General features: G+C 40.9%; 5 protein-coding genes across 5 annotated transcripts in view; 1 reads left to right on the top strand and 4 right to left on the bottom strand.

The window, feature by feature from the left end:
- LOC118689348 (antigen WC1.1-like) overlaps nt 1-11083 on the bottom strand; it is a 13682-nt gene extending 2599 nt beyond the window's left edge. Inside the window, exons 1-11 of the mRNA XM_054518597.1 lie at nt 11014-11083; nt 8763-9077; nt 6968-7276; nt 5410-5724; nt 4284-4595; nt 3671-3988; nt 2650-2964; nt 1664-1978; nt 774-836; nt 373-687; nt 153-188 (exon numbers count right to left, since the gene is read on the bottom strand). Coding sequence (XP_054374572.1) covers nt 153-188; nt 373-687; nt 774-836; nt 1664-1978; nt 2650-2964; nt 3671-3988; nt 4284-4595; nt 5410-5724; nt 6968-7276; nt 8763-9077; nt 11014-11083 — 2683 coding nt within the window. The remainder of the gene's footprint in view (nt 1-152; nt 189-372; nt 688-773; nt 837-1663; nt 1979-2649; nt 2965-3670; nt 3989-4283; nt 4596-5409; nt 5725-6967; nt 7277-8762; nt 9078-11013) is intronic.
- Nucleotides 11084-23106: 12023 nt separating this feature from the next.
- Nucleotides 23107-24042, bottom strand: LOC118692359 (taste receptor type 2 member 40-like). The gene has a single exon (XM_036392120.1). The coding sequence runs from the start codon at nt 24040-24042 to the stop codon at nt 23107-23109; it is 936 nt and encodes a 311-aa protein (XP_036248013.1).
- A 9826-nt stretch (nt 24043-33868) lies between these two features.
- LOC118685394 (taste receptor type 2 member 40-like) lies at nt 33869-34804 on the bottom strand. Its single transcript, XM_036380902.1, has one exon. The coding sequence runs from the start codon at nt 34802-34804 to the stop codon at nt 33869-33871; it is 936 nt and encodes a 311-aa protein (XP_036236795.1).
- A 2094-nt stretch (nt 34805-36898) lies between these two features.
- Nucleotides 36899-37834, bottom strand: LOC118690613 (taste receptor type 2 member 40-like). Its single transcript, XM_036389447.1, has one exon. The coding sequence runs from the start codon at nt 37832-37834 to the stop codon at nt 36899-36901; it is 936 nt and encodes a 311-aa protein (XP_036245340.1).
- Nucleotides 37835-48549: 10715 nt separating this feature from the next.
- Nucleotides 48550-70791, top strand: KEL (Kell metallo-endopeptidase (Kell blood group)). Its single transcript, XM_036379441.2, has 19 exons — nt 48550-48589; nt 48751-48904; nt 53996-54134; nt 55464-55667; nt 56234-56358; nt 57301-57447; nt 57669-57731; nt 58753-58941; nt 59327-59472; nt 60693-60816; nt 61309-61419; nt 62348-62446; nt 62975-63052; nt 63508-63611; nt 64459-64569; nt 66601-66668; nt 66904-67061; nt 67839-67931; nt 69150-70791. Exons 2-19 carry the CDS (start codon nt 48887-48889, stop codon nt 69324-69326), a joined length of 2154 nt encoding a protein of 717 aa, XP_036235334.1. The 5' UTR covers nt 48550-48589; nt 48751-48886; the 3' UTR covers nt 69327-70791.
- Nucleotides 70792-71147: the final 356 nt, after the last annotated feature.

Raw genomic sequence — 71147 nt, 5'->3', positions numbered from 1 at the left:
AGCTGGCGGTGGTGCCTCTCAGTGTTCCTTTATGAAAGGCTGGAGGGAGGGCTTTCTGATGAGCTGAAATAAACTGCTGTTTTATCTGTCAAGTATCAGGGACATTAAATTGTCATTTGATGGGAGAAAGAAAAGAGAGAGAAATAATTTACCTGCTCTCGTGGGTGATGCTGTTGTTTCTGTCACACCTGCAAAAGAAAGGTTAGTCCAGATTGAGGCAAGTGTGGAAAATAGGGAGAACATCTTCATATAATTTGTGATACTTTAGCAGTCAAAATTATGAAAGGGCTAGTCACTGGGAAGTACAACTGGCATAATGCTCCCCTACCCACCTCCTTCACAGACCTGTGTAATAAAGGACTGGTCACTAACCAGAGCAATTCACAGCAGCATCTTCCTTATGATCACAGTTTTTGCCAAACAAAGGTTTGGCAGGACAGTCCCAAAGAGACAGCTCTGTTCCTTTACAGTGCACCTTCTCCAACCAGATGGGACCAGTCCCTTCCCCAAAGGCAGCCTCACTCAGAGCAGACACAGCAGATCCACAGCCCAGCTGCCTGCAGACAACATTGGCATCTGCCACGTCCCAGGTGTCATCGCAGATTGTTCCCCAGGAACCTTGGTGCCACATCTCCACTCTGCCTGAACATTCATCTGCTCCTCCCATGACTCGTAACTTCTCCCTGTCTGCAAAACACAGAAACCTTCTGTTTTACTAAAACAGCAGAAAGGTCCACAGGGACCAATAAAGAAAAACAAAGAAGTGGAGGTACCTGAGCAACTTGTGGAGTTTGGACACTCAGCAAATGCAGCTGGAGATGTTGCCTCTTTTCTTCCTGCAGAATTTAAATATTGAAGTAAATAACTTAATTATTCTCTGAAAAAAATGAGGGAGTGTAAAATAGCTGAAAATTAACCATCAGGTTAATTATTTCCTGAAATATGTGTATGGCCTGTTTAGTTCTTGGCAGATGGCTGTTTGGCTGTTGCTGTGAGTAATAATCTTCCTGATGGGTATGCTTTCCTTCTTCTCACGAGGCAGCTGAAATCCCTTTCAGGATATCTGAATAATCATGTAGATTTCATTTTTATATATTTTATATTATATTTCATTTTTATTTTATATTTTTATTTAATTTTATATATTTTCTTATATTTTATTATGTATGAATGCAGATATTGATACCCATAGGTGTGAAATACTGTCATAAGAGCAGGTATTAGAAATGGACCTTTAGAACCAAATGGATTTGTACACTTGTCCATGGCTATGTGTACACACAGATACATGTAGAAAACATGGAGAAACATGTAGAAACATAGACTTGGCTCTAGACCTCTTGGGAAGTCTCATCCTAGCTCAGATCTCACAGACTGACTGTGTATCATAGATTTTTGCATTAAAAAATATGCAATGGCACCATCCTATTAGGGAATTCCTTAGGATTTCACTGAGCCAAAGCATTCTGATAATCTTGTAACTTTAATTCACTCATTTAAGTCAATGATTTTGAAAAAAAAAAAATGTTGCTGCCATTTTCATGAAACTAGAAACAGTAGACACCAGCTAACAAGCGTACACAAAATAATTACTGTGACGTCCATACATGCACCCCTATGTTAATGTACATGTCTGGCCACGTACAAATACATTTCTGATTACCAGTGCAAGTAATGTGGGTCTCTTCAGCTCGGTTGCTGCACGACTGAGGGTCCCAGGGGTCTGACTGACATTGCCAGAGCGAGCTGTGCTCCTCAGTGCACTCAATGTGGTCCAGCCACGTGGGCCCAGACCCTCTGCCGTATTTGAAGTCCGTGGCTATTCCTCCTCCATCTCCGCAGCCCAGGTGTTTGCACATGGTTGCTGCAGTGAGCAGGGACATGTGGTTGGAACAAACGCTCCCCCACGTCCCGTTGTAGAAAACCTCTACACGCCCAGCACAGTCGTTGCCGTTCACCAGCCTCAGAGCCAGGAAATCTGGAAGTGAAGGCATAAAAATGGAATTAGTGCCACAGACTTCTTGTGATGTTTCTTTCCTGCTTGTGTGATAACATGTTTTTTACAGTGCTAACTAGCTGTATTGGTTCTACCTGTATTGTGAAGCATGGATACTCCAGAGGCTGCAGTCCTTTCAGGCTTTGTTCAGGCTCCAGCATGGGCTCTAACAGGCCCTAACCTCCTTCAGGGGTCATCTGTGTTTTTTTCTACTTCTCTTTCATTTCTCCTCTCTATTGCTGCTGCCATTCTGTCTTAAATATGTGTGAGAGAGCCACCATAAGCTACTTGGATTGTCTGATGCTGTAGTGCACAGTGGATTGTTCCTATTGGTTTCAGAGCCAGCTGTAACTGCCTGGAAGGAGCACACAGCCCCTTGCTGTGGAAATCTTTACAAACTCCTAATATTTATCCCCCAAACATCCTACTACACCACAGATGTTTTTTTCTGTGTGTGTGTGTGTATGTGTTGGTGCATAATATGGGCTTGTGTAGATCCTTTGCATCTTGGTAGGACCAAGAAAATGAGCTGACCAACCATGCTTGTCATCAAGACAGGAGGAGGCTGTCCAAGCAAGTCCCCACTATTCTTCCCTTTTATACAACCCTCCTATTTGAACCCACAGGCTCAGAAAAGGCTTTTCCAAACACACCTGAGCACAGGACTCCAGCATCCTCTTTGTGTTGGCAGTTGTGTTGGCCCCACGCCCTAGAGGGACATGCCCAGAGATCGGATTCAGCCCCAGTGCAATTCACATCATCCAGCCAGATCTGCCCTGACCCTTCACCATAATGAGCAGAGACAAATGCCTCGATGGCATGCCCACATCCAAGCTGTCTGCAAACAACATTGGCATCTGATAGATCCCAGTTATCATCACAGATGGTGCCCCAGATGCCATGATGATAAAGCTCTACTCTCCCGGCACAGCGGTTTGTTCCGTTCACCAGCCTCATCTGTCTGCTGCCTGTAGGAGGAAAATCCAGATGTCAACGTGCAACACAACTGTAATGCACAGGTCAGCATAAGGGCAATGTTTTTAAAGCACTTCTAAGACATCATGTTCTTGTTATATCCTGGTCCTTCTGCCATGGTTGCTTGGGCAGAAGTCCTGTGAGGCTAAAACTGCATAAAAGGAAAGGCCTACTCCTACATCAGGTGAATTTTTGAATAATTAAGCTGAGTTATTGCCAGCAATAAGAGTATAATCATACCAAGTATATGCAGAGGTCACCTTATCTTAGAAAGCCAGACAACTTGTTTTCTGTCTGTACTCATTTAGTTAGAGACAGACACTGTTCCTGTTACAGATGGGTTGCAAAATCAGAGAAGAGTAGAAACAGTTGTAATATTCTGTAGAATAGCTGCAAGTATCTATAAATATAGAAATGTCACAAAATAAAAGCTATTTAATTCTCAAGTGGCAGTAAGAATGCTTGGAAATCATGGCCAAATTAGTGTTCTTATGGCTTCTGTGTTCTAATAGTTCTTTTTGACTCTGGAAGATAATTCTGTAAGAAATTCAGATGAAGAAAGCATTATGTAAATTACACTTGCTTCCTTAACTATCATCAAGCTCAGACTCATGCCAACTTTAGATCTGTGACACCACAGTGCCACATGGGTTGGAGAAATCCTAGGAAACCTTCTGTACCTTTCACACAGTGACTCACCTGAACAAATCACACCAACATCTTCAGAAACTCCCTCTGGCACTGTGTGAGAATGGGAGGTGTTGCAGAGCATCAGCTGAGTCTCGTTTCCAGTACACTGGACACTCCTTAGGACAACAAGACCTGTGCCTCGCTCAGACTTTGGGAGGTAATAGGCTTTCTCAGCAGTTCCACACTGGAGCTGTCTGCACACCACATGGGCATCCCTAATGTCCCAGTTGTCATCCAGGACTCTGCTCCACACACCATGGAGGGAGATCTCAACTCGCCCAGCACAGCGGCTCTCACCCCCTGAGAGTCTGAGTGATTCGGCAAGACCTGGGCTCAAGAGAGTTGGGAAATATATTGAGTGGCATCTGCTTATCTCACTGCAATAGAAATAACTTGCAGGAAAGCTATGAAAGACAAATTTCTGTGCTGGCAAAATATTAATTCTCACCACTGACTAAGGAGACTGCCCCCATTAAGGCTTTGTTTGCTTTCATGCACACAAGGGCTTGCAAAGGAAGCAAGAAAGGCTTCCCCACCTCAAAGACTAGATCCTGTCAGTGAGATCACCAGCACTGCTTTGGTCTGACGTTGCACCACCCATAAAAGGCCACTCCTGACTTACCTGAGCAAGTTACAGTGGCTGCTTCTTTGGCTGAACAGGTTGGATTGCCCAAAGTCACTTGAACACAATCCCATAGGCAGGACTCTGTCCCTTTACAGTGAAAAGCATCTCTCCATATAGGCCCATTTCCATCCACAAAACCTTCTTCCATCTGGATTGATTTTGCATAGCCACAGTTCAGCTGATGGCAGAGAACACTGGCAGCTTGCAAATTCCAGTGGGAGTGGCAGAGTCTTCCCCACGTGTCTCCATGGCGGATCTCCACTATGCCAGAGCACGTGGTGCCATTCACCAGCCTGCCCCCTGGACACCCTGAATCTCGAGAAAGGGAATATTGGAGTGTTACATTTGCTCATGGGCCGGACCTGGAAGTGACTGAGAAATGGGAATGAGTTTTCCTTATCATTCAGTAGTGAGAATGACTTAACTGGGCCATACTCATAACTAGAAACTTCCATACTCATAACTAGACTTCAGTCCAGCCTATTTTACTGAGAAGAATGACTAGAACTCAGGATTACATCCCATTTGCAATTTTTAAAATCAGGGCACTATGGGTTGGGGCTCTGGGTCAACCAATAGACCTTAATTTTTCAGACCAATATCACTGAGGGCCTACAGCTCTGCATCCTTCAACTGCAGGTCCAAGTCCTCACTTAAACCTGGACCAGGAATTCAATCCCTGCCTCAAGTACATGACAGGTATAACTGTCTCCAGTCTTGTCTCATGCTGTGCTGGGCTGCTCTCTCCAGCCAGACCCTACACCCTTTGCTTGTTTCGACTTCTCTGGGACTGCTCATCGACCTTATTACCAAAACCTTCCTCTGTCCTCTCTGTAGATGCTCTGGATTGTGTCTTGATGGCAAGGACTCTGCCTGTGCTGTGCTCAGCCTCTGAGCCCAGCTCATCCTGGCTTGTGCAGCAGCCCTGCTCTTGCTGTTACCCTACACTAGGAGCATTTCAGAGAGAGCAGCCCTGTGGTACAGTTGAAGTGTAGCCTTGACTCCTGTTGCAGCAGTCAAACGACAGAGCCTGACTCCACATATGCCCTCTGAATTTTGAGTCCATATTTTTCCTCAAGGAAGGAGTTTTTCAGTTCTCTTCTTAGACCTTTCCACTGCTCACCTGAACATACCACATGAGCTTCTTTTCCAGCAGGGCATTCATTCTGACCTAGAGCACGCACGGGACAGTCTCTCAGGAGTGAGCCATTCTTCTGGCAGCTGAATGTGGCATTCCAGACAGATCCATTTCCTTCCCCAAAGGACTGTCCACTTGGGATCAGTAGTGCAACTCCACAGTCTAGCTGCTGGCAGAGGATATTGGCAGCTTGTAAATCCCACAGGTAGTCACACAAGGTTCCCCATGTGCCTCCGTGAAGAAGCTCTACTCTCCCTGAACACGTGGTGTTGCTGTTTGCCAGCCTGTACCCACCGTAGCCTGCAGAAAGAATAAAGGAGCTTAGCAGTTACTTTTGGGCATTTTTGCTACTGCACTGAAAACTGTAAGAGAGGTCTCTCTATCTGCAAGAAACTAGCACTCATTTTTGTGTCAGGTTACTGGAAACCATCTTAGAACAGGATGCTGATAGGCCAGCTCTTAAAGTCTCTATTGTCCATGTTGTAGCCTGCACTATATGACTAAAAGACTTTTGACTCTTTAAGTTCAGTGTCACCTCTCTGCTCTGCTCTCTCCTCCCCTCACAATACTGCTGCTACCTTACATTTTCTCTTGCAGAGGCAGTTTCAGCACTGCCTTGCATGTGAGGAACTCAGGGTAGAAGCAACTGGTACCACTCTCTCTCCCAGTAGTTGGTCATGTCACATTTCCTGGTAAGCAGAAACTGCAGTGGGGAATTCTCAGCTTTCATCCATGCCCCAGAGCAAAGCTCTGAACACCCCAGGCCATAACCATCAGCATACTGACAATAAATTAAGGGCGGCATGGATGGCGCTGTGGTGTCCTACTGCCAGCCCCATGCAGTCCCTCTCTCTTCTCACACTGTTACTTTCTGCCCTTACCTTGTCCTTGCATAGTACCCCTAACAAGCGCAGGATTTCAGCTCTGAGCCAAGACTATTGCAAGATAGAGGCAGGAGCCAAGGCCTGTTAGATGCCTTAGCTGAGGTGTTTGGCTGCCACTGGTCACAGTATACAAGGCTGTCTTAAAACAGACTGTAGCCGTTTGGGCAGGAAATGGCCATGAGTTCCAACCCTTTTCCAGGCTTGTTTTGTGTCAAACTGTTGCCAGGAGCTCTGCCCCAGGTTTAGTTTACCCCTTTAGAACTGTGGCCTCAGGAAAAAGGTGTTTGTTAGGCCTAATCTTCACTTTTTCAGTGGATGGCAATACACAGCTGTATTCAGAGCTCCCAGCAGCCATGACTTTGTGGAGTTCTTAAGAAGGGTTAGCATAAAAGAAATAACAGCCCTTTTGAGATCTCTTTGTGGTAGTGGAGTGATTAGAACAGCCCATGTTAGATGCAGACTCTCAGTAGAGTGAGTGAGACATTGTGGGACTGCTCTCTGTTATTTTCTGGTCTCCCTTGAATAGCTCAAGGCATGGTAGGGGAAACATCCAAGGATCCTGAGGACCACAGAAGTGTACAGATGCTCTGAACTGTGGGTTAATAGGAAAAATGCATATAGAACATGAGTGAATTATGTCCATCAGTCCAAAGTCTCACCTGAACACACAACAGTGGCATCATGAGAGCACGTGTTAGTATGGTGCATGCTCCTGGGACAGTCTGCAAGGTGAGCCTCATTCCCTACACAGTGAAACTCTTCTTGCCAGATCAGCTCATGTCTGTCTCCAAAGTGAGTTCCTCTCAAGGTATCCACAGCCTGGCCACACTTTAACTCATTACATATAACAGAGGCAGTTTTGAAATCAATGTGTGAGAAACAGACAGTGGCCCAAGTTTCTTCTTTCTTTACTTTCAGTTGTCCTGAGCAGGCAGTGTCCCCTCCAGTCAGATGCATATCAGAGAAGCCTGGAAAAAAACCCAAAAAACAAGAAATCCAGCATCAAGGGTTGGTTGTACTGACCTATTTTTAAAACTCCTTAATGGGAAAGACACATTTCACTGCTCTGAGGATCACTAATACTTTTGAATTGTGACTGGGGCAATTCCTGTATAGCACTGATAAAGAAGAAAATGGTGTATGAGATTGCTTATTTCTCAGTATGTGTAAATACAAAATCCTTGGGAAAGAAGGAAGGAAACTTTCAGCATCTGCCAATGACTGAGAAGTAGCAATCCCGAAATAAATAGATAAATAGACAAATAGCCATTTACTAGTGTGTGTCCTTGAGACCTCTATTTCAATGAATAGGAAGCTGAAGGACCCCAGGAAGAGGAATCAGGAAATGTTGCACCCAGTTTCAGAATTGCTAAAAAGCCAGTCTAGAGATCTGCAGGCTGACCAGCCTCACTTTGGTACTTGAAAAAAAGATGGAATGAGACTTGCAGAAATTTATTTGTGGGCACAAGGAGATGAACAGGAAGAGTCAGCATGGTTTTATCAAGCATGTATCATGCCTGTGGGACTGTAATGCTTTCTCTCATTAAAATGGATTTATAGATGAGGGGACAGCATATGCCATTTACCTCACATTTAGCACTGCCATTCACACAATATTCTTATGTCCAAGTACTAGGATGCTGCTCTCTGGTTGGAAGGACAACATGGTTAAGCAGCTGATTGAATGCTCAGGCTTGGTCATTAGTGAGTTGCACTCTACCTGAAGACTGTCAGCAAGTGGAATTTCACTTGTTGGGTCTTCCCAGGGGCCTGTTCTGCTCAGTGTCTTATCTTCATGGAGGTGGTGATGGAGTACACTCTTATGATTTTGCAGGGGTGGGGACATAACCACAAGGGCAGAGCTGCCATTCAGAGAGATCTGGACAGGCTAGACTAATGGGCTGACAGGAACCTCACAAAAATCATAAAAGGACAAATGTAAAGTCCTGAAGCTGGGAAGGAAAAACTTCTTGCAGTGGTTCTTTTTCCAAAGAGTAAAATCATGCACATCTTGCACAGGAAGCAGCCAAACAGGTATTGGTCTTTTTTTGCCAGTGCAGACTGTCCTGTCTTAGCCTACCCGAAGATCTGGAGAAGAAGGGCAGTTATATGACATAACATTGCATTTTCTTGCTTCTCTACCTACACCTACTGTTTTAGCCCCAATTCCTTGTCAAAGACAAGTTCAGTTCTGCTCTTCTGTTACCTGGGAGAACTGTGGTAGAAAAAAATAATGGGTTGGTTTCTTTCTGTTCTATGTAATTTAATATGCTCATTCGATGTCATTGCTGTGCCCAGGCAAAGTCACTTGCACTCACAGTCAGCAGAAAACTTAATGCTGGAGCAACTTGCTTTGGATGAGTAGAGGGAGTACTTGGCTTTATCAAACTAGGACAAAGTTTGATCCTAGGCTCGTATCTTTTTTCTATTATAGAAGGCTGGATCACTTCTTACCTGAGCAGATCACTCCAATATCAAAGAAATGAGGGCAGGTAAAAGCACCCCATCCTGTATGTGAGCAGTTCCAGAGAGCAGATTCATTACCACGGCAATCAACTCGGTACAGCCACGTTGGTCCAGTTCCTTGTCCAAAAGGAGCTCGATTTAGGGCCTTAACAGCAGATCCACATTGCAGTTGCTTACAGACAACCTCAGCATCCCTTATGGTCCAGTCACCATCACACACTGTTCCCCACTGCTCCTCGTGTTTTACTTCCACTCTCCCAGAGCAGGGGCCAGTTCCGTTTGACAGCCGCAATTCATCAGTGCCTTCAGACAGCAAGGTTATAGAAAGGACAGAGCTTAATCATGACTATCTACTGCAGATGTTAATGAGATCATTACTGCTCCTTATTCACTCTTACATCAGACTTATTTTGTTCACCTTTCTAAAGAGTCCAACTTAAAGAGTGTTTTTTTGCAAGGAGTTATGTCTGTATTTACAAGTTTGAGCTAACTGCACTGCTAAAATGTAAATTATTTCCAATGACAGGCAAACTTTCTCTTTTACTGATTACCAGGGCTGGAAAATGCTGAGTAAAGCCCCTTTGTGCCTGCAACATGTTGTATCAGAGGGGGCATAATCTTTCTGTAATAAGTCTTGTAAGTCTCTAGAAAGATATTCTGGAGAACAACCCCCCGAGTATTAGTCCAAAAAAGAGTTTTCTCAGCTACAATATTTATACATTTAAAAGGGTAATGAATTCCAAGAAAAGTTGAATTCCTAATACACTTTTAAACAAACCAGATAACCAATTTCTATTGGCCATATCCAGGGACAAAACAAACATCTCTTCACCCAACTGTATGACCTCTGTGCACTTGAATTTTTAAATAATTGTACATCTGATTTTTTCAACGTGTAACAGCATGCAAGACTGGATGCAGAGGTAGGCTGAACCAACTGACAGATTTCAATATTTCCTAATAAAAGCTATCATTTGCTGTAATCACTCTTCTGTGAATTTTTTATTATATGTACAGGTACAATTTTGTATTTCCTCACATTCCACAGCATGTCCCGCAAGCACCTTCACTGAATTCAGTGGTTTAGTGTTCTGCTTGGCTGAGAAGGCATGAGATTTTTCTTGCTCCAGCTGAAAACCCAGTTCTTCTCATAGGAAAAGATGAGGGTGCACCATGCATTCCTGTCTAAGAGGAGGTTTCAAGCCCAGGCTGGCTGCCTCAGGGGCAGATTTCCAGCTCACTCCTGGACAGCTGTGACTCCTGCACTGCTCTGCACAGTGCTCTGTGCCTGAGGAACATCAGAACACCTGTAGCAGACTGGAGAATGCAAGTGCTACTAGATCACAGATGAGGGTGATAGGGTGCTGATGATGGTAAAGATGGTAAAGTCATTGTAAAGCTACTGTTGTCTGCATCTTCCAGTCAGTTACTGTTCCCTGATATTAACAAGGAGTTGGCAGAAAAGTCACTCTCATTTCTGCAGTACAGCTCAGTTGACACTAAAACATCACTACAAAGGTGTCTAAATAAAAAAAGTTTCATATTATGAAAATGTACGTCAAGAGTGCCTCCTGTTCCCTGCCCTGAACTTTGACTGCATCCACAGAACTGGTGAGAACTTTCAAGACTAGGGCCATGCTATAGCAAAACATCAACTCCGAAGTCTTGTTCTCATCATATGGGGATGAGACCACCACCACAATGCCTTAATGTCACCTCCATGTGTGGAGAGAAAAAAATGAGTTTTCCAAAATCTGTCTCTCATCACCAGCATGAAACATGTACACATAGCTCCAGAAGTGCAGAGAGACAAATAGTGATAGGCCTCATATACAGAGGAACAACTGAGGAGATGTTGTGTTACCCAAACTCCACCAGGCACACGGGTAGAGCTACATCATTTTAACTGGTGTCGAGCAAACATCTGCAATTATTAATTTAATCTACAAAGAGTTCAGCAGAAGAGATAAGACAGTAGTAAGAATACCCAGCTGGTTTTTAGTACAGCTAAACCATTTACAAAATTTGGGCTTGAATTCTTATGAGAATGGCCAGTCACTGATACTTGAGTAAAATACCAAACTTTTAGAAAAGGCTTACCCTTCCTTATCTCAGAAACATACTTGAACACCATTTTGTCACTTTGCTTTAGAGGTTGTTAGAAGAACAACCTATTTATATTAAATTTGCATACTTTTTTTTATCTCACTGCCTTTTGCAAAATAAAGTATGTACTTACCCAGGGAGACGTGAATGGACAGGAGAATCAACCACAGCACTGGAGCAGAAAGAAGTCCTTCTGTTGCCATCCTGACCGCAGATAGATGAAACTTTACTCGCCAGGCACTGCCTAGCTAAAACTCTGGCTGGGCATTCCGGTATCTCACAAATGACTACGAAGGAGGAAATATATAGATTCACATGCCAGCATGAGCTACCTGAAGGAACCAATAGAAATATTGTTCACCTTTTTAGACGTTATCAGCAGATTCATCTCCAATCTGAAGGAGCCAAAACCTCCAATAAAATTCAAAAACTATACTTGTGACCTTATATGAAGCATGATTGCGTATCTGGTGTCATCATCGTAATTGTTTTACTGTGGGACCAACACTGGCGGCACAGGCAGATCACAGTGCAAAGTGGTTATTTCTCACCTGAAAAAGGAGTATGAAAATGTAGAACACTGGTCATTTATGAATCACTTCAGAAGAAAAAAGGGAAAGAAAATTCCTTTAATTTGTAGCTTACCTGTCATATTGGAAGAAATTGCACTCCAATCAACAGAAATGATGTTTATCACTAGAGGTGAGTAAAAAGCGATATCCTCTCTGTATCTGGGGTAGGCTTACGGCTTCCTTATTTGGGCATAACTTTTTGGGCAGAAGTTCTTAAAAAAAGATCTTCCTTAGGATTCAAATTACAGGCTTTCCTGTTTCCTCTGCTGAGTTTCTTTTTGTTTCAGGTGACCACTGCTAGTAATTCTACCCGCACTCTCATTCACTCAAGAATGGCAACTTTAGGGAAATAAAGGCTGTTGTTAATTAAATAGTGGCTATTTCACTCATTCTGACAACTGGAACAATTTGCAGAATGCTGTTTGCGTCAGTCTAAACACACATTCCCCTTTATGACACTGACAGCATCCTCCTTTTGTCTGATGGTATCTATCTGCTCTTTATCCAGAATTCTGAGTTCAGTAACATCCATGCTGTTGGGTCCTTAGAACACCAATCTTTGCAACCTCTTCCCCTTCTCACTGGGCTTTGCTTGTTCAAGTTCTGTGTAACTTTGCAGTAGGATAGCCCAGCAGGGTCAGACTGCTGCAGAGAGAGATGAGAGGAAGAGCAGAGAGTCTGGCCAGAGGCTACTTGTTCTTTGCTCAGGACCTCAGACACTTGCCTGTGGTCTCTGCTAGAGCTACAGGGCAGCCAGGCTGGGGTCTGGCCATGAACTTTGCTGATACCTGACCCTGATCTGCTGACTTGACTTTATGGCTCGATCTCGGCTTTTTCTGGATTGCCTGCACTACTGGCTTAACCTTGCTGCTGTTGCTGATCTGTTCTGGAGGGTTTTTTTTTTGTTCAGGTACTATGGGATTGCAACTCTTTTGAGGCCTTGCTTCATGACTGGTTTGCTGTCAGCTTCAGTTCCTGGCTGACCTTTCTTTGCAGAGCATCCTGCTTCTGCTATCAGATAGAGACCTCTGAAAACCAGAAAGTCACTGCCACTCCTTTGGAAATGTGGTCAGGGTGGGGGAAATCCCACTACAGATGTGCTAATGAGAGATAGGTAAGGTATCCATTGTCATGTCAGTTCCTATACTGAGGTTCAGTGGTTTCACTTAGCACTATTCTTTGTTGATAGGTGTCCACCAACTGAATTCTCTCTGACATTTTAAACTCATTCCAGGAAGCCTTAGCGTAAGATCTGTTCCTCAGCATACAGGCCCTTGATGACCGGAGCCTCTTTTATGGGCACTGTGTCCATGTAGCCAGGTATATGCCAGTGCCCATGGATGTTAGAACAGACATCATGAAAGAAAATTACCTCATGTTGTGCTAGAGGAGGCTCAGGTGAGATATTGGGAAAAAAATGCTTCACTGGCAGGGTTGTCAAACACTGGAACAGACTCCCCCAGGAAGTGGCTGAGTTGTTATCCAGAGATTTATTTCAAAGATATGTAGATGAGGCACTTAGGGCCACAGGCCCTTAGATTTAGTGCTAGGTTAATGGTTGGACTTGATATTAACATATTTGCTAACTAAAATGGTGCTATGATTCTGGGAAAATCATGCAGGAAACAGCAGAACAACTCTAAGGTATTTTGCTTAAGAAACTGAACACAATACTTCACTTACCAAAATGATGTGCTAGAGTTGGAAGAATACAAAGAATGTCCTCATGGATGATCAGATGACTACAAAGTCCATTTTACAGTCAGAGGGTAGAGACTTCAAAAAGTTGCCAGCCTAGCAAAACAAACTTTTGCTTCTAAGTATTTTGAGACACTAACTGGAATATGGACTATATAATGTAAAGAAAAGAATGAAGTATATCACAAGGGGGTTTATAACAATGAGAAAAATAAGGCCCTGGAATTAGGTCTGAGTAAAATGGTGACAGAAAACTTCTGCAGTAATGACCAAGGTCATAATTACTGAAAGGAGCTATTGGGCATGTATCATTCTGTTAACACAAATGTAGATTTGGTGACTCCAATGGTCCCCTTAAATCCCTTCTCCGTTGTTCAGGAATTACCACAACAGACCCTCTGAATAAATCATCCTTTTGCTGCAGATACAAGAGAAGATTGCTGTAGAGCAGACAGAAAGGCCTTACTCCATAGTGACCATATAGCATTTTAATCTGGTACTTGACAAGGAACTCTGCCCTGAGGATATGCAACATCTCAGACTTCCCTACACTATGATCAACACAGTGCAAAGTATGCAGGTCAGTGAAGGGATAATGAGCAGGATTAGTGAAATATTTATTGGTCAGTGAGTGGCTCAGGCAGGCAACCATTAATGAGCCTGTACTAGTTCTAGAGAGTCGAGCAAGGATGTGATAGTTTCATGAGTAAATTTGCAAATTTTCCTGGTTGGTATTCAAGTCAGGAGAGAAAAAGATCACAATTCATGTCTATTAGATCACTTCTTACTAGTTAGGCTATTAGTAGACTCCAGCTGTTATTATTAATGGCAGATACCAACTCACACATTATGCCCAGTTATTGACTCACACTCAGACACTCACTGACTGTTACCTGGTATCACGAAGTGCTTGTGGCCTTGAGAGACTGGAGAACCTTGATGTTCTGAGTTTTTCTGTTCTTGTGAATCCGCAGGACTGAGAGTCTCCTGACCTTATGTACTCTTAGGAGAGTTTCACTTGTCTCTCAGCACCTACCAATTCTTTCTTTGATCTGGTTTCTGGTATCACATGCACAGGCCCTGCTCTTTCATGCAAATTCACCCCATGTGGGCTTCTATGACAGAAATGCAGAGCCAGAGTTGATCCAAAAGCCATCATGTATCCCACAGGACACTGTCCTGTCCCATAATTTGGGACAGGACAGCAGTAATCTTTACCTCCAATCCCTCTGAACACAGTTCTTTTGTATCTATGGGAAATTCATACCTTTACTGCTGCACATTATAAATAGAATTTCAAAGTACATCACTCACTGCAAGACAACTAAGAAAAACCACTCTTGCCTAATTGTTTCAATTCAGAGTATGAGCCCCTTTGTACAGAGGCTGTACACATTTCTGAAGGCTTCCTCCAGGTCCTATGACTGTCAGTCCCATACGCCTGTGAAAATGAGAAAGATAAGCACAGCCAAATGCATGTCTTGTGGTCTGAAGTTAATACAGGCTGCTCCAAAACTCGGTTTGGGGCTGTGTAAGTACATGTGCCTTTGAACTGCTGTTATCTTTAAACAAAACATAGGTGGAGTTAAGAGATGAAGGTAATACACTGAGTGCTAAGGTAAGGAAGGGGCTGCCTGAAGGAGAGTGAGCAGTTAGGAAGGAAACCACTTTCTTCCTTACTCGGGCTGGGCTGGAGGGATTTTGAGTTTCAGAGAAATGAGATGTATCCTGTGGTTAAGATAAACCTGAGCTTTGAGATGGATTAATCTCTGCATCTCAAACTGACAATGGTTTAAACAGACATCTGAAATGAAGTTACCTGGAGCGGTATTTACCTTTGTGTTATCTTTATGAATGTATTTGTCAAAGCCTTCCAAAAGCTAGTTATATATTTACCATCTTGTGAGCCCAAATGCTTTTGGAGAAGTGTCAGGCAGAAATTTTTCAGCAAAAGTATCACTTGAAGAATGTGGACTCAAAAGAAGTATTAATATTTGACAAAATTTGGTTTCAGGGAGACTTCAAGAGTAAGCCAATATTATTTTTATTGTAAGAAAAGATAAGATGTATTTCATTTCAGAATAAACTATATTTTGATCTTATGACCCATTGAATGAAGAGTTAAACAAATTGAAAGTTTTAATGATTTCTTTAAATTGTGGTCTAAGGCATATGTTTTCAGTGCACTTCCACTGAGACATTTTAATTTATACATACATTTATACAGGAGGAGGTGTTTGTGATTATTGCTGCTTTCTGTACCATTTTTCCTCGATAATTTTGTTACTTTTTCCCCCTCAGGTTTTGCTAATTCCATGTAATTATTAAGTCACCATTTATTCAAACCATGTGTATTAAAATTAACTTGGGGTCACTGTCTAGGATGTCTTGTCAAGTGTGCAGTCAGCTAACAATGGAACAACCGATACAATGGCCACTGAAAATTTGCATAAATTATGGCAGATTATGCTCTGACCTTTGCTTGAGAGATTCATGAGGAGTAGTTTTTAATTAAATGCCAACATCTCAGTTCTCAAGATCAAAATGATTCAAGTTTCAGTAGGAACCAGGTGATGTGTATGTCTGTGTTTATTCTTTTTTGTAAGATAAGGTTTCTAAACTTTTCTTCTGAATATTTAAATTTTTCATCTCTGAATTTGAAGGTACAAGTTAAAAACAGTGGACCAGGTCTCTCTGGTAGCTGGTTTCCAAACCCACAATTTCTTCAGACCAAACCAGCATAACACCACTGTTCTAGCTTAAGATGCATCTTAGGGATGCAAATCACTCATTAATCAACATTGCTGCTTGCAATGTTTGTATGTTTTCTTCCTTCAGCACCCATGATTGTTTATTGCTAATAATTTAAATCTGTTTTCCTTTTGTAATTCAATTACAGGTTACTATGAGTGTGTGGGCATGTGAGACAGAAAGAGAAAGTGGGAACTATGCAAGTGTATTTGCTTTGTGAATAGCTATTAATCTAAAATGTGTGGTAAAAAATAGCCTCTTAATTAATAAAAGATATAGACGTAAATATTTTTTGTGCTCTTTCTGCATGGCAGAATCTTCTGTCAAGGAGAATGGAATTTGCAGTAAACATTATGTCTCATGTCTTGATACATAAAGGAGAAAATCTGTTCAAGAGTTGCCAGGTCTGCTATTATGTACAGCTGATTGAATCCTTAAATTTTCATATTTGGATAACAGAAGAATGACTATATCTTTACAGGGAAATAATTTCAAAACTGAAAATTTAGGCATCAGATGTGATTAGTCACTTTTTACTAATGTTTGGAGGGTTTTATAATTTTTCATTATAATAAATGTATTAGGCATATTTTCAATATGCTATGTGAAAGTTATTTGTTACATTTCACGAGTATCATCTGCGTATAGGTTAATCAAACTAAAATCAGGATGATAGTATTGCTCTTAAAGTATATATCCAGAAAAAGACAAAGTTGTGGATGTCCAGGAAAGCCTTAAAAATGCAATAGGATTTTCCATTTCTCTTAGCTGAGGATAGAATGCTTTGATTGTAAAAGCCCACCAGTAGTCACAGGGATGCAAACCACAGTGAATAGCTGTTTGCATGTTCTCTTAGTTGCTGCATTTAACTCTTTCTATGTTAAATGAATAGAACCTGTGGATCATCCTTCTTTACATTTCCATATTGTGCCCAGAAAGAACAGGCAAAAAAAAAAAGTTAATTCAGTGCAAGCTGTGTCAATTAAACTGCATCAGCTTTGTGACTGCTGTCTGAAGAGATTTCAAAAGAAAAACTGAGCATCATACACATAGAGTAGAGTCAGCCTAAGTATTATCAATAACCAAGGCTATGGAGATTGGATGAAATTGATTTGGTAAAGCAAAGGGATTGGATCCCCATAGGGATACATAATGTGTCCTTATGCTCCTGATTGGAAGGAATGTATCAAACACTGAAGACTCTGATGATCTTGCCTGTCCAGGAGTTGAAAATTGTGACTGTGTCCAACATAAGTGATGAAGAAACACGTAGTTGAATGCTGAGATACAGCAATAGATAATTAAGGAAAGCTACACCAATTAATTAGTTTATTAATTCCCTTTATACTGCTAGTTTCTTGCACTTGTACCCAGTTATACAATAGTCTATGTTGTTCCCTTCATTTTTCTGACCCTTTTGTTCTCTTGCTTCTGTACCAAGTGTGTGTGTCACGTTCATCTGCCCTTTCAACTCTCTTCCCACATTTGAAAGTGCAAGTTATTTGATGCCTTATTCTTATGCAGTGGGATCTTCTCAGCATTTGTTAAGACAAGGCTGGGAAAGAATTTGGTAGCTCTTTCCTCCTAGACCATTTAGGCTGCTGCCTGTCACTTCAGCTTTCTACTGGCTGTGCTGGTTTATCCACCAGCCCCTGCCCTTTCAGCTGCACTGTCTGTGATCTGAGGAATGCTCGTTAGGCCTCGGCCTTGATGAGCAGCCCCTGGGCCCAGCTCCTTGAGCTCATCAGAAACACTGTTTGCTCCCGGAAACTTGTGCTGCCTAACGAGCTCCTGGAATTTTTATGAACAACCGTGGAAGCTGTTTTTCTTGCCTGAACGGCGTAACATCCGTATTCTCACACTTTTGTTATAAATGAGAAGCTTGACTAGGCCAATATTCAAGCAGCAATCAATTTATTAATTAATATGGTAAAGTCTGAGCAATACAGTGCTGGGTACAGTGGGGGAAGCTTTCCCTCCAACTGCACATCGATAGTTGAGGCTTACAGGTGTTTATAGGGGTACTCATAAGCTTTCTCAGCAGTTTCTATTCCCAATTTTAACTCATCAGCAGTTTCTATTCTCATTTTTTATGTCACAATTCTATGCACTATTGTGATTTAGTTTTTCTCAGGATGTATCCTAGAAAAGGAGTATCCTCAGATGCTAGGGGTCCAGCTTCTGAAAGAAGAAAGAAGTCTCCCAGCTGGTGAGGTCCAGATTCCAGATGTGGGTCCATCTTTCGATTGCAAGGACTATAAATCTCATAACAGTGATGTCCAGCTTCCCTTGGTCCAAATTATTAATCCTTGAGTTGGTGTTCATCTTCCTTTCTCAAGCTGCTTTTCACTGTTTTGTTAAGGTGTGAGATAAGCATGTTTCCTTTTTATATATTCTAAAGCAATGGTTTCAAAGATCCTTACTACAAGCAATATTCTAAATTATACTTCAAAACTCTTTAAGGCTTAGCTACAAGCAGAAAGTTCCTGTCAAAAAGCAACATCCTTAAATCCTTAATTCAAATGCCTCTAAATCAACTTAAGACTTATAATGGTTAATTGCGAACAAAGGATAGGTTCAAAGGCCTTCTTCCATGCTTTACTTTCCTCAGTTATTATTAGAATTTGTGTTTATAACTGTCCCATGGTTGGTTTCCACACATCTCACAATCACAAATACACACATTGCCTATGTGTACCTGACACGAAACCCAGCTTTGTATTTCACACTTTCAAAGAAAGGGTGCTGACCTGAAGCATGGCCAGGTTGGAACATTTTTATGACTAAGGCCCGCTCACTTGCAGTCTACAAACAGCGCTCCAAAATGAGACCCTTGGAGCTCTCCTGGGCCACAGTGGCTGGAACCAGCAACCTCCCTCTGGCCCAGCAAACTTTCCTTTGCTGCACTTGGAGATCACCAAATAAAAATGGATCCTGGGCTGGTATCCCCACTCCTTGAGGCCCCTTTGCCCATTGAGGAGATGCAAGGGCATCCAAAGTGAGTATTTTGTTACCTTCGTGTAGGAATGTGCCCCCTGTTGACTGAGTGACAAAAGTATCCTTTGACTCTTTAAAAAGGAAAAAAGCCCAGATGTTTTTTCCTCGATGAGGTAAAAAGACACCTCATAGGACCTGGGGGACTTCACCTCAAACTTAAGGATAGCCAACTGGACAGAAGCCAAAAAGTCCTGCCTAAGCAATTTACTAGAAAAAGAATAGAACAAAGAAACTAATTGCTTTTGTGAGGTGTTTTACCAGGAGCAAGAACCTCTTGCCCTGGCTCAGTTTTTCTCTGTAAAGAGGTTTGTTATTTTGCCTTTAATTAAAACTTTTTTGTTTCCAACACTACCACAGAAGCCATCCTGCTGATTTTATGCCTTCTAAGGTGGCTGAGCTATCTTGGGTATGATATAGATCTCCAAGAGTTTATGAGACCTGGCTCAAGGAGACCATGTATGACCTTTGAGGGGAATTTTTCACAAGTACCTTGCACTGACTCTTTATGTCTGTGCACATACAAGTGTGCATAGCTATGGCAAAACAGGAGAAATGCTGCTCTCTCAGGTGCTTTAAGTATCTTAGGTATCTAAGTAAATTAGGCCTGTAAGTAACTTTTATTTAAGTTATAAGCTAAGTTAAATGCTGTTGAGTGCTATTCCTTTGCTAAATTTTTAAGTTTAAGGTATAATTTAAGTTATGTTAAATGCTGTTCAGTGTTGTTCCATTACTAAATTGTCAAGTTTAAGGTACAAGTAAAGTTAAAGTACTGTTAAGTTTGAGTGCTATTAAGCTTTTAGGCTGTGTTTCTTTTTATCCTTGCCCTTTCTATCCTTTTATCACACACAGCTAAACACACACACACAAATAGATAGTACTTGGTTAATTTCTGTTTAGATGGAGTGGATTTTTTTTGTTGCTTTTTTACCCTTGGTGTGCCTTAACCATCTAGTAAGTAGTAGAGTGAACCTTGCCAATGACCTTTGTCATGCTGTTGCTTAGTATTAAATCTGATTTTTACTGATACCCTTGCTGGTGGTTTTTTAAGCAATGTCAACTTTCAAAACACTGAATAATGAGGTTTTCTATTCAGGTCTCCTTTTTTCCCTGATAAGTGATCTGGGCATCCATGAATGTAAGATGTACTTGTGGATACAACCTTTCTGTGGCTGTCGTAAAAACAAACAGTGATTTGCTGACAACTCCCTTAAGCAGAAATTTCCTTTGTTTTTTGAGCAACTAACATTAATTCCTCCTGGACTTTCACAAACACATGTATGCTGTCATGGCTGAACTGAAATTTCTGCCCATTCTGCATTTTAGGTTAATTCAACACACATTTGCATATGTGTGCAGCTACTTGAAGATAATAGAATATTTGTTTTTCAACTCTGAGCTTAGCGTAGTGTTCATTCCATTTCATAGGATAGATGAAAATAATTCAAAAGCCAAGTGCAGATATCATAATTTTAATGTCCCTTCATAAAAGAAAGATAGTTTTCTAAGAGATTTAACTGCATAAATAAAAGGTGCAAAAAGAGCTCAGTGAATTGGCCTGAATACACAACAAATTTTTGGCTTGTGAAAGACTCTTGCAGCCTGAAGCAATGAGTAAGACTTGCATTTCCATTTCTCAACAAACGAAGTTCCTCTGAGATGAAAAAATAAAGAATTTTGGTGAAGAAACTGTCCATTTAATAGATGTGTATTTTGGTGTATGACTCTATCCAGTTAAATGTTCATTCCTGCCTTTCATTTCAATATGCACATGCAGAGCTAATAAGGGACCATCAGATAATGTGCCCAACTGCTAATTGTACATGTGCTACCAATTCTTAAATCATGTTCTGGTGGGCATTGAAAGCAGAGTCCATCAGATGTTGTCCAGAATTTCCATAATGAAAACTCCAGGCATGCTTATAGGAATGCAAATCAGAGAAGGATCCTGTAGTCATCTCTCATGCAGATGTTTTCATTTCTTGCCTTGAGCTAAGGATTCTAATCAAATTACTGTTGTTTCACTTGGAAAATACTGTGCTTTGGAAAAGAAATGGAGTTCATTCTCTTTTTTGAATTGCTCACTGATGACTTTTTTCATAATTAAATTACAGTAATACAGAAAAGTACTTTTAACAGAAAAGGGCTTTGTTTCAAATGCTGGCCTCATTGCTTTATGTTACATGTGTGCAGTTTCATAGAAAATCTTGTGAGTTTTTTCCTGGATGCTCAATGTGAAGAGCTACAGGACAAGATGATTTGCATGATGTCTTTCAGCAATGTTAGAGCAGGATGAGCTTTGAATTTTGTTTGACTCATGATTTGATTCACTGTACCAGACTTGAATCTAGCTGCCATTGCAATTATGTGACATTGGTGTGTGTGGAAACAGTTCATACGTTTTGGAAGGTTCTGATTCCATGACTTCCAAACCTTCTTCATGTTGCAAAATGACAGGTTAAAGGTGGACGGAACAAATCACCTTTAGATTACAAACAGAACAGAGAAAAGAGAAATTGCCTGCTCTCAGACAAGATGCATGTCTTCAGAGGATCCGAATCCCAAGAAATATCACATTCCTAACTAATACAGAGGTTGCTACTTTCTTTCCCAGAAAAAATTCCTTGACAAACTTATCTTGCAATTTATCCAATAGAACACAGGGATTTAGTAGAGGGTGTATAAAATGCATGTTAAAAATATTTTTATTCATATGGACAGAGTTAGTTAGGAGTTTAGTTACAGACAGAAAGGTCTCCCAGAAGACTGACCCTATGAGGTGCTTTCCAATATTTCTGTTGGCTTTCCATCTTAGATTTCCAAACGTATGCTAAAGAACTGGTAACCACTTGATTTAATTTTATGGAAAGGAAGCTTTGGAGGGAAGATGTACTTATAGAGGTTGGAAAATAGCACAAGAACTGCTTTTGAATCTCATGTGCCTGAGGAATGTGGAATAAGGGAACATTAAACCAAATTGTGTGAGAGCAGCTGTTCAGGGTGTCCCTGCTGAGCAGCCGTGTGCCTCAGAGCTCAGGCAGGAGCGGGACAGCACACACAGATTGTGGGCTGAGCACAGCCCACGTGTTTTGCCTGTTGGTGTGGTCAGAGAGCTCTGAGGTTTGTTCCTGCAGGCCGGTGAAGGGAGAGCAGGGAAGGGCAGAGGATGGACCAACCCTCCCAACACGGGTGTCTCATGGTGCTGGGCTGGAACCAGCATGGTGACAATGCACGGTGCTGACAATGGCATGTCAGGGTGCCATTGCCATGGGCTCAACTTTCAGCATGTCTGTAAAATGGCATACAAAATGTTCATGGAAGCCAGTGCTGTCACCTGGGGCCCAGTTTCTGTCATGAGGGAAAGGAAGACTCCATCTCAAGTTATTCTTTGACTTGGTATTTATTAATTTGTAAAATAAAACAATTCAGGCACAGACTCTGCTCAATTACAGGTACATTGCTTCAAACAGACTGGCAGCATCCAAACCAGACACATTGACCCAGGATGGGCTTACTGAACACAAAGCTCAAGTCATGTATGTTTCAGTGTCAATTACTTTACAAGTATGTAACATCGCCATGCAGTTGGAAAAGAGTCATGAAGCTCCAGTTCTGATGTAACAATAATGCAGTGACACAGATCACTCTTTCAGCAAGAGGAGGAATCTCAAAAAGGCCATGTAATTCTTTCTTAAACCATGTTGGAATGTTATAGACACCTTTAGGATCAGGAAATATTTTACTAGAGTTCAACCAGATTTTAAAACGATGAATGAGGTATTCTCAAAATATTGGGAATTCCTCAGAATCCTCTTTAGAAGGTTTTAGTAACCAGAAACTGCATTGAAGCCTTATATTTGCAGAATGTGTCCATGTCTGTGCTTAATTTAAACATGTCTATTCTATTTGTATCAGGTATTGTAACCTCAAGCATTCCAAGAGATTCCATTCTAGTCTGAGTCTTGGCCCTGTTTTTCTGCTGTCTTAGGGAAACTGTGGTGATTTCCAAGGAAAGTACAGCCGATAATAGACAACATACACAATGATTGTTAACAAGAGTGACATCCACATAAAGCAAATTCCCACCTTCCTATTGACTGCTGATCAAGGCCCTAATCTACTCATTCCAACATCTATTATTTATACATCTGATGATTTCAATTTAATTGTTCTGGATCTAAACTAGAAAGTCCAGGCTAAGGCACTGTCTTTTACATGGATGCAGTTCTGACATGACAGTTAGTGTGGTGCCAAATCCTAGCTGGCAGCTCTTGAAATTTGGGATTGCTCCAAATTAAGACCAATGTGTGTGCTGTAGGGCAGGCAGCCATTAAAACAACACAAATCATTTCTCCATTGCTTAAAGGTGGAAATAAGTTAAATAAGATGACAAGAACAGAAATAAAATATATAATGTAAAGGAAAAGGAAGGAGCAGACTGACTTGATGGCTTTCATATGGGTCTCTAAGCTGGGATCTCTGAAACCACTTGCATTATTTTGCATCCGTCTGGTGTGTATCCACAGAGACTGAATCAGCACGATACTTGAAACCATACACAGTATTAAAGGCATACCTACACCAGTATTACAGAGAAGAATTAATAAACCCAAATTGTCTTTCCTTGTGGTTGTCCATGCTGAAGAGTTTGTCATGGATGAAGGAGCAGTGATGTTCTTGTGCACACCGTAGACATCCCAGGCAAAGGAAATTGCGGCTATGAAGGAGCAGAGCCATGATGTGAGCAGCATCCAGGGCACCAGCCTGGCAATTCTCAGTTTCAGCCAGATGAAGAAAGACTGTGTAAAACTGGCAACCTTGATGCAATAGAAGACACTAAGCCAGGCTCCAAACCAGAGGCTGGAGTAGTTCAGAAATGTAAAAATTGTCTTGGAAGCTATGTTCACGTTTTCTTGACAAAAGAAGTTTTCATAAAATATACTCATTAAGTATTCTAGTATATTCCATGACTGCACAATGAATCTAGATGAACTCAGTGAGATCACAATCATATCATATGGGGGCCATGTTTTGCTCCCAATGCAGCTCAATGAACTGGCAGCCAAGATAATTCCATTTCCCAGAATTCCTGCCATGCATTCAATTATGGCAATTGACAGACAAAGGAGAGCAAAAGATGTCATCATTGCAACTGAAGAGCTTGTGATTATTACTCAGCTTCCTCTGGGCTCCTGAAAGCCTTAGATCTGGCAGGCGCTCCAATTCCAAGGAGCTGTTATGGGCAATGTTCACCTATTTATCTCAGGGGCAGAAGTATCCTAATGTCATTTAATATTTCTGCTGTTTTACATCTTGTTTTCTGGGTTGGTAGCTCAGCTGATTTGTTTAAGCATGCAAATTGAATGAAGATTCAATAACAGGTTTTTAATTTGGCCAAAGAGTTTGCATTGCAATGGTGAAGGGATTTACACTGGAAGGGTTATGGAGCAGGTGAGCTGTGGTGTTTACAAATGTGGGCTTGTGTCGGGTTCGGCTGTCTGTCTCTGCCCCGACACGGGTAGTGTGGTTCTTGGGTGGCACGCGTTTTAAAGGACGAGTCTGGACTCTTCAGCTTTTCGGTCTTCAGGTTGTTTATTATTTCTTATCTACAAAATTTTCTGTCTGCCCAACAGAGGTCTGATCTGCAAGCAGTCACAGGCACTCTCTGACCACCCACGGGGCGGTCATGTCTTTTTATACTAATATCTACGTACACAATATTTACCTTTATTTCCCAATGCTTTTCACCCATGTTGGCAAGTGCACCTTCACCATAAACCAATCCCCAAATGCCAACATCACCACAGGAGATGGAGGACAAGAAGAAGGAAGAAGAAGGACAAGACACGCCCTGATCCCTCCATCTTGTCTCCATAACCCCCCTGTACCTAAAAAACCTTAAAATCTATATTTCACTTTCTAAACGTGTCTATTTTACACCTTATACTCTAAAGTGATTCTCTTGTCCTCAAACTCTTGTTATTTCTGTGGATGGATCAAAATCAAGCCACCAGACACTCTTGGCAACATTCCAGGATTTTCGAGACCCCCAAGGGTTCTCCTGGCATCTCTGAACATCAGGAATGATGTGCTGAGATCCCACATCTCCCCCTTCTGTTTGCACCAAGAAGACTTCTTTGGCAACTTGACTCATGACACGTCTCACACACAAAAAGATGCATGGGACGATGAGCATGAGGACTAAGAGAATTATTAAAATATAAAACCCCATTTTTAAAAACCCTCTCCATAAGGGAGAAAGATCAAAAAATCCCGCCAAATCATCAATCCATGATCCAGTGACTTCGCCTAGTTTCTTTATACTGTCTTTTATGTTTTGAATACTTTCATGAATTGATCTTGAATGATCTGAGAGATTCATGCAGCACATTCCTTCAAACTCTTCACATCCATGTCCATGAGCGAGCAATAGATAATCGATTGCTGCCCTATTTTGCAGAGTTGCCTCTCTCACACTGCTTACGTCTTTTAACATATCACTCAAAGCGAGAGAGACTGATTGAGCATGCTTGCTCAACCAACAACCCATGTGGTCCAGTTGAGTCAAGGCCACCCCCGACGCTGTCTGAGGTGAGAAAATTGCTGCTGCAATTCTCCTTGCCTTGTCCCAAGTGTACACTTCATCATCACAGTTTGCACTGTAATGTTGCAAGGACCTTTTTTCTTTGTGTTTTTGCTCTCTTAACACTTTCAAATCTGGTGACAACATTGAAATTCTCCCAATGCTGCATGGACCTCCCTTGGCATTTGCAGGAATGCCGTGCCAAATTCTGTCCCCACAAATTAAAAACAACCCACGTGGCAATTGCACTGGAACCTGGATTGATCCTTTGGCTGTCGTCACTGTGTGATTGCACCAGGCTGATGCATTTCTATAATATTCGTGATTTGGTGTGACATCAACACTTTTGTTTGCCCTTGACACATTCGAAATTTCGAATTTCATGCATAGCTCCATTGTTGTGGACCCAAAAATTTCCAGTTCCTGCGGTTCGGTAGAAGCCACAGGTAAAAGATGTGTCCAAGCACACCATTCATTCACAGGATCTTTGATGACCTGCGAAATCTCCATTGGAGAATGTCCTGGAATTGGCCATTCGCCCACTGGCAACCCAACCATGCATGCTGTGAATGGTTTCCCTGGTTTCGAATGTGTCAGGCAGATACTTTCTAAATTTGCTGCCTGGGCTAACGCTTCCCAAACATTTTGTTTTGGCTGACTGACAGGTAGATTTGCTCTATTGCTTATAGCAACAGATAAAAGCATGAGCATCATGAAGCTCACGACTTCACCCTTATAAAATTTCATTGTCATGCTCCCACTCAAAGCCACAAAGGAAAAAACCCCCCAAAGTTTTTATTCTTTTCGTCCCTCTTCCGAGTCGCTGCTCACAACTTGAGTTTCTTCCTCCGTCTGCGTACTCGTTTCTCTGCCTCTGGGATCTGTGCTCTCCTGCTCTCTTCTGACTCTGTATCCACACGCCCCGCCGAAGCGCGCAGCCCCCCCCCCGCGGGTGCCCCCCTTCTCGCTGCGATTCGAGCCAATCTCCAGGTCCAGATTTCCGGGTCTGACGTCACCACCGCGCGTCTCCTGCGTCCCTCCGTGGCAGCTCGCTGGAGCTCTGCAGCTGCTCCGCCCTTGCTGCCCGTGTCTGACGTTGCCGCGCTGGTTTGAGAGCTCTCCCCGGCTGTTCCCCGAGCCTTGCTCGACCCGCGCGCTTTTTGGCACCGCGCTAAACAGGGCCGCCGCTGCTTTCGGCGTTGCGCTCGCAAAAGCCGCACCAGAACCCGTGTCTCCCATCGCCTCCACGCCCCCCCCGCCGGCCGCCGCCGCTTCCGCGCCGCCGCGCCTGCCGCGAGAGAGCGCATCCCCCCTCCCCGCTTGTTCCCTTTGAACCCCCCTCCCCGACTCCGCCACTTTTTCCACCTCCTCTCCCTCTGATTCCTCGATATCGCTAGGAGAAAACTTTATTTCATCAGGGAGTGGAATGGCATCATCTGTGTCTGAGTCAGAGTCTGAAACCCTTTCACTCTCTGGAGTTTCGGGGCGCTTTGGGGTTCCCTTGGGTTTTCGGGATGGTGGGACTGAAGGCAATGACATTTCTCCCGGTCCCCTTTTCTCGGGCACCTTTTCCCCCGGGCTAATTGAGATCAGAGCCAATCTCTGCTTGGAGCCTTGCTCTGGTCCCTCCGCCCTTTTGGGACCCGCAACAACTTGTTGCCTGGCTGACCCTCTCAACTGAGTCGAGGTCGCCTCTAACATAATTCTTGCTGAAGACAGCAATTTCAAGGCTGTCTTATCATCATTGGTGGCTAGAAAATATAGGTGTCTGTTAACTTCTTGCCAAAAGCCTACCTCAAATAACAACCTTGTTTCTGAGTACGGGTAATTACACCGCACCCACAGCAGTAATTCTCTAAGCTTTTTCTTTGGGATCCCCCTTGTGTGTGTGTCTGCCACGCCCTGTAGGTCGGACAGAATTTCTATTTGTTCCTGGGAAAGTGTACCCCCCATGTTCTTAATTCTGGACCTTCTCACCGAATTCCTGTCGTCAGAGCAGTCCGAAGGCTCCTGGTCTCTGGCCTGCAGGTCACAGGAGATGGATTCGGAGGCGCCTTTTCCGATTCCGATCCGGGCTGTCCTGCTACGAACTTTCTTCGGTGGAGGCGGAGTGCGGTGTTCTCTGCGGCCGCCGCGTCTGCAGATTCTGCTGGCTGCTTTCTGGCTGTTTTCCCAAGGAGTTATCAGTGCTCTCCTGGGAATGAGTCCAGTTCGGGAGCTGCCCACTCAGTGCTTCAAGGCTGCCCCTGTGCAAGAGGTGCACAACAGAGCTCACTGTGGCTCAGCGAGTGCTGCCGGATGCTGCTGGATCGCCGGTTGCTGCCGAGTAGCTCACTGGGTCGTCCGCCGGGTGCCCACCGGGTGCCCACTGGGTGCCCACCCAGGGACGCCAAATGTCGGGTTCGGCTGTCTGTCTCTGCCCCGACACGGGTAGTGTGGTTCTTGGGTGGCACGCGTTTTAAAGGACGAGTCTGGACTCTTCAGCTTTTCGGTCTTCAGGTTGTTTATTATTTCTTATCTACAAAATTTTCTGTCTGCCCAACAGAGGTCTGATCTGCAAGCAGTCACAGGCACTCTCTGACCACCCACGGGGCGGTCATGTCTTTTTATACTAATATCTACGTACACAATATTTACCTTTATTTCCCAATGCTTTTCACCCATGTTGGCAAGTGCACCTTCACCATAAACCAATCCCCAAATGCCAACATCACCACAGGAGATGGAGGACAAGAAGAAGGAAGAAGAAGGACAAGACACGCCCTGATCCCTCCATCTTGTCTCCATAACCCCCCTGTACCTAAAAAACCTTAAAATCTATATTTCACTTTCTAAACGTGTCTATTTTACACCTTATACTCTAAAGTGATTCTCTTGTCCTCAAACTCTTGTTATTTCTGTGGATGGATCAAAATCAAGCCACCAGACACTCTTGGCAACATTCCAGGATTTTCGAGACCCCCAAGGGTTCTCCTGGCATCTCTGAACATCAGGAATGATGTGCTGAGATCCCACAGGCTTGCACTCCATTGGTTATGTTCTTCTTTACATGTCTAGATTTGTTTTTTATACCTGATGCCTTAATCTCTCCCTGTCTTGCACTGATAAGCCTACAGGGTTTATGACAAATACTTGTCATTACATCTCTTTATCTAAGGGCAGGTCCTTTGCTTTATTAGGTATATTCAAATTGTTGCTGCAAGGAGGATTTTCATACTTTCCTTTTTGTGTTTTGATATTTTTAAGTATTATACTGATCATTGTGTGCTTGCTCAGATTGTCCCAAAAGAGGACAAAAATCTGTGGGAAGATAAACACAGACAAAAGGAAAATTGTTTTAGCAGAGTACTTCACGTGCCTGTTTTTCACAAGCATCTTGGAAAAGTGCAGGAATTTCCCAAGGAATTTAAGTTCTGGCAATATACAACATTGCATACAGGAACAATTATTAATCGAGTCCGTTTTCCTTCATATGGAATATGCATACCTTTAAAATTCTGCTATACTTGCTAAAAGAACTGAATGAAAACTCTTTCCACATCTGGAAAGAAACAGGTGAGTGGAGAGGCTTGAGTTCATTGAAAAACTTTGACACTAAATGTTTTATCTGTAGCCCAGAACACAGAAGCAAATACACAAAAGCTCTTCAGAAATGCAGTGACACAGGTTGCTATCAGCACAATAAGAAGCTGTCAGCACTGATCAAATGAGAAATTTTGAGATGCTTTCTAGGTTGTTTCTTTGGGTTGTCTGCATTTTCCAATGCTTTAGGTAATCTATGATTGCCTAGGGCAGTGATAAAACTGTTTTCTATATGCACCTGAAGAAGTAAAATTTTGTGACCATTCACCCCAGATAAATGTATAATTGTTTATATATTTCATATATATACATGACTCTATGTGTTATGTGCATGTTATGTACAGATACTGATTATTATAATACACATCAAAATAAATAATTAAATAATTCAATATAAAATGAACAATATTTTAAAAATTATTTCATTTTAGTATTGCTACAAACTCTTTTTCTCTTCTCATTAAATTTTGTTTTATTATAATTTTTTTAAGTGAAAGCAATGTAATCTGATATGTTTCATTACTTTCTTAGATTCTAGGGGTTTTTTTATCAATTTGTGACACAGTGATTCAGAGACCTTGCTCTATGTTCAGTTTCATTTGATACTTGTTTGAATGGCTTTCCCACTATCACATCTGCAAACTTCTTTGGTGAAATTCAGCAGTAAATATCCAAATTCTCTGCTGTCAAAACTTGCAAACCAATCAAAGATTGTTCTGGTTTGATATGTTTAACAAATGGGTTCAAAACTCACAGAAGATCGTCCTTAGAAAGTTTTTAAAATCAATTAGAACATTATGCTTCCAAATTTTGCAAGTGTACCTGTATGAGAGTTTTTAAAGTTGTCACACTTATACAATTTTTGGCATGAAAATCTTTTGAAAAGCAGTTCCTTTCTCATCCACTTTTAAAATCTCACTTTCACCTTGAAGATATATAAAAGTGTGTTTGGTTTTTTGACAGGAACAGCTCTGTAGCATGCTATTGACAGACACTTCCAACAGAAAAAGGTGAGCAAATATGTATCACTTCCCTTTTAGTAAAAGAAAACTGTGGAGCTTCACTGCTGTTTAAATTCAGCTCTTTTAAGCTCACTCATGGAATCACAGAATCACAGAATGGTTTGGGTTGAAGGGGGCCTTAAAGACCATCCAGTTCTAACCCCCTGCCATAGGCAGGGACATCTTCCTGTAGACCAGGCAACTCAAAGCCCCATTCAGCGTGGAGCCTGAGCCTCTTGCCACAAGAGAACCAGCAAATGTCTGTGTGATATGTGTGGGGTTTACGGGCAAGGTTTTGGCAGTGGGGAGGCTGCAGGGGTGGTTTGTGTGAGAAGAGACCAGAACGTGCCCCTGTGTCACACAGAACCAGTCCCAGTTACCCCCAAAAGGGACCCACCATTGGCCACGGCTCTGCCCAGCAGTGCTGCTGGTGACATCTGTGTGACAACTCATTGAAAGAAGGGTAAAGACCAGTGCACAGCAACTGTGAGTGAGAGGACAGAGAGAGAAATGTGAGGGAAACAGTCTTGCAGACAGCCAGGTCAGTGAAGAAGGAAGGGGACAAGATGCTCTGGGCACCAGAGCAGACATTGCCATGCTTTCCCTGGAGAGGACCATGCTGATGTAGAATGTGACCCTGCAGGCCCTAGCAGGGTCACACTGCAGCAGATATCCACACTGCAGCCTGAGCAGAGCCCCCTTGGCAGCAGGTGGTTGTGCCCTGAAGGAAGCTGCATCCTGTGGAGATCCCACCATGGGGAAGGCTCGTGGCAGGAGCTGCAGCCTGTGGGGATCCCACGCTGAAGCATTTTGTCCCTGTTTTGTTCTTTCTTTCTCACTCCCCATGTCTGTTATTGATTGGGAACCTCTTATTGATTGGAAATAAATTCAGTTATTTTGCCCAAGTTGAAGGGATCCCCAGAAGGCAAGGCAAAGACAGTGAGGGCACTGTCAGGCCTGCAGTCCACCTATGATGTGGGCAAGGACAGCAGATAAGCTCTGTGAGAACAATAAGGGATAGCTACAAGTCCAGGGATTGCCAGCCATATCCAGAGTGATAAGACATGCCCAGGATCAAGCCAGTAATTCCAATCTGCAGGCCAGGATCAGGATCCAAGTGAGCTAAGCAGGTGGAAAGGCCCAGGCAAAGGTGCAGCACAGCTCAAGGAGAGACCAAGGTTGACCATCAAGCTTAGAAGCAGCTCCTGAATGTAGAGGGCTCCAAGCCCCACTGAGGCTTCACTCAGCAATCTGCTAAAAGGCCAGTCAGGTGGACTGTGGAAGCTTGCTCTGAAACAAGGCAGCCAAACCCCCAAACAAGGCCTTACTTTCACCAGAATGTCCATTCATAGCTCTTTGTCTTTCCCTGTCCCCACATACACAAAAAAGCAGTACAGCCTGGCACACAGGTTTTGCTTTTTTTAAAATCCTGCTGTGATGGGCACTGAAAATTGACTCCATTGCATGTTGCCCTGAATGTCAATGTTGAAAATTCCAGGCATGCTTATAGGAATGCAAATCAGAGAAGGATCCTGTAGTGATCTCTCATGTAGATATTTGCATTTCTTGCCTTGACCTAAGGACTCTAATCAGATTACTGGGTTTTTTTTCTTGGAAAAGACTGTGCTTTAAAAAAAATTCGGGATGGCTTTTTTCTTTCTTCCTCTGAATTACTCACTGGTGAGTTTTTTCATCATTAAATTCTGGAAATCTGGAAAGATGTTTTTAATAGGAAATGGTTTTCTTGGCCTCATAGTTTTATGTTGCATGTGAGCATCTTAGAAATTCTTGTGATGTTTACCTGGATCTTCAATGCAAAGAGCTACAGGACTAGGTGATTTGCATGATGTCTTTCAGCAATGTTAGAGCAAGATGAGCTTTGAATTTGGTTTGTTTCATGATTTGCTTCTCTGTACCAGACTTGAATCTAGTTGCCATTGCAATTATGTGACATTGGTGTGTGTGGAAACAGTTCATATGTTTTGGAAGGTTCTGATTTCATAACTTCCAAAGCTTCTTCAGGTTGCAAAATGGTAGGTTTATGGTGGGGTGAACCAATCCGCCTTTTTATTACAAACAGAAGAGAAAAATGAGAAAAATGCCTACAGTCAGACATGATTCATATCTTCAGAGGATCCGAATCCCAAGAAATATCACATTCCTACTAATACAGGAGTTGCTACTTTCTTTCCCAGAACAAATCCTTGTCAAAGTTATGCAATAGAACACAGTGATTTAGTAGATGGTGTATATTATGCATGTTGAAGATATTTTTATTCATATGGCCATAGTTGGTTAGCTGGTCACTTACAGAGAGAAAGGTCTCCCAGAAGACTGACCTTATGAGGTGCTTTCCAATATTTCTGTTGGCTTTCCCTCTTAGATCTCTGAATTCATCTGAATGAATTGGAAACTATTTGATTTAATTTTATGGAAAGGAAGCTTTGGAGGGAAGATGTATTTATAGAGGCAGGAAAACAGCACAAGAACTGCTTTTGAATCTCATGTGCCTGAGGAATGTGGAATAAGGGAACATTAAACCAAATTGTGTGAGAGCAGCTGTTCAGGGTGTCCCTGCTGAGCAGCCGTGTGCCTCAGAGCTCAGGCAGGAGCAGGACAGCACACACAGATTGTGGGTTGAGCACAGCCCACGTGTTTTGCCTGTTGGTGTGGTCAGAGAGCTCTGAGGTTTGTTGCTGCAGGCCGGTGAAGGGAGAGCAGGGAAGGGCAGAGGATGGACCAACCCTCCCAACACGGGTGTCTCATGGTGCTGGGCTGGAACCAGCATGGTGACAATGCACGGTGCTGACAATGGCACGTCAGGGTGCCATTGCCATGGGCTCAACTTTCAGCATGTCTGTAAAATGGCATACAAAATATTCATGGAAGGCAGTGCTGTCACCTGTGGTACAGTTTATGTCATGAGGGAAAGGAAGACTCCATCTCAAGTTATTCTTGGACTTGGTATTTATTAATTTGTAAAATAAAACAATTCAGGCACAGACTCAGCTCAATTACAGGTACATTGCTTCAAACAGATTGACAGCATCCAATCCAGACACATTGAATCAGGATGGGCATAATCAATATAAGGCTCAGGTCAAGTATGTTTCAGTGACAATCATTTTAAAAGTAAATAAATTCCCAGTGCAGCTGGAAAGGATTCAGAAGCTCCAGTCCTAATGTACCAAGAATGTATTGAGACTTCTCCTATTACCTATGACCACAGGACTTTGGTGAGTCCTCCACTGCATCATTTCACTGGGAACACAGACACAGGTCACTACTTCAGCAAGAGCAAGGAAGCTCAAAAGGCTATGTCATTTCATACTGAACCTTGCCGGAGTTTTAAAAACAGTTTTAGAGTCTATAACTTTTTTTTTCTACAATTCAGCAGTAGTGAAATATTATGAGTAAGATATTCCCATCTTATTGGGAATTCTTCAGCATCATCTTTAGGAGCTTGTATTAACCAGAAACAGCATTCAAGCATCATATTCCCAAATTAAATATGAGCATGCTTGTGATCAAGCAGGTCAGATCTGTTTGTATAATGAATTAGTAACTTTAAGCATTTGAAGAGAGATTACAGTCTGGTCTGAATCTTGGCCTTTTTTTTCTGCTGTCTTAGAGAAACTGTGATTTTCAAGGAAAGAAGAGTAAATAGGAGACAATTTTCACATTCTTCTTAACTCCAGATTAGTGATCTAATCTACCCATTTCAGTTTCTATTACTTTATAACTCTTATGGTTTAAAATAAGTTCACTCACAACTCAACTAGAAAGTCCAGGATAAATCATGATCTTTTACATGGATGTAATTCTGACAGAACTGTTGATGTGCTGCCAAATCCTAGCTGGCAGCTCTCGAAATTTTGGATTGCTCCAAATTAAGACTATGGAGTGTCCTGTAGGACAGGCGGCCATTACAGTTATACATATGGATTTTGGGGTGTTAAAATGCAAAAACAAATCGAATAAAAGAAAAGTGAAAGCTATGTAATATGTAACATAAAAGATAAGTAAGGAGCAGACTGACTTGATGGCTTTCATATGGGCCTCTAAGCTGGGATCCCTGAAGCCACTTGCATTATTTTGCATCTGTCTGGCGTGTATCCACAGAGACTGAATCAGCAGAATGCTTGAAGCAACAGACAGTATTAAAGGCATACCTACACCAGCATTATAAAGAAGAATTAATAAACCAGAGCTGTCATTCCTTGTGGTTGTCCTTGCTGAAGAGTTTGTCATGGATGAAGGAGCAGTGATGTTCTTGTGCACACCGTAGACATCCCAGGCGAAGGAGATTGCGGCTATGAAGGAGCAGAGCCATGATGTGAGCAGCATCCAGGGCACCAGCCTGGCAATTCTCAGCTTCAGCCAGATGAAGAAAGACTGTGTAAAACTGGCAACCTTGATGCAATAGAAGACACTAAGCCAGGCTCCAAACCAGAGGCTGGAACAGTTCAGAAACATATAGCCTGTCTTGATAAATCCAAATATATTTTCTTCACAATAGGAGGGTTCACAAAATATAGTTAAGAATAAATCCAGTATAATCCAGCATTGCAATGTAATTCTAGATGAACTCAGCGAGATCACAATCATATCATATGGGGGCCATGTTTTGCTCCCAATGCAGCTCAATGAACTGGCAGCCAAGATAATTCCATTTCCCAGTATTCCTGCCATGCATTCAATTATGGCAATTGACAGACAAAGGAGAGCAAAAGATGTCATCATTGCAACTGAAGAGCTTGTGATTATTACTCAGCTTCCTCTGGGCTCCTGAAAGCCTTAGATCTGGCAGGCACTCCAATTCCAAGGAGCTGTTATGGGCAATGCTCACCTATTTATCTCAGGGGCAGAAGTATCCTAATGTCATTTAACACTTCTGCTGTTTTACCTCTGGTTTTAGGGGTTGGTAGCTCAGCTGATTTGTTTAAGCATGCAAATGGGGTCAAGATTCAATTACATGGTTTTCATTTTGCTGAAAGAATTTGCATTGGAAAGGTTTTGGAGCAGGTGAACTGTGGTGTTTACAAGTGTGGATTTGCAGTCCAGTGTCTGGTGTACATCTTTACATGTCTAGATTTGTATTTTATAGGTGATGACCTAATGTCTCCCTTTGTTGCACTGTTATCTCTTCAGAGTTTCTGAGACATACTTGACATGACCTCTTCTCTTTATCAGACATTTTCAAATTTGTCCTGCAAAGAGGATTATTGTGTTTTTCTTTTGTGTGTGGACATATTAAATCATTCTAATTTTTCAATAGAACAGAGGGATTTTGTAGTTGGTGTATATAATATGTGTTGAAGATATTTTATTAATATGAGTATAGTTGGTTAGCTGGTCACTTACAGACAGAAAGGTCTCCCAGAAGACTGACCTTATGAGGTGCTTTCCAATATTTCTGTTGGCTTTCCCTCTTAGATTTCCAAACGTACGCTAAAGAACTGGTAACCACTTGATTTAATTTTATGGAAAGGAAGCTTTGGAGGGAAGATGTACTTATAGAGGTTGGAAAATAGCACAAGAACTGCTTTTGAATCTCATGTGCCTGAGGAATGTGGAATAAGGGAACATTAAACCAAATTGTGTGAGAGCAGCTGTTCAGGGTGTCCCTGCTGAGCAGCCGTGTGCCTCAGAGCTCAGGCAGGAGCGGGACAGCACACACAGATTGTGGGCTGAGCACAGCCCACGTGTTTTGCCTGTTGGTGTGGTCAGAGAGCTCTGAGGTTTGTTCCTGCAGGCCGGTGAAGGGAGAGCAGGGAAGGGCAGAGGATGGACCAACCCTCCCAACACGGGTGTCTCATGGTGCTGGGCTGGAACCAGCATGGTGACAATGCACGGTGCTGACAATGGCACGTCAGGGTGCCATTGCCATGGGCTCAACTTTCAGCATGTCTGTAAAATGGCATACAAAATGTTCATGGAAGCCAGTGCTGTCACCTGGGGCCCAGTTTCTGTCATGAGGGAAAGGAAGACTCCATCTCAAGTTATTCTTTGACTTGGTATTTATTAATTTGTAAAATAAAACAATTCAGGCACAGACTCTGCTCAATTACAGGTACATTGCTTCAAACAGACTGGCAGCATCCAAACCAGACACATTGACCCAGGATGGGCTTACTGAACACAAAGCTCAAGTCATGTATGTTTCAGTGTCAATTACTTTACAAGTATGTAACATCGCCATGCAGTTGGAAAAGAGTCATGAAGCTCCAGTTCTGACGTAACAATAATGCAGTGACACAGATCACTCTTTCAGCAAGAGGAGGAATCTCAAAAAGGCCATGTCATTCTTTCTTAAACCACGTTGGAATGTTATAGACACCTTTAGGATCAGGAAATATTTTACTACAGTTCAACCAGATTTTAAAACGATGAAAATATTCAGGTATTCTGAAAATATTGGGAATTCCTCAGAATCCTCTTTAGAAGGTTTTAGTAACCAGAAACTGCATTGAAGCCTTATATTTGCAGAATGTGTCCATGTCTGTGCTTAATTTAAACATGTCTATTCTATTTGTATCAGGTATTGTAACCTCAAGCATTCCAAGAGATTCCATTCTAGTCTGAGTCTTGGCCCTGTTTTTCTGCTGTCTTAGGGAAACTGTGGTGATTTCCAAGGAAAGTACAGCCGATAATAGACAACATACACAATGATTGTTAACAAGAGTGACATCCACATAAAGCAAATTCCCACCTTCCTATTGACTGCTGATCAAGGCCCTAAACTACTCATTCCAACATCTATTATTTATGCATCTGATGATTTCAATTTAATTGTTCTGGATCTAAACTAGAAAGTCCAGGCTAAGGCACTGTCTTTTACATGGATGCAGTTCTGACATGACAGTTAGTGTGGTGCCAAATCCTAGCTGGCAGCTCTTGAAATTTGGGATTGCTCCAAATTAAGACCAATGTGTGTGCTGTAGGGCAGGCAGCCATTAAAACAACACAGATTGAGTCTCCATTGCTTAAAGGTGAAAAAACCTTGAATACGATGATAAGAACAGAAATAAAATATATAATGTAAAGGAAAAGGAAGGAGCAGACTGACTTGATGGCTTTCATATGGGCCTCTAAGCTGGGATCTCTGAAACCACTTGCATTATTTTGCATCCGTCTGGTGTGTATCCACAGAGACCAAATCAGCAGGACACTTGAAACAACAGACAGTATTAAAGGCATACCTATACCAGCATTATAAGGAAGAATTAATAAACCAAAGCTGTCATTCCTTGTGGTTGTCCATGCTGAAGAGTTTGTCATGGATGAAGGAGCGGTGATGTTCTTGTGCACACCGTAGACATCCCAGGCGAAGGAGATTGCGGCTATGAAGGAGCAGAGCCATGATGTGAGCAGCATCCAGGGCACCAGCCTGGCAATTCTCAGTTTCAGCCAGATGAAGAAAGACTGTGTAAAACTGGCAACCTTGATGCAATAGAAGACACTAAGCCAGGCTCCAAACCAGAGGCTGGAGTAGCTCAGAAATGTAAACATTATCTTGGTAGCTGTTAGCAGGTTTTCTGTGTAAAAGAAGGGCTCATAAAATATATTCATTAAGTAATCCAGTGTATTCCATGACTGCAAAATGAATTTAGATGAACTCAGCGAGATCATGATCATATCGTATGGGGGCCATGTTTTGCTCCCAATGCAGCTCAATGAACTGGCAGCCAAGATAATTCCATTTCCCAGTATTCCTGCCATGCATTCAATTATGGCAATTGACAGACAAAGGAGAGCAAAAGATGTCATCATTGCAACTGAAGAGCTTGTGATTATTACTCAGCTTCCACTGGGCTCCTGAAAGCCTTAGATCTGGCAGGCACTCCAATTCCAAGGAGCTGTTATGGGCAATGTTCACCTATTTATCTCAGGGGCAGAAGTATCCTAATGTCATTTAATATTTCTGCTATTTTACATCTTGTTTTCTGGGTTGATGTCTCAGCTGCTTGGTCTAAGCATGCAAATGGGGTCAAGATTCAATTACATAGGTTTCATTTTTGTGGAAGGATTTGCATTGTAAAGTTATGGAGCAGCTCAGCTGGGGTTTCTAGAACTGTGGATTTGCACTAATCTATCCAATGTCCTGCTTTACATGCTTAGATTTGGTTTTTTAAAAATATCTTAAACCTTAATCTCTCCCTGTCTTGCACTGTCATGTCTTCTTTGTTTATGAGAGTAATCTCTGTGGCCTCTTCTAATACTGAAGCAGGTCCTTATCAGATGTATTCAAGTATCTGCTAATAGGCTTGGTGGGCATTCGACAGCCAATCAAGGTCAACCCCTCACAGGTATAAAGGATTTTCATCGTCTCTCCCCTGTCATTGCACAGTATTGTAAAGGTTCTAATATTTCAAGTTCTTGTTTTTATGAAGTAAACCAAACTCTTGACATCCTGTAGCAACTTTTGCAGGTCTGGCTCCAGTTTCTTAGCTGTAATAACTCATCTATGAACATTGCAGTGAATGAATTCCAGGTGTACTGATGACTACATAACCCTACCACCCTATCCTTCTCTTATGCCAATCAAAGCAGCTGTTCCACTGGTCTTTACACTTGCACAGCTCTTCCAGAAAATATTTTTATTAAATAAATAATTTACTGTGGAGAATACAGCTTCTGTGGTAAATCTTCCCTTCAGTGGATTACAGAAGATTGCTCTTCATTTATTTCACTACTGAAACAGAATTTGTCAAATACCTTAATCTGAGGCATTTTAGAAACATTTATACTTTCATCCACTCAGGAATCCTCTTCCACTATGTAATTTGTGCTGATACTTGTCTCTTCAAGCCTTCAGCAGTATTTTCTATGTGTCTTCTGACAGTGTTTGCTGACAACAGAATCCATTTTAGTTTGCTGCTCTATTGCTTTTGGTGTATTTTCTCTATAGCTTTCTGTGTATTATCCCAGCCATTTTTACTTTTTATGGCAGGAAGAATAAGTGTTTATCTGGTCCTATGTGACATTTTTTCTTTTGCTGTGAAGCAAGAAACTTCAAAGGAGGCTTCTCTACACATTTGTCATTAAGTTTGGTGAAATTTTGTAAAGTACTGAATTATGGCCTGAAACATGACTGAAAAGATTGTAGGGGTTTGTCTTTGTGCTCTGGATGCTTAGATTTTAAATATCTTGCTAATTCTGATGGCTTCATAGTGACATTAGCTAAATTTTCAAAGCATTCTCAAAGTAAAATTTTCAAGTACTTCCTGGCCATGTGATCTGCATGGCCAGCTGTGTGCTTGAATAGTCTGACTGTATGTGCTTGTGTGTTCTTCTATGGACCACAGGGTGATACCATCATAGAATGGTTTGGGTTGGAAGGGACCTTACAGATCATCTAGTTCCAACCTCCCCACTACAGGCAGGGATACCTGCCCAAGGAGTATTTGCTCAGTCTCACTCCCTAGCTTGACTTCAAGAAAACAGAGCTGTAGCACCCACACATCATCAGGATAACAGATTCATCCACTTGTAGCAGTACAGCCCATACATGACAGAATCTAATTAAGTAGAATAGCAAGTATAGATATAAACAAATAGCATAAATACAGTCTCTGCTGGAGATGTTTCAATAGGATAGGTTAAACATTTAATGAAATTATGTAACATTGGAACAATGTCTGTTTGTAGTTAATTACATACTACAGTACCCTCCTAATGTTGTAAAATTAGAGAATTTGATACAGTTTGCAGTCAGCAAACTGCTTACAGAAATAATTCTAAATTTAGAGTTATTACTAAATTGCAATTCATCTCATATGCAACAAACTACAGAACTTGCAGTTGTTTCATGCAACTTTATATTATCCTGGTAACCCACACCAGGGAATGACCTTTGTTTCCATGGCTAAGAGACCCAGGGTGACTCGTGCCTCTACTCACTGCAGACCTCAAAAGCCAAGCCAAGCCAAGCCAAGCCAAGCCAAGCCAAGCCAAGCCAAGCCTACACTATCTAGCAATGGTCTGACAATCTGAGTGACACTGTTGCCATTCCAGGTGCTGGATTTGATTCTGCTGCTCTATTCTCAGTTATGCTCATGCTCAGGAATTATCTAGAAAGTACTGGAGCAATCTTTTTCTCGAGGAAGGGTCAAAGGAAACTGCTGATGGGTAGATAATTCCTTCACCCTGTGAAAAATGACCATCCAGTTCCTGGGATCATATTGTGCTGTGCACTTTGGTGGAACAGCAGGAAGTAACACATTTTGACCTGAAAAGGGTCAGTTTAAGGTTCTATGCAGTGATCTCATGCCTGTCACTGTCACCATATCACATTCTGGTCACCAGCACCTAAGAAGAAGGTGCTCCATTGCATTTTGCAGCCTTACTCCCTTGATACTGGTTGTCAGGCACCCAGTCCGAGTTCATGGCGCAGATGGAGACAAAGGTCTCTCAGGCTGTCTTCCAGAATGTCCCCCCAGGAATCAAAATCAACATCAGCTGGGTGCTGGCTGAACCTGAACACCCCATCCTCATGGAGTCAACTAACAAAGTACGTATATATCCCCATACACAGTTTATAGAAAGGCTACTATAGAAGCCTAGTAGTCAACTATTTCAAAAGCTGCTCACCACCACGTAAGCCCACAAGGGAGAATTATGGTTGAAGCATAGATTACAATGATCATGTCAAGGAGCAGCAGGAGGAGCTGTTCCATAAAGAAATGAGATCCAAAAAGGCAGCATCACCACAAGGCAGTCAAGGACAGGACTGTCAAGCATGCAGTGCCACCTCCTATAAGCAAGGATAGCTGAGAAGCTCTGTGATGGGTCAGCCAACTGTCCAGTCATACCAGATGTGTCCATAGTGATACAGCATGTCCAAGATCAAGCCAGTAATTCCAGTTTGTAGACCAGGATCAATATCCAGGACAGCTAGGCAGGTGGAAAGACTCAGGCAAAGCTGCAGCACAACTCAGTCAGAGAGCAAGGGTGAGCACCCAGCTTAGAAGCAGCTCCCAAAATGAGAGGGGGCTGAGCCCTCCCGAGGCATCTTCCAGCAATCTGTTTTAAGGTCAGTCAGCTGTGCTGTGGAAGTTGGCTCTGAAACTCAGCAGCCAAAACTCCAAAAGAAGTGTAGAGCCCCTAGCTATACTCACCATAGCAGTACCTGGGAACTTTATCAATGAGTCCATCCCAGTCCCGCCTTTTTATCATCTGGTGGTAAAATTAATTATATCAGCAGTATTCAACACAAGTAGATTCCAAGGGCTTGACAAAGAAATCAGAATTAACTACCACAGTAGATGGGGAGCTTAGTACATAAAATAGTTCAGTAAATGTCTAGAGAATAAGTATACAGTGTACAGCACTCTAATCTGGTTTAACCAGAAGCACAGCCAGTAGATTAAGTGATTCTCTTCCTTAACAGTTTTTTAAGTTGGTATCTGGAATATTGTATCCAGTATTTGGGGGGAATTTTATTTTTCTGGTGACTGGACACTACTGAATTTACACACAACACCAGGCTTAGGCTGACCACAAAGTTCTGGAAGACAGATTCAGAATTCAAAATCATTTTGGCAAGTTGGAGATGCAATCTGATAAAATAGGGACAAATGCCTACAGAGATGAATAAACACATGCATATATAAATTTGTGAAGAAAGCAGTAATAAAAATAGATGCCATACTGGGAGATGCAACCAAAAATTTTTGTTGCATAAATTAAGGCATTGTACTCTTGTATGTGGCTCTAATAAGGTTGTATTTCAGAACTATAAAAATTGGAAACAACAGCCTTTTTTAGTTTAGAAAGAAGAAATCTGCAAAAGGACTAACAAACATGAAAAAATAACTCTGAAGATACAGGAATAAACTGTTAAAGTGCATTGTGAAGAGGGCAAGGAGTGGCTGGTTTCATAATTACAAAGCCAGATCCTTTTTACAATTAGTCTTAAAATTTAGAGGGGAAAAAAAAACCCTGTATATTTTCATTACAAACTTTTAAAAAGAGTTTGAACAAGAAGATTCTGGAGAGTCACAGGGGAAGCTGATTCTGCCTTGGATAAGAGAAGAGAATGAAAGCAAAGCTTATTCATCTAACTATATAGAAATCTACTAAAAATACATTTCTTTCCATTTCATCAGTCTGGGAGAAAATCCCAACTAATTTGACTGTTTGGTGAACTAAAGTGTTTGGTACTTAATAATACCTCATAGTGACACAGGAAATTATTTAGTTCAATTCAAAATACGCCACGTTGCCGGCCAAAGCAAACAATTCCACTTTACAGATGCAATGGCAAGTTACCTGATGACTAAAAACCACATATTACAACAGAATCAAAGATACAAAATGGAACTTGGAATCCCAGAATTCTAAGTTTAAGCCTTAACTTCTGAAGCACACGACAATAACTGGAAATACTGAGGAAGATGAAAAGGCTAAGAAGAGGAGACATAAAATGAAACTGTGGTGGAAATACAGAAGAAAGAAATTTAGTGTTCTGCTTAGAAGAGATGAGGTAATTTTAGGTTTTTTGGTTGTTTTTTTTTTTTTTTTTTTATTTCACAAGCATTACTTTGTGATATTGCAAAGTATATGAAGAGCTTTAGTATCTAAATTGGATCTAAACCACAAATGAGGACAGCAGATTTAGGGGCTGAACCAAAGAGAATTTTTGTGACTGATGACACTTCACTGTCTGGTCCACAGATGTAACTAATGGTAGATATGTTGGATGTACTTCTAGCAAAAAAATACTTAAAAACAATATCTTGCTGATACCTTCTAAAGTATTGTGAATGACCATGAAGTTCATATAGTTTTAAATTTAGCTGTAAATGCTGTGCTTCCATATAGTTTCTTGTTGCAGCATTACAATTAAAATACACATTTGGAGACATAAATCTGAGTTGTTGTCAAGTGGCTATTGCATAGTAACATCCATGATTCAAGTGATTTTGCAGCAGAAGAACATTATCTACATGGGAAATATAAATAATTCTGCTTGATAGACCCATAATCTCTGAAATTCAAGGCCGTTTTCACCTCACACATTGGCACACATAATTTAGGTTATAAGGCTTTGTTCTATTTTGTTGTCACTAAGCATAGCAATTAAGCTGAGTTTTCCATAAGTAGGTACAACTCCGCATCTCACACAAGGTTGTCTTTCATCTGAATAACATCTGTAGGACTAATACAGTAAAGCACAGGACATAACTTTTATGCTGTGAAATTCACAGCTTTTGATTATGTTGCATATGAAAGGGTATTTTTGTTATGGTCATTTTTCAGAATCAGAACGGAGTTTTACGGGAAATATCCCTTTAAATCAGCCTGTAAGCAATTGTAAAAAACAGAGCAGATAGCAAGCACTTTAAAGAGCTATGGAAAATTGTTTTCTAGGACGTATTTTGGAAGGAGGTGCACTGTGAAGAAGCAAGAACAGAGCTGATACACGCTCAATTGTAAGAGAAGCCCCCTGGCAGTCTGCTGGACTCAGATATTTCATATGCCTTAGCATGCCTCCTCAGTACAAGGCCCTGTGGCTGCTTATTCAGGGATTAGGCTTTTATTCTTTTTTGCTCTCCTTGATGTTAAATAAATGCTTCAGAGGCTAGGACTTGCTTTTCTGAATGGAAAACTATGCCTCATGGTTGTTTCGGAATGGTTTCACAGGGAATGTCTGAATGCATAAAGAGATACACAACTGCAAAAATATTTTTTTAATATCAGGTTTACCCTGTTGCAGAGAAAAAAAATCAAGTTCTCACTAGTACAGTAACTACAAAAAACTCACAAAATCTTTAACAATAGCCTGAGGTGAGATTCTAATTATGCTATTTATTCTTAGAGGTTGTGCCCAATGAAGCAACAAATGAGATATTAAAGTAACACAGAAAATAATAGAAGGCATTCATGTACGATAGGGTTATGATCAGGGAAACTCATGTACATTCATGTAGGACAGAGAAAAACAAGCTGGTTTTTAGTTTCAGTTTTAGTGGGTTTTGCCATTCTTATTTTCACTGCTTCTCCTGCCTTTCTTGCCTAATCTTCTCTACCCTCTTACCCTTCATTCTCAGACTTTCCTTTCCTAGTACCTGAAACCAACTCCTTTTCTTTCCTGTCATCAAGGGTACCCTTCCTGTCTATCTTCCAGTTCACATATCTTGTATCCATCCACCTGGATCCCAGGTTTGAGTATAGTCTTCCTTATGGGTGGACTGATGAATCTTCAATTCAAAGGAGTCACAGAGGTCAGGCTACTCCTCTTTTTTTCCCCATTGTCTTTAACAAATTTTTCCAGGTAAATGAATTGCCACACATTGAGCTAATCTGTGGTTACAAACTTTGGTCTCTCCCCTTCTTCCTTCCTCCTCTGAACCTAAAGTCTGGTGGCTGTGGTTAGAAGTAACAATGACTTTTCTGTCCTTTTTTTCCTGAATAAAGATGTCCCAGAAAGCTGGAAGGACAGATTGCCCAGGGAAGTGGGGGATGTCCCCTCACTAGAAGTATTCAAGGCCTGGACAGAGATTAAGCAGCCTGACCATGGTGGGTTGGTTGAACTGGATGATTTTTAAAAGGTGCCTTCTAACCAAGGCATTCTCTGAGTCTTTGAGTTTGTGTACTGATGGACTGATGCGAGATGAGAGAGAAAGTTTTTGGTGGATAAAAGGGTGAAAAGTTCCCATCTGCATGTGTGATTTGAGAGTGTCTGAGAGCACTTTTGTCCCAGAAGGGATCTCTCTCTGTCACCTGCAGGGCAGTTAGAACACTCTGCTAGATCCCTGACTGACAGCTCCAATTTTGGGTTGTTTAAATTGAATTTATCCTGTCATCAGTCCTCCAATCTACAACAGAATATTATGGCTCTCAGGCTATCCTGCCTCCAGTTTTCTGAACTTCTTTAGTGAAGGAACAAGTGCTACAGTGTTCTGATGTCCTCAGACCAAATTTGTGCTTTTGATGGTTGCCAAAATTATTACTAACCTTCAGCAGAGAGTCTTTCATATCAAGGAGATTTTCTTCCATGTTATTTTAATCCTCAATTCACACTGCTCAGTAGTAGTATCACCAGGGACCATTTGAGGTAGAAGAGCTTGAGTTAAACAAGTATTTTTTTAAACCTAAGTGCAGTCTCTTTGTAAGTTCACAAGAGTTTTCAAGATGGCCAGTGTCATTAATATTGCCTCACCATGTTTTTCTAATGCTCTTTTTAAAAGAGCAATCTTTCGTGCAGTCTGTGATACACATATATTTCAGAAGGTTGAAGATGGAATATCAATCCATCCAGCAGAACTTCAGTCTACCAAACTGTTGCAGTGGAATTTACTATTCACATGATGTAAAAGATCAAAGTCCCAATTCAATTTCACTTCAGGACAGATATTAGGAAAATAATTTGCTGAAATATGCATTTGATTCCAAACCATTTGAAATACTAACCATTTTAAATTACCATAAGAAATACTTGCAACAACATCTGTCAAATGCACGCCAACACGCTAATATGTCCATATTTCTTTGAATCATATGTTTATTTAATTCTAAGAGGCATCTAAAAGATAATTGCTGTTAAGCATTTTTATGTGTAACAGCTGGAAGGCATGCTGAACACTATATTTTTTCCAGTGTGCTGATCAGTTAGATTTGGAAGAAGCTAATGCACTGTATAGAGGAGAGAAAGTGTCTGTCCCAGAGAAAAAAGCCAGAGGTTCTCTTACTAATTTGTGGACTCAAGGGAGCAGAGCTGTCATATGTGCCTTAAAGATAAGAAGGGTATGAGTTGATAAGGATTACTTGTGACGTCTTCTCCCTCCCTGCCCTCCCTCCCTCCCCCAAGCCCCTCTTCCTGCTTCTGTAATTAGAAAAATTTTTCAGGGAAACTTTTTGTCTATGCTTTCTGTAGGTAATAAAAGTGTCTTCAAAGAAACCTACATGCTAGCAGGAAAAACAACAGCACCATTTTCATGTATACATGAATACTTCACACATTCAGCTCTCAAGATGCCCAAAGCTCTACAGGTTATATATTCAAAACCTATCAGAGTATTTACAACACCATCATGCAATCCTCTCCAAGGCAGACCTTTTCAAGGCTTAAATATATACATACAGACTGTCATTTTCAGACAGAAAGCGCTACTGTCCTGTGGCACACAATCTGAAAGAAATTTCCATATCCAATTGGTGACGTGGAAAATGTAAGACATGCTTCACTACCTTATTGCTACCAGATGCAAATATGCTATGTCTTTACCCTGACAGATGCAAGAAACTCTCCTTGAAAACATACCTAACTACAGTGTCTGAATTACTTTGCAACAGCTAATAACAACAGTCAAACAGATTTTTCTGAAGCGTGGATCATATAACTTCAGATAAAATATGTCTTATACCTGTGTATCTAGACTATAGTCAGAGAGGCAGCATCTATATGAAATAAATCCAAATTTTTCCTATGAGATACACAAATTTTGGAATAAATGAAAGTTTTAACAACTTAATTCTCTCCATAACAGCTCAACTTTGCTACTGAATTACTGAGCAAACTCAAAACCCAATGTCCACTACAGCAGAATACTGCTCCGGAGCATACTTTTCCAGAACAGTATGGAGAATCCAAAAATAATGTCTGTTAGATCCAACATATGATATTACTATGGTATGTATTGCCTTCAGAGAAGAAATATCACCACCACACTAGATCTTGCAAGGCAGCTTTCTTAGCATCACAGCACCATTGAAACATGTACTAATTCAAGGAGCTGTGCTCTTCATTAAGAAAGAGAGGGTTTCTCAGGTTTCCTTTCCTGAAACATCCCATGCACTCTTGAAATGAGGTTGTGATCCATCTACTGTCAAGGATGTGTCCTGATTAGTTTACAAGTCTGGTAAAAATCATCCATACATACACATTCAAAGCATTTCTAGCTAGCATGAGTGTGAGACAATCCATGTGTTGTGGCAATATCAATGTAATGTTTTGCCAAATTATATGGTAAAATCTCATGTAATCAAGCGGAAATGAGAATACCTGTTTAATAGCTACTGGTATATGAAACCACGTTAATGTCAATCATATCCTCCCAGCATATTGACCAAAGGCTTTTTTTGTCTTCTCAAGTGTCATTTTAAAAATGAATACTTCAGCCAAGGTTTTATTACTTGCTTTAATTTTAATTACATTGTGTTCAAAATCATCATAACCATTTTACAATCAAAAAAGGCAATAAATTCCTTGCCCAGGTAAATTTTAAAACTTAGATTGTGTTCATTGAGAAAAGAGAAGTAAAATTTTCTTCATTACATAGAACTTGGCAGCTGTTAGATGCTGTAATTATGAATGTGGAAGAGTTCAGATACAGTTAAGATAGATAAATAAACTAAATATTGTCATGAACAAATTTGTCCAGATAGTTTACAAAGATCTCTTCACTGTGAGATATAAATAGTGGCTAACAAAAGACTGTTTTGTTGCTTTCATTTAGTCAAATCTCAATCAATTTATGTCAGAAGTATTTGCAAAATGGATTCTGATGTTAAGGTGAAGTGACACACTGCAAGGAAAGAAAGGTCAGCACGGACCTTTTTGTCAGTATGCAAGGACTTTCTTACTGTATTTAGAGCTGTTTGGTAAATATAGAAATATATAGCTACCAGTAACCTAGATGCTAAAAACATCTGGGAGTAAGTATCTGGTTTCAGCCACATAAGAAATCTGTTGTGATAGTAAAGTGTTAAATTATGCAAGCACCACAGAAATAGTGAAAAATCAGGTTGATAGGAGCTCTGAACAACTGAACAGATATCAAATTATCTTCAGAGTAGTGAACCAAGATATCATATTCTCCTCAGAGACTTGCAGCCTGGGGAGGCAAACAGTCCCATCCTGGTATTCTGCTTGTTTCAAGCACTTTGGAAGCTGACACCAAGCTGGTCCCCACTACCTCTCAGCTCACAGCTGCCAATTGGGAAGGTCTCAAATCCCAATGTCTCACTCTCCTTACTCAGTTTTTAATGTCTCAGAGAAGTAATCTGGGTTCCCAGTCCTCAAAGCAGAGAAACCTCTCTCCCAAATCTTCCCAATACTCCTCCTTAAATAAGCAAAGACACATAGGCTGGCCATCTTCCAAGAAGCAATGAACAACTGTAAATAGAATCAGTAATTAATGATTTCCTTTTTTTATGCCTCTTAATGGGAAAAAGTCAGATGTGTTCACGCCTTGAATGGACACTAGGGTGCAGATGAGAGAGCGAGAGCAAGAAGCAAGTCAGCACCTTGGCTTTTCCTCGTGGGAGGAGGAGCACTAGGATCCCTAGCCCACACTATCTAGCAATAGGCAGAAGCCTGCGGGCCCCAAGGCAACAGCAGGTTGAAACAGGCTAGTGGCAAGGAGAATATCAGACCAAAACAGGCTTGTTGGGTGGGCAGGGTAGTGAGGCTGCTGGAGAGAAAAGAAACAGCAAATAGCTGAGAAGAGGCTGAGGGAGATAGAGAATCACATACTTCTGTTCAAAAAGATTTCGGTGGAGCTCCAAGAGACAGAAAGGCAGGTGGGTCACAGAGACACAGAAGGGGAAAAAAAATTCCTTTTATGAGAAGTAGAGGTGTTAAGAAGGTGGGTGGAGAGTTGCAGAAACACCATTTCCCTCCCTCCCATTTTCTCTAAGGGTGTTTGTCTCTGAGCTTTTCCTCTCACTTCTCCTCCCCACAGCAAACAGCCAAGCTGGGAAGAAGAGATCGTCTCTGAACTCAGCAGAGTGTGTAGGCACAGAAGACTGATAGCAACCAAGTAAACAGAGTTCACAACTGTGGTAGCCAAAGGAGCAAAGCCTGCTGGGGTGACAAGCATGAGCACTGTTCCACAGGTAAGGAAACTGGTCTGTCTTGTAATCTGCTGGAGGGACCTTCATTGCACACCTCTCTTTTCCTTCCCCTTTCATAGCTACACTGCTTATTGCCTTGGGGGACCGAGGTAGTTGAGGTTTTCACAGTTTGTATCCAGAAAGGTCTTGTCCGGGTCTCAGAATTAATGATATGGGATATGGTGTGACGATTTAGGGGTTCTTGCCCTTCCTGTTAGTCACCCTAATGGCCGTTCTGAGAACTGTTTTGAAGTACTGACCAACAAGTAATAATAGTAATAGTAAAACTATTAGTAGTTATAATAATAACAACAACAACAACAATAATAAAAATTATAATGACATATTTTATTCTGTCTCCATTTTTTTCAGCAAGGTTTTATAAGAAAGTACTTACACAGAAATGTGCAGTTTCCCCCCTACAAATAGTTGTGGATAAGCAAGGCATAGTTTTTGGAATGTGAGAATGACATGGTGAGCCTAATTGCTTTCCATGTAGTGTGGTGTCCTTTTTCTGCTTTGATGTCTTATATAAATAGCTAGCAAAGTCTTAATTGCATATTTACAGACAAATTGCATTGAACTGAACTGTTAGCTCAAGGTTGCTAAAACAGTACAAAGCATTCAAGGGCAACAGAGATAACTGTTCTATGTTACTAAATAATACAAACACTGAAATGTGCATGTGTTCTTACATTGAGATCTGTTCAGTGTGACTGTGGCTGTAATGCAAACAGTCACTTATATTTATCTTGTCTGCATTTTTATAGTTGAAGAATTTGCAGAAACCTTTGTTTTGTATATCCATTCCCAAATTTCTGTGTGATGAAGATCAAACCATAATCATAATTTTAGTTGTTTGCCATGGTTTTGCTTTACAATTTTAGTACTCCAGAATACAATTCAGCAACCTTTTTGTTTCATATTTCATGTGAGCAGGTACTCTATTTCAAACACAGGCTAAAATATTTCTCAAATGGCACTTAATGGGCCCAATTTATGTGCTTAAATAATTTGCTGACAAAAGATAAATTTAAGAAAATGAAGGTTTTTGTGATATTGGGGTATTAGTCTGAAAATATGCCATCCATGTGAGTAATGTGATAAACAAGATTTGGGTAACAGCCAAAGTCAGTAATTCATGAATAATCTACTGGCTGAAAAACAATACTGCTACATTATCTGGTAAACAGTTATGAAAAATAACTTCAACTATCTCTTCCTTTCAACACTTTTTTTGAATTTACTTTATTTTCATGAAAGCTAGATGCTTATCTTTCTGTAATAGCACTAAACACTGTGAAAATGCAAGGTGAGAAAGATTTTGGCAAAGTAACTTCAACCTTCCTTCAGAATTCAGGAGCAGCTCACAAACAGAAAGAAGGAGATGCTCAAGGAAAATCAAATTCTTTGGCTGATTTAGTTGTATCAAACAGTTCTTGCTTTAGTGATAACAGTACTTGTCATGCTATCCCAAGTTATTCTTGTATTTGAGTCAAATGATACATATAGTACATTCATTTAAAGTCATAAATTTTTATAATTTACAGCTATTAGAATTCATCATTTAATGATTTTACGGCCATTTGTTCTCACTTAGATCTAGTGAAGACATTTAAATTTGAGCATTTGCACATGCTTAAAAACATGAAAGAACTGAAACTGTAGTGGAAATTGCACTCATCTTTATGCTAATACTGATTATTCTTCTCACCCATAAGTGAGGCCTATAAGGAAAAACCCTGTCAGAGGTTGAAGTCTTTTTATCCTTTTCCACTGGCTTGTTCAAACCATTCACTTGTATCTTTATATGGAGCATGCTGGATGAAGCAACCAGGTCTCAAAACTTACCACAATAAAGTGGTGCTGCTTCCTGTAAGCTATGTAATGTTCCTGTATCCTGTGCCCTGGAAGTGTTGGTATGCCACCTCTGGGTCCATCTAGTTAAATCCACACCTCTGCCTTGGCCAAGAACCCCTGCCTTAGGTCTGTATTTAAGTGCCTGTGAACCACTTAATCCATTGTGGCATAAAAGTGAAATTCATTCTAGATCAAGAACCTGACAGGGATTTTGCTCTGGTCAGTATCTGTCTAAGAGTACTGAAAAAGCAGGTATTTGTCTGTCTAGATTTGTTTAAGCTGTTGACATGAAAAAGACATAAAGGAGGACTAAATATGACTGCCCTCCTCTTTTTTCACTGTTTATGTAGGTCCACAATTTCGCTTAAATCCCACCCCAGTTAGAGAGGCAAGGTTAGAAAGGCATTTATTATGGAAGGTGAAGTGTTTCAAGAACAATTTTTATGCTTATGGTTCACATAACACAGACCATAATCCAGTTTCTACGTAGAGGTCCACAACCAATTTCCACTACCCTGTCATTTGTTTTGTGCTGTGTTATTATTTTGGGCATGCCGCTCTCAGCCAGGTACTTCTCTAGTTGTTTCACAATGGAGATTTGAGGGGGTCAGTGCTGTTTCTCTTAGACATTTTTAAAACTCTGTTATTTGATGCATTTTGGATTTCAAAATAAACATCATGCATAGGCCTGAAATAGGCCAACTGTTAACCAAAAATTCATAAGAAATTCAACAGACAGTCTTGAAATTCCAGTTTCTTGCTAGTATCTCCACAGTCATGCCATTTATGACTCAAAAGAGAGAAACAGATGTCTTTTGATAGCATGAAACCAAATAATTGAAAAATTGTTACTATTTCATGATAGGAATAGGCCAGATTTTCTATGTTAAAAACAAGAAGTTTATTGCAGCAGAGAAGTCAGGAGAATTGTGACTGTAAATCATTCAATCTTTCCTAAATGGTGAAAGATGAAGGCTTGCATGCTAAAGAATGGTTTTCCTACTTCCTTTATCAGCTAAGCTAGTTTTCTTTCACTCAGTTCCCTGCCATACTGTTGTGACACTTACTGTCTTTCTCCAGGAGTAAAACAAGTGTTTTGCTACAGGGACTTATGAAAGGAATTTGGATTTCCTCCTTTGTAGTTTGTACATTGTACTTTGCTAGTATGATAATGTTCTGTATCTAGCAACTTCTAAAGTCACTTGTATGTACTTGTTCTCCATTTGATTATTCTGTATCTTTCCTGAAGAAGTCAGGAGAATAGGATTTTAAAGGAGAAAGCATTAAGCACTCAACTCTTGTTAGTAATTTCCAGGAGTTGAAAGCCTTTGAGAGGCTTTTATTCAAGACTGAATAAAATTCACATTTGAAAGATTAGAAAATGATGAGGTCTGTTTTTCTATTGCTTATTTTTGTTTTCCCTTCTATTAATATTTTTGTGCAGAAGTCATAAATCGTATGTTAGTCCAGATGATTAACAGCAGACTCATTCATTTCCTTAACATTCCCTTAGGAGAAGGGGCATATACTGTGACATACTTACATTCCTGTAACGATTTTGCTCCATTTCTTGTGATTTTTGTCAAGATCCATGTTTCCTGGTTTTCTGGCAAAGAACATAGATACCGAGAGTGGTGACAAATGCAGTTTAGCTGCTGCATGTAAGGGAGCAGCAAAGGCAGAAGAGAGGTGACGATCTGAAACCTGAGAGTCATGACAAGGCAGGCAAGAAGCATGGGGTGACTTAAAAATGACTTAATGACTTAAAAAGCAAGGGGTGCACCCCTCAGTATGGGCGTGAGGGTGTAAGGTAGGACTGGTGACAGGGCCCAGGGTCAACCAAGAGTGCAGATTGCCAGGCAAGTCCCTTGTGAGGAGACAGGTCCAAGAGCAAACCTGCAGAATCAAGTCTTTAGGTGATGGTCAGGATCCAGATCGATGGGATGCCTGTCCAGGCAAAGGCATGGCTGCCATTGCAGCAGAGCTCAGATGGAGATCACACAGGAGAGCTGCAGACAGCCAAGTGAAGAAGTGGGCATGTGCACTAAGGCTGCTTCTTGCCTTTCCTCAAAGAGTTCCAAGGCCTGATAAGGTTTCTCAAAGAGATTTCTTTTATCAAAGAATCAGGATAGAACAGGGAGCTAAACTTGAGCCTGTAGGGACAGCACAGGCCAGGCCCTGACAGTGACATGTAGGACTCTCCCAATAGCACTTCCATCAGCTTTCACAGCTGTGAGATTTTCTCCTTGTTTGCTACAGCTGAGGTTTTCCATTATCTTCTGGCTTTCTCCCCCTTCTGCTTCCCTTTTATCATTGTATACTCCTATTCAGTCATTTCAATTTTCATTTTTTTTCAGTTCTTTCCCTATCCTTATATATCACCAGCATGCATTCCAGTGTCTGTTCTTTCATAAACTGCTGTTCTCCAGTGTTATGTACATCAAAGTATGCAGAAGGAGAGAAAACGTCATATTATCTAACTATATCCAGGTAGATGTTAGGGGTATATCTTAAGATATCATCTAGCTTCCTTTGCAGCCAACAGGGAAAATGACAAATAACTCTGGAGAATGCTTCAGCTCATTCTTAAACAGATATCTAAAACAGAAGGTGTACTCATTACGTCCCTAGCCTGTTCCACAGACAAAAAAGACACACCTAGATTATGAAGAAAACTAAATTTAAGTGACATAAAACCTGTCTCTATATAAGATCTCAGCAATTTACAGCTTACTTCAGTTGTAGAATAGAAAAAATCTTTTCTCTCACTTGAATTGGACTAGAGGACTTTGGATGCAATACCTTATTTCTTGAAGAGAGATCTGAAATTAGTGCTCGGATTGCCAGACTCCAGTAGAATAAAGAACCACCAGTCCTAGCCATCCTATTATTAGCTTTATATACTCAAAAGGACTTTGATATCTTCAGGAAGTATATGCAAGGTAATTCCATATACCAGAATGAACCATGGAGGGAGAAGTCTCCTCGTAGCAAGCTGGATTGTCAATGAGTAATTCATAATACTGTGCAACAGTTATAGCTTGAAAAAACGGGAAAGTGAAGAAAGTGAGAAAGCCCATGGGAATACAGACACGTAGATGACTTGGATGACCATTGGTATTTTGGCACTAGTCCTGTGAATGATTTTCTAGTAGATTAGGTGGGAGATTGAGTATGTTATTGGTGCTAACCTTAATATGAATTTTTCTTTCTTGATTTTTTCTGTCTCTTCAGACCTGTGACCAGGAGCTGAGAACAGGTGCGAAGAAAGAACGATGCCTTCAGGGGAAAAGCCTACTTCTGTGTGCACTTCTCAGTACTCTCCTTGGCTTTACATTGCTTATCACCTACCTCGTGATGACTTGTGCTCTAGGTATAATATGAGATATCCTTTTCCATTCTTCCTCACCCACCCCATTTTTAAGATCCCTTTCTCTCTTACCCGCCTCCACTGTGTTTTAAGGTTAACATCAGTATTAAGAACCAGACTTTCAGAATCTCCACAGCACCTTTTGTCCAAAAGATACATTTTTCTACCTCTTCCTTGAATCACAGTGGGAAGAGATCCTCCATGTCTGTCCTCCTCTGCCTGCTATTTAACATGCCTGAGCCCAGTTTTGAGGGAGAACAGCATTATATTGTATTGCACCTCATCAATCTGTTCTGCTCTCTCTGCAGTCAAGAAACTGAACTGAATCTGAGACTTGGAGCTCCTGTTTTGCCTTTCTATCTCTGAATTAAGTCTAGTCCTGTTTTTCTAGCACAGATCAGTGCAGTCATAGAGTAAAAGCAAAAGTCAGAGTTTCTTGCTAATGGAGAAGCTGTGAGTATAGACCAGAAACATTAATTTGCTTCCAAATTTGCTAAAGAACTATCTGCAGAGTCGTCCATGTGAATATCTCTGCATATAGAAAGCTCAATACAGAAGGTGCATTTATATTGGTGGATACAGACATTCCCTGCTCCAAAATAAGCACTGTTGAATCTTCACCTAGCTTTTTTCTTTAGCTCTTGTTATATGTTAGAGACTGCAGAGACCAAGGAAAATCTGTTTAGATCTAGTCCTTTTCCACTCTGCCTGCCTTCTCCCATGTCAACTTTGAAACCATAGTATGGGAAATCTTACCTTGATTTACAGGTGGATTATTTCAGTAAATAATTGATCTGATGTTGATATAAGATACTGAACTAAAATGACAATGTATAGCCAGCAATTTGAAGCAGTTTAGAAAAAGAAAATTATAGAACAAAGCAAGATATTCTAGAAATATCTTTGTCCTCTTTTGACAAATGTCATACTGAAAAATGTTTCCCATACTTGAAAAAAACCATGTTTTAATCTTATCTCATTTCTTTCTCTGTGCTATGTCCTTCTCTTACATCATATATTTACATCATCAGTTGCTTTCTTGTTTATCATGTGGCCAAATTTGTCTGATTCAGAGGAAAGACATTGAGAAGGCAGAATAATCCAGCCTGTGGCTGCCTAGATAGTACAGAGGACAATCTTCCTGGGATGTGAAAGAGAGAACACACTTCCTCCACATTCAGCAATACCTTACAAAGAATTCAACTACATGCAATGGAGCTTGTACCAAAAATAAGTCTTTTGGGGTAAATGTCCCCTAAAAGATTTTTGTTTGGAGTTATTCTCACTCTCTACTGTTACTTCTCAGTTCTCTCTTATTTACTTCCTCTTCAGGATCCTGTGATGCTGAGTCAGATCCTGCTCTGTTGGAAAGACTTCTGAATTCTAGGAATGACACTGTTAACCCCTGTGAGAACTTCTACAAATATGCCTGTGGCAGATGGGAAGGCAAACAGTCAAGTAGAACCAGAGAAGAATCACTAAATGTATTTGATGTGTTGTTGGAAGAAAACCTGTTGATCCTGAAAAGGCTTTTAGGTAGGGTCAGATGATTGGTGTGTTACCTTCAGCATCTGCCTCGGTTAGATCTGACAATAGTAGTGACTGAGAGCACAATCATTCCTAACAGGGACTGAGTCCCCTCTCTTCGTTCTTCTATCATTACAGGTACAGATTTATTTTTTGAGCATGTCATGTTACAGTAGCTGCATTTTAAACATTTTAGTTCCTCTTGCCAAGTGTAACAGATGAAAGTCACGCTTTAAATTCTGACAGCAACCCAAACCATTCTCCTGTTACCTTGTCAAAGTAGGCCATTGTTGCTGTCCTAGTCTGAATGTGCACTCTGGTGATGTGTCCTGCCTCCTTGGGGGACTGAAGCCTAGATATGCACCAACTTCCTGTTGTGCTCCTGTTTCCATGCAAAAAACCACACATATTTGGCCTCAGGAAGAGTCATGGTGCTAGAAGGTCCCTTGCTTTGGGTCACTGTGGGAAATGTGGATGTATTTGTAAAATGTTCTTAAAACTGTTCTCTGCTCCAATGCTGTCCCAACTTCTTTCTAAATTGCTTTTTTAAATTTTAAATCTACTTTTTTCTTCAGAAAGTCCGCAGTTTGGGATAAGAGGCTCAGCCAAGGAGAAAGCAATACGATTTTATCGTTCCTGCATGGATACTGAACGAATAGAATCCCAAGGAGCTCAGCCATTGAAGGACCTCCTAAATGAGGTGAATGTTTGTGCTATTTCCTCTCCTTCAGGAAGAGAATTCCTGCAGGGAGAAGGAAAGTGGGCAGGTGCAGTGATATAGTCCTATATGATGTAACTTTCATAGAATCTGACCCAAGTCGTGGTTCACAGCACAACTTCCAAGTGATAGATCTTCTAGCTTTAAATGCTGTTTTAAGAACTGATTTTCTGACATCAGGTACTCATTACCTGAATCTCTCCTCATAACCTTATATATTACTGAAGGATGGTAAAAAAATCAAGTCTACAGAGAGGAGTCATGTTTAATCTCAGAAGTTTGGTTCAGTAGGACCTGACTCACAGATTGGGGAGCATATTGCAAATGGATGAAATTTTGGTGTCTAAAACGAGATGATCATTCAGTAGTCAAGGCTGCCAGGAGAGCTTGTTTAAAGGAGAAAATTCTTCTCTTTCCATTCTGGGAGACTCCTCTTGGTGCCAGGGAGGGCTGGACATCTTCCTTCCAGCAGAGCGCACTTATGCCCTGTGTCAAAAGAGGATGCAGAACCTTCCAGAAAAAGGAACAGTGACTACAGGCCCACCTGGGAATCTGCTTGTCAGGGAGCTGGGACCTGTAATCACTGATCCCTGTTTGTGTTTCCGGATGGCTTCAGAAAAATGAGACCTATTTCCTGTCTCCTGCTTATCCAGCATTTTTTCCTGCACACCTTTCTCTGCTGCTAATTACAATTCCTTTTCCTTGTCATTTTGCAGTTCATTGCTTTGCTTAAGGGAAAGTGTCAGGTCATTCTAAAGCCAGCAGGGTATGTAGAACAGCTCATAAGTTTCCCATTGTGCTTTTTGCTCTGTTGCTTCTCAGTTATCAGAATGACTGAGATTATAGGTGTAAAAGAAAAAAAAAAACCTGTAAGTACAGATCCAACCAGTTTTTCTCACTTGCAGCATTTCTGTGTTTTTCTAGGTTGGTGGATGGCATAACACAGGTGTGGGGGAAACAAAAGATTTTAATGAAACTCTTCAGATTCTCATGAGCAGATACAGCACCTTTCCATTTTTTAGAGTCCATGTGGGACCTACTCCTTTTGACCCCAAGACCAATATTATTCAGGTGAGCATGTTAAAGAGAGAGCATTATTAAGGAAGCATTGTGAAGCAAGTCAGACCAAGACTTGCTCAAGTTAAGCCTGTGTCCTTCTTTGAAGTACTGAGCAAGCATTTTCCAAAAGTAAAAGCAAGTTAATAGCATTTCAAATTCCATGATACAGAAAATACCAAAATATCCTCACATTTGTATTTCTGAAAAAGTTTTTTCTTTACTCTTTTTTGCAGATTGACCATCCTGAGTTTGATATTCCACTTGAGAGTGAATTCAAAGAGAAAAATTATCTTGAGGTAACATATCAGAGGCTGAAGAAAGGTAAAAATAGCTATTTGATGTAGGGACCTCCTTGAATTGCCTCCTGGTTCAGAGTGGTCTGTTTCCATGGGTTACGGTCAGTGGCCTCTGAAAATGCCTCCAGAAAGAATTCTTTACAAAACTCAACTTTTCCAAAGGATAGATTGTAAAATGTAACCCATTTTAGCTGCCAGGTTAAAACATCTAGTTTAGAATGTTATAGTTACAATTTTTTAATCGTTTTTATAGTTACAATTTTTTCTGAACCTGGGCTTCCTTTTAGTTTTTGACTTGAATGAATGGTTCTTAAAAAATGTTTTTGTCCAAAATATGGCTTTATAACAAAATTTGTGTATTGCAGGGAGGGATAGCTAGCATTTTTCAGCTTATTTTAAAGTGTTTGAACATATTTTGGGAGAACAAGTTCTTTGACCTTGAGACATTGTAACAAAATGAACTTTGTCATTTCTGAACTTCATAAAAACTGAGTTATGTCATTTTCTGAAAAATCAGAGCCTTTCAGAAAAATCATCAAAAAAATTGAGCTATCATAAGCATTCATCTGAAACTTTATGAAAATAGAAACAAGAAGTTGACATTTTCTGTCCATTAAAATACTGACTCATTATTTCACTGAATTTCTCTCCTCTGACTCCAGAGATGGCAGACCTACATCTCTAAAGTTATTCTAGTATTTGAAGTAATTGTGAGCTGTGAGAAAAAGAATCATTAGGGAATTCACTGCTCTTCACTGAGAGAGGAGCTGTACTTGGCAAAGGGTATTCCACATGAACAATTGCATAAGGATGTTGCAGTAAGAGGACAGTTTTAGGAATGGGGTGGGTCAGCAGTAGTTTTGAAAGACTGAAGTTTATATGGTCAAGATGGATGGGTGGATGGAGGATGGATGGATGGATGGATGGATGGATGGATGGATGGATGGATGGATGGATGGATGGATGGAGTGACTAATTTTTGGTCACGTATCTTCCATTGAAGATATGCTCTGTATTGCAGGTTCTCCGTGTGTATCTTTCGTATTTGAAGAAATTAGGGGTTCTACTTGAAAGGACAGAGGATGGTCCTCCTGACTCCTTTTCCCTGACCTTGTCCTTCATCTCTAACCTCCAGCGATTTGTCACTCCACTGCAGAAAAGACAGCAGAGGGGGATGCTGTTCTTTCGCACTACCATTAGGGAGCTACAGGTACCTGTGCCTTAAAGCTTGAGCAACACAATTGCATGTGACTTTCCTGACTTCATTCTGAAGATCCAGATCAAAAGAAATATGAAATGCTGTGTTTAAATGCCATTGTCTTGCAAATTACACTTGGAGCCTGTTGAGCTTTAAATAACCCAGTAATTTATGGTCTTTTACTGACAGAGTTTTTTCAGGCCCACAACTCTCTCCCCTCCCCAGTGGCAATTCCCTTTATAAAAAGTCAGTTCTCCTCAAGATGCACATTATAAAAATAATTTAACTTGTGGAAAGTATCTCTTAACATTATTGGGAAGACGATCCTGGTTTCCCTATTATTTCTTGTGAGCCAGTTTAGATTCATAGTTCACCATGTAAGCTTTTTTACTTGCAGGAAAAGGCACCTGCTATTGATTGGCTGGCATGTCTCAAGGCTGTCTTCCATCCTGCGCCAATGGACCTCTCTCAGCCAATTGCAGTGCATGACATGGATTACTTAAGCAACATGTCACAGCTCATCGAGAAATGGCACAAGGGAAGGTAGGAGTCAATATCTATGGTTGCAGTTTTTCATGCCCCAAGAAACATTTTCTTCAAATACCATAGGTTTAATAGATTAGAGGCTGCTGTGTTAGAGGCTGCTGAATCCAGTAGTCTAACAATTGCAAGGCTGCTGTGGCTTATATCCTCAGGTTTGGCCAGTGCTATGGCTTAGCATATATTCCCAATAGGTTTGTATATGCATGCACCATGTATGAAGACACATCTAAAATAATTAAAGTGTGTCACAGAGAGGAAACACAGTGTCTTGACTGGCACCCATAGCACCAACATGAACACAGATTGATTCTACTCCTTAGCTCCAGCTGATCAGGATTGGTAGTACTAGTGAAATACGTGTGTGCACGCGCATGATGTGGCTCACTCCAAGAGCTAGTCTTGGGTATTTAGTCTGTTGAGAAGCTGGCCAAGATCTCCTCGTGTACACCTGGATATATCACATGAACATATGATCCCCTGAGTCTTGCAGCCCTACTTTGTTTAGTTGCTGGTACTCTGATGTCTTCCTGTTACAAGCACACCTATACTATCAGGTGTCTTCAGTAGCTGCTCCCAACCACTAGTATTCCCAATAGCCAGCTCTCAGACTGCTGCTTTCTCCAGAAGCTAGCTGGATCCAAAGTCCCTCCAGGAGTCAACTCTCAGACTTGTCATCTCTCCAGCATTCAGTTCCATCTTCATACACACTGAGTAGAATGTTACTTAACAATAGACTTTAATAAGATAGGAGGACAAATCCTGGTTACCATGTGCAGTGCTCAGTCAGGCAGACACCCTGGCAAGCAGTTTACACTCAACCACTCCTTCTTATCTGCTTTCCTCCCCATTTTCCCACATATATTCTCCCAGTCCACTATGATCCTTCCCTTTCCCTGCCATTGGTCCTTCCCATAAACATGCCATCATAAATCTTACATAATCCCACAGACTTCTCATAATGTTCTATATGTTTCACCCAGTTGTAAAAGTATCCTTCTCCAACTTCCCATAAAGAATCCTGTGCCCCAGCAGGGAGTTACCCCTTAAGTCTCCACAGTGTTTTGGAGAGTTTCTGTATTCCACTCATGTCAATCATCCCTCTTTGATAGCTCCAGGTGTCATTGTTCAGGTTCCTAGGATTTCTCTGCCTAAAGTCACTCCTCTGACACTTACCTCTCTTCTGTGTTTATGGTTACCAGCCTTCAATCTTCTGTCTACAGGGTCCTTCACATTTATATGATTGTTTGTCTGGTTGGGAATCTCTCCCCAGCCCTTGACAGTCAATTCCAAGATGCACGCCTGGAGCTGTATAAGATCCTTTATGGAAAAATGGGGTCTAGAATGGTGAGTTAGCCTTTTATCAGTTTCCTCGGCCTCCCCAACAGCTGAACACTGTAGCTCATGCCTTCTGAATGTTCTCTTGATACCTTAAATGGATGGAGTTTCTTAGATCTGGGAAGAAAAACTACTCTCCCATGGTCATTAAGAGCTTCTTTTTTCTCAAAAGAAATGTGTGAGTAGATACAACCCTCAGAAGTTTAGAGAGCTGAGTGTACTGTATCATGGAGTAGGGAAAAATTATACATAGATGGTCACCTTTCTTCTGTGGTTTTTTCTCTGCTAATATACAAATCTTGAGGGAAAGTAAGTGGAGCAAATCATAGGGAAATAAATGTTTTACTAGAAATTTTTACTGTGGTTGCTTAAATAGAACTACACTACTTATTCACTGCTGTCAATTTTAGACAGTGCTATTGTCCACATATCTACAGATAATTTTAATGATTTCCTAGTTCTTTGTCCTCACTCTCATGAGTCTCTACTTTGTTCCTACAGATCCCAGCTGAGCGCTGGAGGAAGTGCTTGACTGATACCAGCTCTTTCTTTGAGCCAGTTCTAGGGAAGATGATTGTGCAAGAAATTTTCCCTGAGCAGACCAAGAAATTTGTAGGTATTCATCATCTTAACCCCTAAGCAGAGTTCAGCTTCACCTCTTTCATTTTTTGACATGCCACCTTAAGACCACATTAAGGCAACAAAATCATCTGTAGGTTTCCTACCTAGCTATTATCTTTGCCTCAACTGTTAGAAAAGTTGTTTGTGCAGCACCAATAGCTATGACAGCCCAACAAATGCATGCAATTTCTGTATACTCCCTGCAATAGCAGTATTAACAGTATTCATCACCAATGTGATATATCTCAATAAGATTTTCAGTTGCAAAGACACTAAGCAATCATATGAAAACATTCTGAGTGGATCCACAGTAAAAAGAACACTTGCCTGCAGTGTGGAAAAGATTTCCTGTTTTTTTCATCCTGTGATGGTCAGAATTTTTTTTTTTTTTGAGGAAAGTTAGTGTAGCACCTGATTTAGCAGAGTTTGAAGTCTATATGGTGGGAAGAATAAATAACACCAAGAAAAGCTAATCGGAAAATCAAGACTTCATGTAGGGAAGCATACATTTTAATGAATAAAGCATAATTGCAAGAAGGGTTGACTCAGATTACCATAATTTTGGAAAGGGAGACACCAGCAAGAAATACTTGTGGATACTGAATTTTCATTTTGCTCAAGAGGGGAGGCAATTATTCAATATCGAATGAGAAGGAATTGTCTCCCTCTTAGTTACTGTGAGAGGCCGGATGAAAAGGTGTGTGGGAGAGAATGGTGAGCCCTGTGAGGAAAAACTGGATGTCAGATAACATAAGGCTAAATCACTGTAGAAAATGAAATCTCTTTCATCACACACACACAAAATGGAATTTTCCCCCAGTTATTCTATGGTTGAATTGCTAGAACATGTGAAGATGGTAGCCAAGAGCGAGCAATGTTTTTGTGCAATTGTGACCATGCCTTCTTTTCTCCATGGCAGGCTGAGCAGATGTTCTCTGTGATCCAAGATGCCCTCTGTGACCGCCTGGATCAGGTGGAGTGGATGGATGAACAGACCCGCCAAAACGCTAAAGCCTTGGTGCGTGCAGAAGGCAGGAATTACTGAGGCCTTCCTTTCCCTGAAGCCTCTGGAGAAGGAATGGAAAAGTCCTACACCTTTATGTATTCCTACCTGCTTCTACAAGCACACAGTCTTAAACAGATGTCTTATTCATACTAAAAACTGAAGGTGGTTTTATAAGTGCCAGCATGCATGGTTACATATACTGAGAGGGGCTCCATTTTTGTCTGTCCATGAATATTCTGAATTAATTTATTGAGATACAATTCAATTTTATATATCTAGTAAGGTTAAAAGCTAAAAAGCTGAATGGCAGAAGACAATACAAAGAAAAAGAACAGAACAACATTAGGCCTTAAGTTGTAGAGTTGAGAAAGCAGAGCAGCAGGACAAGATGTCTTCTTGAAACAAAGTAGCTGTCCTTTTGAAGGCTGACTCACAGATCATTTTAACATTGGTTAAAAATAGCCTTTAAAAGGACTTGCAGAATGTGAAGCCTCCTATTGATCAAGTTTCTTTATGCTTGTTTGTTTGTTATTATTTTAGGTATCCAAACTACAAGTGGAGATTGGTTATCCAGCTCACATACTCCAGACTGACAAAGTGAACCTGGAATACCAGAAAGTGAGCTATATAATGTAAACATGCCTGCCTCATTATTGGCAGTTTACCTGTATCAGCTGCTGTCTTGTCTACTTACAAAAGAGGTTATGACCTCTGGAGCACATTTCCTACAGTTCATTTTTTGGGAACATATGGGGCCACAGAACCACCATCTGTTGCTTCTATATTGTTGCCTATACTGTGTCCTATTTAGACCTGTTGGCCTGATAAAAGTAATTTTTTACCTGTTTCTATGTTCTGTTTGGCCTTCGGATAACATTCCTGTCATATTTTAAATTGAAGGTCTTTAGAAATGGGAGAGAAAAAAACTACAAGTATCCCATTGGTTTCTCTTCTGATTAACCCTTTTTTGATCCATGGGACTTTTCTTTTTCTTAATTTTTCTTTTTCTCAATTGTTCAATTCATTCCTCACTTATGCCCTATGACAGTCACATCCCCTGTCTCTTCCCCCAGCTGGAGATTAACGAAGACACTTTTTTCCTCAATGTGGTGGCTTGCTTGAAAGTACTGAGGGAAAATTCCTACCTGAAGCTACTTCAGCATAACCCACAGAAAAAGTAAGTCAGATAGTGATCTGAAAAATATAACAAAATCCCATACTTGTGAACCAGCTGAGGTTGCAAGGGGCCTGTGGAGATCACCTAATTCAATACTCCTGCTCAAAGCAGGATTAGTTAGAGTAGGTCACTCAGAACTGTGATAACTGTATATCTCTCTTTTACTGTGGAAGAGGAGGGAAGGGCAGGTGGGAGCCAGTGGGCAGAATTGGATTCAGCACCTCTGAAAGTGGTTTCACCAGTTCTGAATGTTGCTGCAAGTCTGCATTGCTGCATCCTACTTTAAAGAAACCTTGAATCTGGCAGGCTATCCTTCATTGAGCCTGAGCAATGCTACCAAAGTACTCATCATTGTGAAGAGAGCACCTCTGAAAAAACCCACTTTTTTGACCATGCACCCTTAATTAAGGGGGATAGCTGATTCTCCTGGACTTCTTAACAAAGCCAACAGAAAGGCTCTGTGATGACAGGAATGCTGGTGGAGTCACCTCAAAGGCAGGACATAGGATGCTTCAGAAGGAAGGCAGCATTGACAGATGGGCTTAGGCCTTACACCTCCTGCAGAGTATTCCATGCATGACTTCACAGGAGGCTACTAATCCTAATTTACTTGACAGGGAAATTATGAGGGAGAATGTCTATGAAAACTAAGCTATTAGTTCTGATCATCTGTAAACAAGTGAAGATTTATTTCAAACACCTGTAACTCTAGAGAATGTGAATTTCATAATTTGCTGGTGCTGTGTGAGCAGCTGAGCTTTTTTTGCAAGCTCAGTGAAGGAAAGGATCAAAGTGTGAGATAAGGCATTAGTACATTCTCTAATTTCTCTTTTTATTTTGCTTCTAGCTGGCATGTGCACCCCTGGAGTGTGCATTCATACTATTCAATAAGACACCACATGGTGGTCTTTCCAGCTGGAATGTTCCGCAGTCCTTTTTTCCACATGGAGTTTCCCAGGTATGGAGGGCCTTCAGAGGTGCAAGTTGAATGTAGTCCCTGGGCTGCACCATGCTTCCAGCAGAAACCTTAGCAGGTGGCCTGTCCCTAATTTCTTTCTCTCACTGCATCCCAGAAAGACACAGGAAAGGGGGGAAGCGTGGCTTTTTCTAAAGCCACATGGATACTGCTTGATGCATTCTGAGAGTGAGTGATCATTGACTCTGCTGAAGCAAAATCAGAATCTAGGTGAAACTGAACTGACACAAAGATATTACTTCAGAGCAAAGAGGCAGAAGTCACATGTAGGTTAACTGCAAAGAAGACATTCCACCTTTGCCTCTCATTTTCTAAATTCCAAGGATTCCTGAAATCTAACCCAGAGAAAATAGGAGCCTTACAGAGCAACTTCTTGTCAGAAGTCTTTTTGAAATGTGTCACAGTTCTTCTATCTTTGTTTTAAAGAAACCCTTTCTAGTAAGCAAATAGACTTTTAACTCTGAGTCTTCCCCTGCAATAACACTTCTCGAGACCATACTCCTCTGGTTCTGTTCTTTCATCATATGGAACAGATCTCTTAAGCAATATTTTTTCTGATAATACAAGCACTCCAAACAGTTGACTGTAAACATATAATTCTATGTCCTTTTCGCCTATAGTGGATAGATACTTGTTCTAGTACCATTGTACTGAAAAATAAGCTCACATTGTGGCAAGAGGCTGAAGTTCGAAAGAAACATGTTTCAGTTAAAATTAATTATTTGCTTGATGGTGATCTTCTAGTGCTTGCAATATTTAATTAATTTATTATAGTATGAAGAAAAGGACATCTCAAAAGAATAGTAAAAAAGAAAATTTTTTTCCAGTGGCATGGGCTGTCACTATATTTCTCTGTGAAAAAGTGTCTATGCCTTCTTATTCCTCTTGTATTCAGGTGAGTAAAGTACATTTTTCTCATTGTCACCTCAGTTGAGTGGACTGATAAGTAAAACTTTATCAGCTTTTGGTGAGTTGGTACAATAGCATTTTCTCAAATGATGCTCCAGAGTTTAAACTTTACCAGCAAAAGCCAGTTCAGGTGACTGTGAAGATAGTTTTGAAAATAAGAACTCAGCAAAGCAGTACAATTGTTATAGAATCATGAAAAGGTTTGGGTTGGAAGGAACCTTTAAAGATTGTCTAGTTCCACTCCCCTGCCATGGGTAGGGACACCTTCCACTAGACCCGGTTGCTCAGAGCTCCATCCAGCCCGGCCCTGAACATTTCTGGCGGTGGGGCATCCACAGCTTCTCTGGGTAAAATTTATAAATTATCACCTATAGAGCTCCTACTGAGTCCCAGTGATGGAATAATGATCTAGTACAAAAATTTCATGCTTCAGCAGTGTTAATCAGTGCATGGGAATAAAGAATAAGCCCATCATTTCATATAATGGAAATGTATTTTGAGTGTTCTCTACCTCGTGATAGTATTGGTAAATTCATTGCATAGAACCATAGAAATTCCATTTGGAGGTTTCTAGGACAACTTCTTGCTTGTCGCAAGATTGCCAATGCTAGACCAGAGTAACTGCAGTCAAAACATCATGATTTTAATTTGCCTAGCCGGTTTTATGTATCCTTTCTCCCTAGACAAAAGTTGCAAGATTGCTTCTCCAAACATCCTGCTTTTCTATAGCTACCATTGTAGTTGCTGTTTGTGCAGCAGTTCAGACAGTAGAGGTTCAATAAGGACATATATCAACAACAACAATACCTGTCATTACTAATGAGCTAATAAAGGCAGAATCTCATTCATAGACTCTTCATTGTTATGATGGCTTATTAGCAACAAATACTTTAAAGTAAGCCCATAGTACAATTTTAAGCATAGGTAGGATAATTTGCACTTGTCTTTGCACTTTTACATGCCTGAGTGACAATACATAGAAAGTGTTTCTGTGTGATCCCAGAGTAGAACACTCCTGTGGACCACACAGTTGTGCTCAGTATAAGAATGCTCCTCTGCCCTCTTTTTCTTTCCAAAAGCACTCTTTTCATCTTTATTTTTCAGTGCTGTGAATTTTGGAGCCATCGGGGTCTTCATGGCACATGAAATTCTTCACTCATTCTATGGTTATGGTGGGTACTGGCTGTGGTGTCTTCACTTACTTTTCTAGGTCCCACTGGTACTTCCCCTTAGAGGATCTGAAATCCTAGTCCTTACATCAATATATACATATATTATTAAGGTAGATGAACTTAAGGAAAACATATTTCAGTCCATGCTGGCCACTAGGAATAATCAGTGATTAGTATGAGGAACACAGGTGAATGCCATAAATAGCTTTACTTCTAGGACTTTTTTCCTCCACAGTGTTGCCTGAGGGCTGTCCTGCATGCAACAGGAGTGCACTACAAAGCTCTATAGACTGCTTGGTTGAGCAGTATGAAAGCTACAGCTTTAATGTCAATGGCAGCTTCACACTGTTGGAGAATACAGCTGACACTGGAGGGCTCGCCGTCGCTTACCAGGTATTGTGATTTACTTCTGCAATCTCATAGTCTGACTACTGCTGCTCCTCTCTCCCACATCCCCCTCCAGTTCCAGATTTCTTGCACGCCTGTGCCAGTGGAGCATGAGCCCAGCATGTCCTCTGTTGGTTCAGAGAGAGGTTCCTCACAAAGCTTTGCTCATAGTCTCAATATGTCCATGTAAGACAACTTGTCCCCTTCACCACCTTTACTTCCCTGTTTAAATCATGCATACAAAAGCATGCTATTGTATTTATGCTTATACTTGAGGAAAAAAGCTGAGATATGAAACAGAATTTTGTGTGATGATGAAATGACTCCATAACAATGTTTTCAGCAGTACCTTAGGGAGAATTTTTTGTTTCTTCATGCAGTACTTCAGTTTACCTGCTGAGGGTGGTGTGAGATCCCTAGGTCTAAAATAGTACTTGTTACATTCTTTCATGAAGAACATTGGGAAGCAGAAAGTCTTTAATTTATAATCAAATACTTGTGATTTTTTAAAAATAATTTTCATTCTCTCATAGTATAATTACCACATCCTATGACAATTTGTGTAACAGCATCTGAAATGGTAAGGAAAGTAATTATGTTGTATTCTCCCACTTTAGATTTATTAAGGGCATGGGCAGCAGCAGAGAGCCTCAGAATGAGGAGGGAGATGCAAACTTGCTAATTTATTAAATATATATTAGATTAATAGATTTTACTGACAGAAGACAAGCCTGTGATATTGTCTAAGGAAGATTTATAATTATCCGTTTTATCTCTCCACAGGCCTATAAGAATTGGCTGAAAAAGCACAAAGAAGAGGATTTACCTAAGATTGGACTTTCACACGATCAACTTTTCTACCTCAGTTTTGCTCATGTAATGAATTCTAGTCATGTGTCTTTTTCACTCTTCATTTCCTCCACACCCTTACAGTTTGTCTTTCTCAATATTCAATCACTTTCCCTCCTCTTCACAGAACTGAGAATGACCAATGATTCTGTGAGGTCCAGAATCTTATTTAGAAGCTAAAAGTCATATTTACAGCTCCTAACCTGTTACGGATCTCAAGCTAACAAAAGGCCTGTCTGCAAACATATCTTTTACAAAGCACTGAAATCCACCAAAATTAAGTTGTAGCAGACAACTGTGTCATGAAAAGCAGGCTTCTTTGCCAGCCTCTGAGTACTTTTTTGCTGTTGTGAGTAATCTTTTGCATGGACAGTGAAATCTAACTGTAAAAGTCATGTTTCTGTCCCTCCTTTCCTTCATTCACTGCTCTGCCATGGTGCATAGCTGGATGTCAGGTCACTCTGATTGACTGATAGTGAAAAAAATGTTTCAAATGTTATTTGGAGACAAAGAACTAGAAGTACGTGCACCCATAGTTTGCTGTTTCTGTGGGAAGCTGCAGTAAATTGTGCAGCTATGCACAGCTATGTTGCCAAGTTCCCCATGACAGAGGGTGGGATTTCTGTGCTCAAAAAATCACATCCTTATAAGTCACTGTAATTGTGCAAAGGGAGAAGTTTTGTGTGTTTATTAAGTCAGAGCAGTGCATGAAAAAAACAGCTTATTGGGTCTTTTAGAGTCTAAATGGCAGCTGCATCATTTGTTGATAAAAAATGACGGAAATCCTGAGAATGAAGACTTGGATTGCTAGTTTAACACCAGTTAAGTCATATAATCCTCCCCAAGTCTCTAGAGTAGTAATGGGATTTTGTGTAAGTGCACTCCTTTGTTGATGAGCACTCACTGATTTCACTTAAGAAGCTGAATCTAGATACTGAGACATCTTTACCACTTTTTAGATAGAGTCCAAGGTTGCATGAGCCTAGCCAGGGTAGTCTAAATTTGCTGTTTTCTGGACTATGCAGTATAGAAAAAGTGCAGATGACCTGTCAGAGAGTTAAATGGGGACAGAGAAGTTTAAGGAAAGGGAAAACAATCTGAAGAAAATCTTGTTGTCAGCCATGTATGCACATTTCCTTGTTTTCTCCAGCGCCCTCTGACACGTGCAGAGGCATGAGAAGCCCTAAGTCTTGTTCACATGAAGACTTTCAGCCAAACTGACTTTTCTGTTTTGCTTCCCTTCAGGCAATGTGTGGACACCAGGATCCAGAGAAGCTCCAGTCTTCCCTGAACACAGATCCACATAGTCCCTTGCCACTTCGTGTCTCTGGGCCTGTCAGCAATAGCCAGGACTTTTCCAAGAGCTTCCAGTGTCCCAGTGGAACTCCAATGAACCCAGACAACAAATGCCGCATCTGGTAGCACGCATGGAAGAGGAGGAAGAGAGATGTGATCCCAGGGAGAGGAAGGCCTGACACATGGAAATATGACCATGTTCTCAGGGCTTCTAGGGTGACATGGTGCTCTTATTCACTCCTTTGCCTTCCTTTTCTTGTTACCCTTTCCTCAGCATTTGATGGCAGGGAAATTCTTAAACTGATCTCACAAGGAAGGGATCTCCTCCAAGGTTCTCAGTGCTCTGTCCCAGATGTGTGACAAGTCCCAGGGCAGCAAGGTGACTGGCCAGTTTCTAGTAGGCAACAGCTTGTGAGGAGTTGTGAACAGAAAGACTGTTACATTAGTAGTCCCTCTGTTTAGTGCATTTACCTGTCTGCTCCAGCAGCCCCACAGTCCTGTAGAAAGGGCAAGTCAATAAACAGGAGCTGTAAGACTTGTTCATGTCTTACAATAGCTCTTGGGGAAATCCTATGGGTTACTGGGCAAATCACATGTAACTTACAAGAGAGGGAAGAATCCTCTTCTCTTCTCTTGCTAATAAGTGGAGACAGGTGCTAGGAAAGACTCAGTGGCTACAACTTGTAGGCTGAAACGTAAGTGACCTAATAATGAAGTTTAATGGAGGCCTTCTCTGCTCTGTTTTTGTTTCATCAGCAAAACTCAGACATAAGATGAAAGAGGAAGGCTCCCCCATTAATGGGAGGGTAACTGGGGAGCTGGGAACAGATTATATTTCTTTTCCAACAAGATCCTCTTTTTTAAAGTGTCTAGGGTTGAGGATATGGTAGAGGATGCAATATGGGAGAGTCACAAAGGTTTCTAGAAGTTTCTGAAGGTTGAACAACTAGAATTCCAAGAGCCTCTCTGCATCCTGAACCTGGTTCTCTTCCTACATTTGTAAATATTTACCATCCAAGCAGAGGCATAGAATTGTAGCAGGGTTTTACTTTCTACTTGAAATTGAATTTTAGGTATTAATTTGCTTTAGAGCAAAAACAGAGTAAGAAACACCATGATTTGGGGTAGCAGAAGTGCCTAAAATACATTCTTAAGAGCAATGTAATAATTACATCTATTTCAGGCTCTCAGAAAATTTATACCAATGTTCTAAACTTTACTGATGTTCATAAGTATACAAAATACTTACACCTTTTGCATATTCTTCAAACTGTTCTTGTTTATGGGAACATTTTTATTTTACTTAATATATTGGCTGCCGGGGATTGTTTGTGGAATAGATGATGGCAAGTGGAAACATCCCTTATCAATGTAAGCATTTTAAAAATAACTGTGTTAATCCTTTTCAAGTACTGACAAATAGAGCAAAATGTTTCCCAAGAATGGACTGTTCAGAGATATTGTTTTCATTAATTAACAAAAATAGTAATAAAGTGTTTGCTTCTGAAAAAAAAAAATTACTTTGATTGCAAATGCTTTATCATCAGGCCTTTATCTTTTTTCTGTATTTGTACTGTTCACAACTCGTCTGATGCTCTTAATTGAACTTCATAAGTAATAAATGCAAATACTAAAATAATTTGAATTATTTACCATCATAAAAGTAACAAAATTAGGCTTGTACTTATCATTGCCATTTAAACAGTGTATGCTCTTCCTTCCCTTCACTCATTCATTTATTTTCTCCTAGCAGCATGTCCAGACAGGTTTTTTTTAAGATGCTTATAGCAAATAACATTGCACAACACTAAGTGTATAATATTGACATTGTTTCAGTGTTCTGAGTCTACTTGGCTTCTGTGTTTATTGTGTTTAAAAAAGCAAAAAGTACTGACAATATGCATTTTGAGGAGTATAACTTTTCTTGTATCTATCTTGTTAAGTATA

This window comes from Molothrus ater, chromosome 2 (assembly GCF_012460135.2).
Source record: "Molothrus ater isolate BHLD 08-10-18 breed brown headed cowbird chromosome 2, BPBGC_Mater_1.1, whole genome shotgun sequence".
NCBI lineage: Eukaryota > Metazoa > Chordata > Aves > Passeriformes > Icteridae > Molothrus > Molothrus ater.
Note: the sequence above shows the minus strand (reverse complement) of the source record. Positions and strands in the feature narration are given on the sequence as shown.

Coding starts and splice junctions, on each gene's coding strand:
- LOC118692359 (XM_036392120.1), bottom strand. CDS start 24,042: ATGATGACATCTTTTGCTCTCCTTTGTCTGTCAATTGCCATAATTGAA.
- LOC118685394 (XM_036380902.1), bottom strand. CDS start 34,804: ATGATGACATCTTTTGCTCTCCTTTGTCTGTCAATTGCCATAATTGAA.
- LOC118690613 (XM_036389447.1), bottom strand. CDS start 37,834: ATGATGACATCTTTTGCTCTCCTTTGTCTGTCAATTGCCATAATTGAA.
- KEL (XM_036379441.2), top strand. Junction 54,135..55,463: donor CGTGATGACTTGTGCTCTAG/GTATAATATGAG, acceptor CTTCCTCTTCAG/GATCCTGTGATGCTGAGTCA. Junction 63,053..63,507: donor TGAACCTGGAATACCAGAAA/GTGAGCTATATA, acceptor CTCTTCCCCCAG/CTGGAGATTAACGAAGACAC.